The sequence below is a fragment of the Lotus japonicus genome, chromosome 1 (genome assembly GCF_012489685.1).
Source record: "Lotus japonicus ecotype B-129 chromosome 1, LjGifu_v1.2".
Lineage (NCBI taxonomy): Eukaryota > Viridiplantae > Streptophyta > Magnoliopsida > Fabales > Fabaceae > Lotus > Lotus japonicus.
The window spans coordinates 83,695,269-83,767,357 of NC_080041.1; the positions used below are offsets into that span (position 1 = coordinate 83,695,269).

A 72,089-nucleotide genomic window follows, 5' to 3' on the forward strand; every position below is an offset into this window, starting at 1 on the left:
CGAGTTCAGTGCTTAAATTATGGAAGGAAAATAGAGAGTTTTAAATATATGGGCCTCCATACAAAATGCAAATGAAAATGGGCTTGTAATGTTTTGATCCAAATGAATAAGAGTGTGACACTTGTTATTTAAAGAGGGAGGTTGGGTGAGAGTCATTGTTGGAGTGTCAAATCATCTAGGTGGGGCTCACAACCTTCCTCTTTTCTAAAGTATATAGATGAATGTCAATTGGGATTTTCTGTCCTACATGATGAAGAGAATGCAATTCAGTGATAAATGGATTCATTGGATCCAAAATTGCCTCCAATCCGCTACTGTATCTGTCTTGGTGAATGGAAGCCCATGCGAGGAGTTTAGGATGGGTAAGGGCTTGAGACAGGGAGATCCTCTTGCCCCTTTCTTATTCTTAATTGTGGCAGAAGGATTAAGTGGTTTGTTTCGTAATGCACTATTGTTAGCCAGGTTTGAAGGATTCAAATTCGGAAGGGACAGTGACTTGGAAGTCTCTATGTTACAGTTTGCTGACGATACTATCTTTATTGGTAGGGCGACCGGACAAAATGTAGAAGTATTAAAATGTGTATTGCGATGCTTTGAGATGGCCTCGGGTCTCAAAGTAAATTTCCACAAAAGCAAGCTCACAGGTATAGCGGTGGACAGAGGAAGTTTGAGAAGATATACTGCTGTATTACACTGTAAGTTGATGGAGGTCCCTTTTACATATTTGGGCATGCCTGTTGGTGGAAGACTAAATTCACTTATGATGTGGGAGCCGATTATTAATAAATTAAGAGGTAAATTGTCGGCATGGAAGCAGAAGCAGATGTCATTTGGTGGGCGAATATGTCTCATCCAAAGTGTGTTGTCTGCAATACCTCTTTTCTTCCTCTCCTTCTTTAAGATTCCTGCAGGGGTGCTTAAAATATGCACAAGTATTATGCGTAATTTTCTGTGGGGTGGTACGGATAATGAGAACAAAATTGCTTGGGTGAAGTGGGAGAAGGTGTGTTTGCCAAAGGAGTATGGAGGGTTGGGGTTAAAGGATTGGCGGCTGTTTAATATGGCATTGCTCGGCAAATGGCAATGGAAATTTCTGAATGAGCCGAATTAATTATGGTGCAAAGTAATAAAAGCAAGGTGTGAGATACAAGGGGGATCCCCATGGTGGAGGGACATTAAATCAGCTTGCTTGATGGATGGTTGGGATTGGTTTGGAGCTGCGATCCAAAAGACAGTAAGGGAAGGCAATGATACACTGTTTTGGATTGAGAAGTGGGTGGGGAATCAACCATTGGAATCTCGGTTCCATAGATTGTTTAATTTATCAAAACAGAAATGGTGTAGTGTGAAGAACATGGGTACATGGAGTAACGGGGAATGGAATTGGGAATTTAAATGGAGAAGGAATTTACAGGGGAGGGAGCGAATGCGGCTGCTGGAACTATTGGAGGAAGTGAGGTCTGTGAGCTTGGTGGAGGCTAGGCCTGACAAGTGGACATGGAGCCTTGAAGGGGCTGGTGTATATTCAGTTAATTCCTCTTATCTGTTTTTGCAGGAAAAAGAATTGGGTGAGCGTGACTCAGTCTTGGCGTCGATCTGGTCTGTACCTGCACCTTCTCATGTTCGTGCTTTCGCTTGGAGAATGGTCCAGAATCGTGTGCCAACAAGGGACAATCTATTTAGAAGACAAGTGCTGGGAACTGAAGATGATCTGTTATGTCCACTGTGCCATCAAACAGGGGAAACAAGTAGGCATTTATTTTTTTCATGTCCAATCTCTTTAAGCATTTGGTACTTTTGCTACGCCTGGAGAGGTCTTGATGCGGTGCTGCCTTCTACACCAAGTGAGCATTTTCTCCAATTTCCAATGAGTGGAAGGCCTAAGTCACAACAAGTTGGTGAATTGGCTATTTGGCTGGCAGCTACTTGGACTATATGGACTATGCGCAACAGGATTATTTTCCAAGGTGCAACCCTGGAACTTGGGAATATATTGGAGCTAGTTCAAGTGAAGTCGTGACAATGGCTAAAGGCCAAGGTTGAAGGTTTCAGTTACACATGGTATAATTGGAGATCCAATCCAGGGGAGTGCTTAAAGTTGCTATGATAAACACAAATGGTAAATGTGCTGGCCTAGGATCCGTGGGTGCTATGTGCATATGTTTCTCTGGCTTGTGTTACAGCACTATTAGTGGAGAGCATATTTGATGGAGGAATTTTTTGATCAAGGACTTATATGCTGTTTGTATATGCCTCTTGGTGGCTGCTCTAGGCTTATTAAGTATGTACTCTTTTTCCTTATTAGGTGTTTCTCAAGAGGGTTTTCCCAGTAAGGTTTTAATGAGGCATTTCTTAATTTAGTCATGCTTCCAAGGGGTAGTCAAAGTGGTCATTTGAGTTGTAATTTTTTATTCACCTTTTCTTTTATTGCTTCTTTCTCCCTCCTTCTTGTATTGGGTTGAAGTACCTCCTGCACTTCATATTAATATATTTCTTTGCTTATCAAAAAAAATGAATGTCAATTAATTAATGATGTCACTTGTATGATATAGCAAGTCTCTAGAGCATTACTAGACACTTGCGCAATCTATTAATGTGAATTGTGATTAATATACCTCTAATATGTACACTCAAGTGTTTTAATTCAAGAAGCTTGCTTCTCGAATTCCTCTATTTTTTCCATTGACAACACTATATTCAACTTACGTCAATGATAAAAAAAAATTATATATATAGATACTTTTGAAATATATAGGAGATTGTTGAATCGATATTTAAAAGCTTAAAAGATCAAGTGTCACATTACTTAGTGAGAATATATTAAATAAAATAACTTTATCCCGGTTATTTTGACTTGCTCCAGTCTTATCTCTTTTTAACTTATTTTACTAACCCTCTAACCACACACCTAGCAGAACACATTACGTCTCCACTCTCATATGCTTCCTCTCCTGCCTCCTCTTCTCTTTTTTACTCTTTCTTTTCTCACCGGTGGATGGGTTAGCAATGAGATTATTTTTTATGATCTTATTCTTTGAATAATTATTGGAACAACATGTTAAATCATGTGGTTCGCATCTTATTCTATAATCGATTCAATCCTTTATCTATATAATAGTCTTCGTTTTTTTTTTGTACAAGAGGAAACTAATAAACCAGTTATTCCTCTCTATTTTTTTTTTTTGACCGAAATGAAGTATTTCAAAATTTAGAACAAAATTAAAGCAATGTTGGATTGTCCAAGTAAACCAAGATATCGTGGTTTATATATTCTCTACTATTTATATTTCAAGTAGCACCATTTGTACAAGGTTGAATGCAATTCTTTGACTTATTAAAAAAAGGTTGAACGTAATTCTTTGACTTATTAAAAAAATCTTATTACAGGTAGGACAATCTTTTCAAATTCAATTATTAATACTTTTATTATTTATTCATTGTAAATGTGAATTAACTTTTAAACACAATTTAATCTAATTATTTAATTTTCTATATTTTATTGATTTAATGAGAACAAACTAAAAGTTCAAAGTTTGCATATGGGATAAAAGAGGAGTGTTGTCAACTTCAATTTAAGTTTTTTAAAAAAAATTATCAACGCACGCTTAAACTTTTTTTATAGGTGGGAACTTATGTGACTCCCACAAATTGGAACTCATAATTTAATGAAATTCATAGAATTAGTAAAGTTGGTGTTAATTATATTTTTTTAAGCTGAAATATTTAATCTATATATACTATTTAAAATAAACTTAATTTTTTTTAAAGGGAAAACACTCGTGCATTGCGCATGCATTGCACGGGTTTCGCCATTGTAAGATTGGATACTCTCACCACAAATTGTGTGTGAGGTAAACACTATTATTAATATTAGAAAAGTACAGAATATGCTAAGGAATATTCTGAGGCATATTACAAAATATAACAAATAATAATAAAAGAATATCATGTAGGATATTATGTCTATTTATCTCTAACACCCCCCCTCAAGCTAAGCGTTGGATTAAGACCAACTCGAAGCTTGGATCGAAAAAGCTCAAACAACGAACGAGGCAATGCCTTAGTGAAAATATCACCAAGCTGGAGAGAAGTAGGCACATGACGAACATCTAAACGGCCAGAAGCAACCAGCTCACGAACGAAGTGACAATCCAAGTCAATGTGTTTGGCATGCTTATGAGCAACAGGATTCTGAGCCATAAACAAGGCGCTTTGGTTGTCACTGAGTAGAAGAGGAGTCGCCGATAACCGAACACGAAGCTCATGGAGAAGATTAAGCAACCAAACGAGCTCGGAAACAGTATTAGCCATAGCTCGGTACTCAGATTCACAACTAGAGCGAGCAACAGTGAGTTGTTTCTTGGCAGTCCAAGACAATAGATTATCACTAAGAAAAATAGCGTAGCCATAAGTAGAGCAGCGAGTGTCCGTGCAGCGAGCCCAATCAGCATCACTATAACCAAGAACAGCGGGGGAAGAGGTACGACCAAACGTAAGACCAAAATGTTGCGTGCCACAGACATAACGAAGAATGCGTTTGACAGCCTGAAAATGAGCCACAGTCGGAGCCTGAAGGAACTGACTAACTGTGTTAACAGCATATGACAAGTCAGGACGAGTAATAGTCAAGTATTGCAAGGCCCCAACCAAAGAGCGATAATGCGTAGGATCTGAGTAAGCCTCACCAGAACTGACAAGATGGGAACCAGCAGCCAAGGGCGTCGAAACATGACTGGCCTCAAGCATCATAGCACGAGAAAGCAAATCATGTGCATATTTGGCTTGCCCCAAGAACATACCATCAGGAGTATAAGTGATCTCAAGACCAAGGAAGTAGCCAAGCTTACCCAGATATTTAATGGCGAACTCAGCGTTAAGGCGAGCAATAAACTGAGTCAGAAGAGAGGGATCACTACCAGTGAGAATGATGTCATCCACATACACAAGAAGATAAAGCGTAGTATGTCCTTTGTAGAAAAAGAACAAGGAAGGATCAGCCCGACTACACGAAAAACCATGACGCAGCAGAAAAGAGCTTAAGCGCTGAAACCAAGCACGAGGCGCATGTTTGAGGCCGTAGAGGGCCTTGTTCAACCGACACACATGAGTGGGGAAACGAGGATCAACAAATCCAGGAGGTTGCTCCATATAAACAGTTTCAGTGAGATGACCATGAAGGAAAGCATTTTTGACATCCAACTGATGAAGCTGCCAACCATTAAGCACGACAAGAGATAAAATCAGGCGTACAGTAGTAGCTTTGACAACAGGACTGAACGTAAGAGAGTAATCAAACCCTGGAATCTGCGTGAAACCCTGACCAACCAAACACGCTTTTAAGCGCTCAATAGTGCCGTCACTATGAAATTTAGTGCGAAAAACCCATTTACTTCCAACAACGTTGGTAGTGGAAGGACGAGGAACCAAAGTCCAAGTGCAATTCTTATGAAGAGCAGAAAGTTCATCCTCCATAGCTGCCAACCATTGAGGATGCTTCATAGCAGATTTGAAACCCTTAGGCTCAGTAACAGTATGCAAAGCAGTGAGAAGACCAGTAGGCTGAGCATCAACCAAGGCATAACGCGGATTCGGCCGAACAATACCATTCTGAGATCGAGTCCGCGGACGATTAACGATAGGAGCTAGAGGAACCTGAGCCACAATAGGAGAAGTAGCTGGCGGTGAAGCAGGCAGAGCCTGAGCCACAACAGTAGGGGTGGTCGCGGTGTTGGGGAAGCAGGATCTGGCGAACGTGGTGTGTCATTGTGAGGAACCGGTGAAGGTGGAGCATCATCGTGAGGAACCGGCTGCACATCTGAGTCATCACAAGAAGGACATGACAAAGAAGCAGTCGGTGATAAACTCTCTAGAACAACGGGAAAAGGAGGTTGTGAAGATGGAGAAGATCGGGCAACTGGTTCATAAAATGTAGAAACCACCAAGTCATTGGTAGAAGAGTTAGAACCTGCAAAAGGGAAGCAAAATTCATCAAATTGAGCATGACGTGACACATAAGTGCGAGAAGTAGCCGGATCGAGACATTTGAATCCCTTGTGGTTGTTGTATCCCAGAAATATGCAAGGAGTACTCCGAGGACTAAATTTATTTTTCATGTAGGGACGCAAGCACGGAAACACCCGACATCTTAGCATACTCAGGCGCAACCTGGAACAGGAGCTGATATGGAATCTGATTAGAGAGCACCTTAGAAGGGACACGATTAATAATGTATACCGCAGAACTGAATGCATCAACCCAATAGCTAGTAGGTACATGTGAGTGATACAACATAGCAAGACCAAGCTCAAGAACATGTCTGTGTTTCCGTTCAACCCGACCATTCTGTGCCTGAGTATAAGGGCATGAAAAACGATGAATCACACCGGAGGAAGAAAATAGAGCCTGTACTTTGTTATTTGTGAACTCAGTGCCGTTGTCACTTTGAAAAACTTTGAGTGACCGAGAGAATTGATTTTCCACAAATGCTTTGAATCAACAAGCACATCATAAAAATCAGACTTGCGCTTTAATGGATAAAACCAAGTAAACCGGGAGAAGTCATCCACAAAAATAACAAAGTAAGAAAAACCATCAACGGAATCAACGGGAGACGGTCCCCACAAATCACAATGTATAAGGTCTAAAACGGCAGAAGCTCGTTTATGATTATCATAGAAGACTAAACGTTTACTTTTAGCCATCTGACAAGAAGTGCAGCAAATGGGCTTAGGCAAAATAGAGGAAACATCTAAACAACCATGTTTATGAAATTGTTTAATTATGTCAAAATTAACATGGCCTAACCGTGAGTGCCACAATTCAAAGGAGGCACGGGGTAATGGAGAACTAGTAGTAAGCAACGCCTGCGGTCCTTGATTCAACACATAAAGACCTTGTTCACATCGGCCCCTTCCCAGAACGGCCCCTGTCTTGCGGTTCTGAAGTACAAAAGAATCATCCAGAAAAATAGCTTTTGCATTATGGTCACGCGTCAATTTGCTAACAGAGACAAGATTTTTAGTTAACTGAGGCACAACCAAAACATTAGATAAAGGAACAGAATGTGAAGCAGAACGAGAACCAATATGAGAAATAAGTAAGCCAGCACCATTACCCACAAGAACACAATCATTACCAGAGTAGTCATGAGAGTCCGTCAGCTGAGATAGAGAAGGAGTCATATGAGAGGTGGCACCTGTATCCATATACCAGTCAGAACGGTTTGAGTTGGCCAACGAACAACACACAACAAATGATTGTGCCAAATTTGCAGACTCAGAAGAACGATCCCAGCGAACCGGACACTTATCAGCATAATGACCCTGCGCATGACAAATTTGACAGCGAGGAGTAGAAGAACCACGGCGACCAGAGTCGCCATTGTTGCGAAGCCGACGAAAACCACCATTAGAGTAGCCATGATTTCCAACACGAGAACCTCCACCAGAATTTCCACGGTTGCCACTATTGGAAGACTCATTTCCATAAGAGCGAGTCTGATTGCTCGCATGGAAGGCAGCAGGCTGAGGGGTCACTGAATCCTCAAGAGAAGCCTGAAAAATAGCATGGCTCTCAACCTTACAAAGAATGTCAGTAAAGAGAGGTAGAGGTACCTGATCAAGCTGACCCGTGGAAAAATTTGCATATAAGGGGCCAAGACCACGAAGAAACCAGTGAACTTTGTCATCATTAGGCACATGTGCACCAATAGCAGCCAGCTGATCACAGATAGTGCGAAATTTTCGTCCGTACTCAGAAACTGAGAGAGAACCACGACGCATGAGTTGGAGTTCATCACGGAGACGTAGTTCACGTGCCTTGCTGCGGGAGGCATAAGCAGAGTGAAGAGCAAGCCAAACATCACGAGCGGTGGGTACGCTTAGAGTCTCAGATAAGGCCTCCTCAGTGAGGGAGGAAAGAAGCAAACTATTGACATTACGATCTCGAGCCTGCCATTGAGCATAAAGAGGATTTGGAGAAGGAGCACCATTACGTAACGGTTGAGTATCAATTTGTGCAAGAGTCTGTTGAATAAATTCTGAAGGAGGATCGACGGTAGGATCAACAATATCATACAAGTTCTGATTCTGGAGAAGAGCAGTAACCTGTTTACGCCACAGAAGAAAATTATCTGGTTTGAGTTTCACTGTAATCATATGCACCAAAGTGTTAAAAGAGAGGGATGGAGGAATAATATTATCTCCCATTGTCATTGCCAATTAGGAAGAAAACGACAAAATTGTGAGTAACAATCAAACCAGACCAAAAAAACTTCAACGCTGGTCAAAGGGGAAACTTGGCCAGAAATAAGAAATGTATAAAATTAAAAGAAAGCTATCTTTTGCAAAAGGAGCCAATAAAACTGATGCAGCGTGGATCCCAGGAAGCCAAATAAAAGTGGCAATGTTGTCTGCAGTGCAGTAAGCACGAGATGAAGCAAACGGGGTCAACAAGACCTTGGCGGCGCGGAAACGCACGAAAGGCAAGACTGCTGGCAGCGCAAAGAACAATGTTGTCTGGCGGCGCGAAGAACAATGTAGGCAGCACAGCACAAAAGCTGAGAGAAATAACCACTCGACGCGGAAAGTCAAGAGAATCAAGGTGAGGATTACAGCGTGGGTGTACCGGAAAAAGAAAGGGAGGAAAACGGTGGCGGCACAGGGAGGGTTTGGAGGCTAGGGTTTCAACCTAAATCTGATACCATGTAAGATTGGATACTCTCACCACAAATTGTGTGTGAGGTAGACAATATTATTTATATTAGAAAAGTACAGAATATGCTAAGGAATATTTTGAGGCATATTACAAATAATAATAAAAGAATATCATGTAGGATATTATGTCTATTTATCTCTAACAGCCATTATCTATGATTATTTATATTTTTGAATTGTTTCAGCAACTTATAGATAACTCAAAGAAAAGGGTAACACGGAGAAAGTTGATATCTAGCAAATTCTCATTTAAAATGTTAAGTGTCAAGCTTTTTATCAAATAAATAAATATATATAATAGTCAGGTTAAAGGATTGCTCATCTTGACTATATAATGTATAACTTAAATAATTTTATTTATGCATGTACTCATAACAATGTTTACCTCTCCCCAACGTCCCTATAAACACAGCACTGCCCAACACCATCTGAATGAGCCGCATTAAGAAGCTCAACATATTCGGAAGCTGCAAAAAAAACAGTGATTAAGTTACTTAATTTCATGTTAATTAAACTAATTAATTAACTCATTTAATGTATGTATGTATGCATGTATATATTTACAACAACAAATATGTCATTTTGAAATAAAGCATAAACAAACCACAAAGCAGCACTCATCAGTGTCAGGAAAAATGATAAAGTGATGGATATAGCTTGTGCACTCCTGATTTTAATAACTTTTGCCTGCACAAAAATTAAGTTAAAATTTTATTATTAATTAATTATATAAAGTAACAGTTAACAAATATAGAATACAATTGAAATTTTGACTTACTTTGTTAACCAGAGGAGCTGCAAACACACCAAATGAAATAAACACGCAAATCCTTCCGAGCACATTAAGATGGTAACAGAGGGAAGCTCGATGAAAATTCTTTGTTGAGTTTAAGGACTGACCTCGATGAAGAGCAGGAGCAGGGCCATGATTCCTTTGCAGATCTGACAAGTTCCTTGCTGAGTGTGAAAGTTGTATTTGAGGAATAGGAGGCACCTCAGGGAAGGCTTGACTGTGGCCAGGTGGGTGACTCGTCTAAACATGTGGTTGTACAACAAGTTGAAGTTGTTATGGTTGAGACAGTCCTTGTGCCTGGGGCTGTGATTGTACTCCCTAGTCCCTACAAATGAGCAAATGAAGAGAAGCCTGAGAAAGAAATTCCTCATGACTATTAAATAAGAAGTCACAATTTCATAGACTAAACTTCAGAATTAATATAGTAATAGTAAAGTTAAACAAGTTACTTCTAAATGTACTGTAAAATGCATTTATAGTTAGTATTATCTCCAGCAATGTGCCATCATCTGGTATTAGATATGATCAAAAGCTCAAGTGACAATTAACACATACAAATATGAAATGAAAATTAAGTATACAACATGGTACGATGAAATACTTGACCATTCAAAGATACAACCATATTTTGAGCACTCTATCATGATAAGCATCAATTAAATTATTTTCTCAGTAGGTTATAATCGGGTTTGGGGTTGTTGTTTTATATATATGCCTTAAACAACAAAAGATCATAAATGGAGGTAGTACTAATCTACACAGCTACACGTACAATTGATTGCTTAAGACAACACATGGCATTGCCAAACTGTCTCGAAAACTCCAATTATGAATCTCTGATCATAGACTAGCAATAAAACTCGACAGTTTACAATCTATAATAACTGAAAAATACAACTAAGCTAAACTAATAATGAAAACAAACCCGCAAAATTAATAATAAAAGTTATCAACGCACGCTTAAACATTTTTTATAGGTGGGAACTTATGTGACTCCCACAAATTGGAACTCATCATTTAATGAAATTCATAGAATTAGTAAAGTTGGTGTTAATTACATTTTTTTAAGCTGAAATATTTAATCTATATATACTAATTAAAATAAACTTAATTTTTTTTAAAGGGAAAAAACTCGTGCATTGCGCATGCATTGCACGGGTTCTGCGCATTGCACGGGTTTCGCCATTATCGGTTTATTTATATTTTTGAATTGTTTCAGCAACTGATAGATAACTCAAAGAAGATGGTAACATGGAGAAAGTTGATATCTAGAAAATTCTCATTTAGAATGTTGATTGTCAAGCTATTTATCAAATAAATAAATATATATAATACAAGTTAATGGATTGCTCATCTTGACTATGTAATGTATATCTATCACTTTATCATTTTTATTTATGCATGTACTCATAACAGTGTTTACCTCTCCCCAACGTCCCTATAAACTCACCACAACATAACACCATCTGAATGAGCCGCATTAAGAAGCCCAACATATTCGGAAGCTGCAAGAAAAAACAAATAATAACAAGTGATTAAGTTACTTAATTTCATGTTAATTAAACTAATTAATTAACTGTATGTATGTATGTATGTATGTATGTATGTATGTATGTATGTATGTATGTATGTATGTATGTATGTATGTATGTATATGTTTACAACAATACATATATCATTTTGAAATAAAGCATATACAAACCACAAAGCAACACTCATCAATGTCAGGAAAAATGATAAAGTGATGGATATAGCTTGTGCACTCCTGATTTTAATAACTTTTTCCTGCACAAAAATTAATTTAAAATTTTATTATTATTAATTATATTAAGTAATAGTTAACAAATATAGAATACAATTGAAATTTTGACTTACTATGTTAATCAGAGGTGCTGCAAACACACCGAATGAAATAAACATACCAAACCATCCGAGCACATTAAGACGGTAACAGAGGGAAGCTCGATGAAAATTCTTTGTTGAGTTTAAGGACTGGCCTCGATGAAGAGCAGGAGCAGGACCATGATTCCTTTGCAGATCTGACAAGTTCCCTGCTGAGTGTGAACGATGTATTGAGGAATAGGAGGTACCTCAGGGAAGGCTTGATTGTGGCAAGGTGGGTGACTCGTCTGACCATGTGGTTGTACAACAAGTTGAAGCTGCTGTGGTTGAGACAGTCCTTGTGTTTAGGGCTGTGATTGTACTCTCTGGTCCCTGCAAATGAGCAAATGAAGAGAAGTCTGAGAAAGAAATTCGTCATGATTATTAAATAAGAAGTCACAATTTCAAAGACTAAACTTCAAAATTAATATAGTAATAGTTAAGATAAACAAGTTACTTCTAAATGTACTGTAAAATGCATTTCTAGTTAGTATTATCTCCAGCAATGTGTCATCATCTAGTATTAGATATGATCACAAGCTCAAGTGACAATTAACACACACAAATATGAAATGAAAATTAAGTATACAACATGGTACGATGAAATACTTGACCATTCAAAGATACAACCATATTTTGAGCACTCTATCATGATAAGCATCAATTAAATTATTTTCTCAGTAGGCTATAATCGGCTTTGGGGCTGTTGTTTTATATATATGCCTTAAACAACAAAAGATCATAAATGGAGGTAGTACTAATCTACACAGCTACACGTACAATTGATTGCTTAAGACAACACATGGCATTGCCAAACTGTCTCGAAAACTCCAATTATGAATCTCTGATCATAGACTAGCAATAAAACTCGACACTTTACAATCTATAATAACTGAAAAATACAACTAAGCTAAACTAATATTGATAACAAACCCGCAAAATTAATAATAAAAATTCCCAACTTGTTATTTAGTTATCAACACACGCTTAAACTTTTTTTATAGGTGAGAACTTATGTGACTTCCACAAATTGAAACTCATCATTGAATGAAATTCATAGAATTAGTAAAGTTGGTGTTAATTACTTTTTTTAAGCTGAAATATTTAATCTCTATATACTAATTAAAATAAAATTAATTTTTTAAAAGGGAAAAAACTCGTGCATTGTGCGAGTTCTGCGCATTGCACGGGTTTCGCCATTATCTATTTATTTATATTTTTGAATTGTTTCAGCAACTGATAGATAACTCAAAGAAGAGGGTAACATGGAGAAAGTTGATATCTAGAAAATTCTCATTTAGAATGTTGAGTGTCAAGCTATTTATCAAATATATAAATATATATATATAATAGTCAGGTTAATGGATTGCTCATCTTATATAATGCATAACTTAAATAATTTTATTTATGCATGTACTCATAACAGTGTTTACCTCTCCCCAACGTCCCTATAAACTTAGCACAACACCATCTGAATGAACCGCATTAAGAAGCCCAACATATTCGGAAGCTGCAAAAAAAAATTATAACAAGTGATTAAGTTACTTAATTTCATGTTAATTAAACTAACTAACAGACCATGGAAACTAGCATCCGTTCTCAATCAAATTGACATTCTGATTTCGATGGTTAATTGCTTGGAAGTAAGACATATCTTTCGCGAAGCAAATTTAGAGGCGGATGCGCTTGCTAAAAGGGGGTCCAACAAGTCAAGACCATTGTATTACTTAAACAGGCTATTGGAGCTTTCTAATTTTTGGAGGCTCTTACTCTCGCTTTTATCTTTCTGGGTTTCAGCTAGGGGTGGGCAAAAACCCGAGACCGACCCAAACCCGAGGTATCCGACAGTTCATAAACACAATGGGTCGGTTCGGGCGGGCTATCGGGTTATAAAATGAAGAAAAATGGTTTGGAGTGGGTTGTATCGGGCGGGTGCGGGTGCAGAAAATTTCCCTCGTTGATACCCGAACCTGCCCAAGCACATGTACAAAAATAATAATTAAATTTTTCCCTACTACCTATGCTACGTATTATGCCCTTCCCTATAAAGTCTATTTTTAAGCATAATTGCTCTATCTAACCTACCACTTGTTATCAGCTAGCCTATCTACTCATCATTAATTAGTCTCTATTTCCTAAGCCTTTTGTTCGTTGGGAAGTGACTAGTGAACACCACACAGTCACACTATCAAACTTATCTTTAATTTTAAAAGTTAAAGCTTGGGAAATGAGAAAAGTAACAATATACCTCTCTAATTCCTTCCAAGAAATTACAACCCATTTTTATTTCCCCTCCTGAACTGGTCTTTAACTTTTTCTCTCTTCTTTTTTTTCCCACCCTCTCTCTTTCATGAGCAATCGGAGGTGCTGCATGGGAGAGGAAGAGAAACGGCGGTAGCACACTAACACCACCATCAGAGGGGCAACAAGTAGCTAGTTCGACTAGGTCTGTAGGCAAAACAAAAGATGTAGGAAGGAAGATGAGACTGAGGGCTCGGGAAGGGTTATTTGTGGATTTCTTTCTTCTTTGTCAACAAATTTCAAGATTTTTTGAGCTAAGGAGTCATTCAGTCCAGACCCGTATTAACCCACCCGTCCAACCCGTCCATCGACCCAACCCGCAACCGATCAAACCGAAGCGTCATTCGGACGGCAGCGGACCAGAATATCTGTCTGTTGGTTTTCATCGGATCTGGGTTTTTGGGCCCGAACCCGCCCGTACCCGACCTATGCTCAGCCCTAGTTTCAGCGGCATGCCAAGATCGCGGGTGCTGATGCTGTCGTGAATAGACTTGGAGCCTGATTCTGATGAGATGTGTCCCAATTGTGCTTGTGTCTTAATTCAGCTATTGTTGGGTTGGTACGGTAGCATGTACATCATCTATTCTCTTTGTACTTTGCATTGTCATGTTCAGCAGCCAGCTTTAGTCGATCTTCTTCCTGTGCTGAGTACTCTTTTTTTTCCCGTGGGGGTTTTTCCCACTGGGTTTTTCCTAGGGGGTTTTAATGAGGCTCTTCACATGGTCCCTTGAGATCTTTCTCCCCCTGGCTTTGCTGTTTAAGGATGCTTGGGCTGAAACTATTCGAGCTGTGTTTCGTTGTTCTTTGGGGAGGGCTCTTCAATGCTAATCATTTATACTTATCTACTTGAGACGATTGTTCGCAAGATTTACCTCTTTTTCAATAAAATTTGTCAGTTCTAAAAAAAAACTCAATTAATGTATGTATGTATATACTTACGACAACACATATGTCATTTTGAAATAAAGCATATTGATAGCTCCTTTGCAAGTGTACAAAGTTGCCCGTAGTAATAAATTATCGATCCCTCGAGGATTGTGATTCAATACTAATTATATTAACTTCTAGTATTTAGATTATGAAAATAAAAACCAATTTTAAGGATTTTGAAGATTGTAACAATCACTAATAAAAAGTAAAAGCGAAAATCAAATAGTTTATGAAATCAGATGAGAAAGATAGTACTTGGGTCCTGTTTCACCTATTCGGCTTATGCCTTTATTCTAACAATGTTCATATGAATTTAATAAACTCCTCTACGGCGATTTAGCCTATGTTCTAAGATGTTGATAACTCACACGCCCTAGACTTTCAATTCAATTACTAAGTCTGTTTTACGAGTACCTAGACCAGGGAATTGAAGATTAAGTTCTATTTAAACTAGTCAACGCAATTAGGTTCTACTCTTGAATCAAGCAGTAGGGAACGCCTAATCTAATTGTTTCCTTGTTTCTCTAATTCCTAATCAACTTCCGTTCTCATAAGAATCAGTAAATTACTCGCATGCATTCAAGTATAATCAAGATAAATTGAAACAACTACGTAGATTAATAAATAAAATTCATATGAAGCAAATATTCAAATCAAAACATAATCCTAAAAAGGTTCCACACCCAAGTACTAAAAGAAGTTTAGTCAAGCATGACCATAATCAAGAATTAAAGAGAAAGAAAATAACACCTAAAATCTCCAGGAGAAACCTTGAAAAAGCTCTCAAAACCCTAAGAAGTTTTTGCTCAATTTCAATCACCAAAAGCTTCTTTTAAATAATACACTCACCCCCCTTAAGGTTTGTTAGAATTACACTCCACCCCATTCTTATCTAAAATCTACATCCCACCCCATTTTATATAGAGGCAAATTTAGTGACGAAAAATAGTCTTCATTAATAATTAGATATTATTTAAATTGTTAATCAATAATTTCAAAAAAAAATTCAATATAATCAAATAAATTTAAAAATGAAAACATCACAATCCTCCTCATTCTCTCAATCGCGTTTTTCCTCCGTAAATTCACAATGCAAATTATGCAATAGCACACCTGCCCGATTTACAAACCATATCTCGAACATAGTGAAACATGCTTGTGTTTTCATATTTGGTAATAATTCAATTTTAATCAAAATAATCTATTTATACATCCAATTTTCAAAATTGGGTTGTAGGCCAAAAAAGCAACACAAATGGGTGAAGAAAATAGAGAAACAAAATTATTAAAATATGAAGTGGATCTGAGGTTATTAGAGCCCAACGAGGCGGTGGAGCATCGTTTTTAACAAAATCCAACAATATCTTAGACCAACAGAGCGTTCGCTCACAACTTAAAGGGGTGAAATTCACAAGAAGTAGTTGAACAAGTGGCTTTAGGGATAGGCGATTCACGTTCTGGGGTTCAGGTCGCAACAAAACTTTGAGGCATGGTGGTGCCATGGGGTTTCACATTGTGGGACAGTGGAGCCGTGTTAAAGGGAGTAAAGGTTTGGTGGTGGCCGTTTGTGGTGAGAAATATGATTTGGAGATCGATGGGACGTGGACTTAACAGACAGAGTGGATGGTTTTTTTAAATTTAATTTAGTAAAATTATTTTTATAAATTAATGTATGATAATGTATATGCATTAAATTTATTTAAATTTTTACTAATTATTAATTAGTTTTTAGTAGTGACGAATTTGTTTTCGTCACTAAATTTTGCCTTTATAAAAAATGGGGTGGAGTGTAGATTTTTAAAAAGAATGGGGTGGAGTGTCATTCTTGCAAATCTTGAGGGGGGTGAGTGTATTTTACTCTATATATTAGTTTTCTTTCCAAACTTCCCTACGCTGCCACCGCCCACTTTGCCTTCTGTTTCTTTTAATTTCCGTACAATTCAATCACGTGGGCCAACTTGGAAAAAGCCAAATCTGTCCTTTACTACGCCACGTGGGAGATGGCGATTGGGCCAAAGTAAAATTGGGTGTAATCCAGTGCTTCTCGCACCACGGCCTTATGGTGGAGCCCTGGCGTGGTTGAGCCATGTGGCAAGGAAGACTACATCAGCCGTCAATCTCCTGCATGTGCATGGTAAATTCCGTGGATACTCAGCGTCGGATAACTCCCTTTTTCCTGATTTTCTCTTTTCTTTTTATTCTGAAAATCCTAATTAAAATAAAATAAAAATATCAAAATAAATAAAAATAAAATACTAGGAAGATAATAATCCAAAAATAAACAACCAAAATCCTAACTAAATCTATAATTTAAAAAGTACTAATTAATGATAAGATAAAAACTACTAAAATCTACTAAATCATAATAAAAACTCCTAAAACCCTAAAATAATTAAAAATACGAAAATTACTTAAAAATACCATAAAAGCTAATTAAAACTTATAAAATAAATTATAAATAAAATAAAAGACCCACAAAAATACCCTTATATCCCCGGGTCAACACACCACTATACTCAACGGCAGCTTGTCCTCAAGCGTAAACTCAATTAGCTTGCCCTCAAGCACATTACTAATCACCCCTAACTCAGATGTCAAATTTTCAGTCTAAAAACCTAGGGTTCATCACAGTAGTTCATGCAAGTGCTAAGATAAGAAAGTGAATAAACTTCAGTAACTGAGAATTACAAAGAGTAGGGAAACAAAGTCAAGAGTCCATACACAATTAATCAGAGGTGTTGCAAACACACCGAATGAAATAAACACGCAAATCCATCCGAGCACATTAAGACGGTAACAGAGGGAAGCTTAATGAAAATTCTTTGTTGAGTTTAAGGACTGACCTCGATGAAGAGCAGGAGTAGGGCCATGATTCCTTTGTAGATCTGACAAGTTCCATGCTGAGTGTGAACGCTGTATTTGAGGAATAGGAGGCACCTCAGGGAAGGCTTGATTGTGGCAAGGTGGGTGACTCGTCTGACCATGTGGTTGTACAACAAGTTGAAGATGTTGTGGTTGAGACAGTCCTTGTGCCTGGGGCTGTGATTGTACTCCCTGGTCCCTACAAATGAGCAAATGAAGAGAAGCCTGAGAAAGAAATTCGTCATGACTATTAAATAAGAAGTCACAATTTCATAGACTAAACTTCAGAATTAATATAGTAATAGTAAAGTTAAACAAGTTACTTCTAAATATACTGAAAAATGCATTTCTAGTTAGTATTATCTCAAGCAATGTGCCATCATCTGGTATTAGATATGATCACAAGCTCAAGTGACAATTAACACATACAAATATGAAATGAAAATTAAGTATACAACAAGGTACGATGAAATACTTGACCATTCAAAGATACAACCATATTTTGAGCACTCTGTCATGATAAGCATCAATTAAATTATTTTCACAGTAGGCTATAATTGGCTTTGGGATCGTTGTTTTATATATATGCCTTAAACAACAAAAGATCATAAATGGAGGTAGTACTAATCTACACAGCTACAAAATTGATTGCTTAAGACAACACATGGCCTTGTTATTTAGTTTACAACAGAAAAATTGGATTGAGAAAGTCGTAATGCAGAGGCAAAATAACAATGTTTACCTCTCCCCAACGTCCCTATAAACACAACACATCACCATATGAATGAGCCGCATTAAGAAGCCCAACATATTCGGAAGAATGAATCAATTTCACGGAGAAACTTCTAGTAGTAGCTTTGGGGTTTAGAATTGGTCAGACCGGCCCAAATGACTATGTGGCCCAATATCGTCTTGGACAACCAAAACATTTTTTAACTAAGTGGGTACCATGTTGGCTAAGACGGTACGATCAAAAGACGTTCATCTCATCCAACAATTAGCCGAGTAACCGCCACTAGTCATGGTGCTTTCTTATGTATTCTAAGTTGGCGGTAGCAAGTTAACTAGAGATAATGTCATACTATCTTTTTTGGCTGAATTCTACTTGTAATATCTCTTGTGTGATTTTGAAATAAGACTTATCTGAAATTAGTTTCTATCATAATTTTCTATCCAAAATATTTATATGGGATAAGAGATCATTTAAGTGAATAAGAATTTGTAATGGGAAATTGACGAACCTCATTTGATAGAATGGCTTGAATAGTAACATCTTATAGAATAACACCAATGCGTAGCCAAGAATTATCCAAAAACATAACTTTGGAGCCATTATGCATGAATTTGACCTCCTCATTCCACTCAACACAAACACATCATCATAAACCTGGAAAATCGCTTTCCATGAATCAGAAGCATTTCGATGGCGGTGGGCTTAGGAAATCAAAGAATCATTGCACTTTTATTTGCTCTTACGAACGTGCATGAACAAAGCGTCATTGTGATCATTCATACTCTAGCCTAGTTTTAGCCTAGTTTCATAAGACGAGCATCGTTGAATTTGTTCGTACCCCGTGGGTAGAGTGAGTTGTTTATTTTTAGTTTTTTTTTACTAGTGTAGTGCGATTTTAGAGTGCGTTTATTTAACATTTTTTCTTTAAATAAATCTCTTTAATTACAAAATCATTTTTTAACGTTAAAAAAAATACAAAATCATTTTTAAATTTTTTAGGTGTTTGCTTTGTCTTTGTAAAATTTTATTATTTTAAATAACTGAAAAATAAATTATTTGAAAAAACTAATTAGCTTATAAAAAAGTGGTTATGATAAATGAGAGGGAAAATAAAAAATGATTTTAATTAACATAGTCAACACAATTTAGCTTATATTTTTCATAAAATATCTAAAACATAATTTTCACCAGACAACTAAATTGTTTTTTTTTGTTCTCAAGACAATAAACAAAAAGGGAAATAAAAGAAACTAACAAAACCCACTGGCTTACCATTAATTACATCGCACTCTCGAGAGAATATGTTTAGCCATTCACTCTATAAATTAAAACTCGAAAAAAGTACACATTACATCAGTAATTATATTGTAGCTTCAAGAAATATTGATATTTATCACTCATCCTATACATGAAGCACATACAATTCATAATCATAGCTAACATCATAAAGACAAAAGGAGAAAATAAACCAATCATCTTTGATGTAGTCTTTGCTGTAGCACCTCGTCAATCTCCCACGACAGAACTTTGGCGTACGATTTTTTCTCAACTTGCTTTGAACTCCTTTTTAAGAATTTTTTTGGGCTTCAAAACAACAAGTCACCATAACCAACACGATCGTGCATAGTAAGTTGCATGACCGTACACTAACGCATACGAGGTCGTTTTGTAGTCATGTAATGGACGTGCTTTGTGAAAGCATTCACGATTGAGTCAATATCTAGCACAGTCGTGCTTTTATGAAACATCCATGACCATAACCTTATGCACAATTATGCTCTTGCTCTTATTCAACACGTTCAAACTTTGTACTCTTTTTTCATGTTTTATTCCACTTTTTCACATGCGATATGCTTACTACACAATTATTATGACAATCATGAGCTCTATCAAGGTAATGCAATAATTAGGCACACATTTAGATAGGAAAACGTTGAAAAATCACTACAAAAAGATATGTTTACTAGTAGGATACATGGTCATGTGGTGGTGGCAGCAACGATGGTGATAATGGTAGTGGAGGTGGATGTATAGGTAGTGGTAGCGGTGGTGGTAACAGTGATGGTGGGTGGTGTTGGTGGTGAAGGTGCCATCAGTAACAATGGTGAAGGGTAGTGGCAGTGACCGTAGTAAAAGCGACAGTGGAGGATGGAAGTAGTGTCTAAGGCTAGCCTTTTTAACTCAATAAGGTTTTGAATTTTTTTTAACCTTATCTACTTAATGATTTGGCTGATTTAAGTGTGATGTAACTAAGCCACAAATCTCTGTTGTCAGCACCATGATCTACTTCCATACCTATGTCATACCTATATCAATGTACTTTAAACAAAATGACTTTCTAAGGTAAACATTGCTACATTTTTTAAAATGGTTTAAGTATGTTTTTAGTCATTGAAAAAAATGGAATTTTACAAATAAAATAGTTTAAACTTTAAACGCTTCTAGAGATTTTCCAAAGTTAGCCACACAAGCGTTACTCTACCCTACACGAAAATAAACGTGACCTTCTTATAAAAAGTTTACGGCTTAAATATGTTGGGGGCCCCTATAAAATAGGGGTCCTTTGGTTTAAGCCCCTACAAATTTTTTTCTTGGGAATAAGCCCCTAATGAGAAAATAATATATAGTGATAAGCCCCTGCCGTCAACTTCCGTTAAAAAATATATGAGTCAGCAAACGGAGCTGACGTGGACCTTTGCCACCTCATCAAGTGGGCCCACAAGCTGCTGACGTGGAAATGAGAAGAGAAATATGAAAATGCCAAATGTGGGATTTGAACCCAAGACCTAGAACATAATGGGCAACATCCTTCCCACTAGGCTACAAGCTGCATCATTAGTATAAGTGCAAAATTTAATATATATCTTATTTAAACTGAAGCTGCTAATATTTCAACCAAAAATTTAAAAATGTCCTAAGCATGATTTGAACCCAAAACATAGAGGTTCATGGAGGAGGCTCTAACCACTAAGTCAATGCCTAATTTATGCATGTATTTTTAGCGCAAAACTAAATATATATTTAAAAACAAACTGATAATGCTAAATAAATTTGATGTGGTAGATCTAAAAATTACATTTTTAGGCTCTTAGACGCTCTTATATAATGTATCAATTTGAAACAAAATAAAATATTAAATGTAAATAGAAAAACATATTTACAAAACTTTAAAACGTAAAAAAGTTAAATCTTACAAATTTATTAGAGTTCATATATTGACTTTTTTTAAGTACTAATGAGTATATATACTGAAAGAACAAAATAATAGTTTTTTATGATTTAAGTGGGGTTGAATTCTTGTTCTTTTTTTTACATAATATATATATATATATATATTGTTGTGCGCATGAATAACAAAATGAGCCAGTGGCTCAATTGTAAGGACATTGAGTATGATCCTCCATTTATGGTGTTCGAATCCTGATTATGGTGTTTTTAAAAAAAATTGTTAGTTTAAATGAGATATATATCAAATTTTGCACTTGTATTAAAGATGCAGCTTGTAGCCTAGTGGGAAGGATGTTGCCCATTATGCTCTAGGTCTTGGGTTCAAATCCCACATTTGACATTTTCATATTTCTCTTCTCATTTCCACGTCAACAGCTTGTGGGCCCACTTGATGAGGTGGCAAAGGTCCACGTCAGCTCCGTTTGCTGACTCATATATTTTTTAACGGAAGTTGACGGCAGGGGCTTATCACTATATATTATTTTCTCATTAGGGGCTTATTCCCAAGAAAAAATTTTGTAGGGGCTTAAACCAAAGGAACCCTATTTTATAGGGGCCTCCAACATATTTAAGCCAAAGTTTACTTGTTTGAGCAACAAATCTCCACTTTCGCCACTTTGTCCCTCACTTACGCCTCCGCGGGGAAGTAGAAAACAAAAACCACCGCATCCGCAACTGGACCCAGATCGTAACCACCACTCACCGCCGTTCTACCCTCCCTGTGATTCCGAACCCTTCTCTTCCACAAACCCTTACTCCGGCGAGCTTCGGCGGCACGACACGTCAATCAGAGGTGCACTAAAATCTACTCCTCTCTACTCTTTTTGAATCTGCGATTCACTACTGGTTATGTATCTGTTTTTGCATGTTCATTTTGAGGTAGGGATTCGTGTAATGGAAATAGAATAAGAAATGGATTCATGGATCCCCTAATTTGTAGTTACAGGAAGAAATAGCATTTGCTATATAAATTTAAGAGCTAAGAACATTTGATCGGTGCTATTAGATTTTTTTTTCTTAAGATTTCTAGTCATTAAAATTCCAAACGGTTATGAAGATTTATTGTTGACGAACATGTAAAACATCTGATGTTAACTTCAAGTAAGGATTGAACTAGAGAAAGAAATGCCATTGGCGCGATTATTCGATGTCAATGAGGATCGAGTGACTTTTTGTTTGCTTTTTTACTTGAATTAAAGGTTAGATAGCTTTGCTTGGGTGGAAATCGCGTCAATGATCTGACGGTTCTGTTTAGAAGTGTTGCATGTTCAATTATTTGAGAATTAAAAATGTTATTCTTCGGCGAGCTATTGTGTGTAGTGTGTTGCTACATGGTTTTTGTTTAGTATAAATGATGTAAATGGCTGTGATAGAAATTTAATGTTTGAGGTCTAAGCTAATTGAACGGTACATCTAAACTAGCATAACATACTTGGGGGTGTTGAAAAATAGCGCTAATAGAATTCCGCACTATCACTTTTAGCTTATGCCTTGGGGCTCGGGGTACAAAAAATCTTTACTTCGTAAGGATGCAAATTCTGTTATTGCAAAACTGGCTTTGCATGTTTAAATGTGACTGTATTGCTGCATGCTAAGCTCTGTTTTATTATGCTGAATATGTTGTTTCTGCAAATTGGTTACTATTTGTTACACGTTAAATTAGTACCACAATATTTTAAGATCCCTTTTAGGCTAAAAAGGACCTGTTCTGTATATATGTCCATTGGAGCACTACTTTAAAGTCATGGTTTGATTGTCTTAATTCTTGGTGTGTACATTCTCTTCAGAAGAAGCCTATCATATCTATAGACTATAGGAAGTTCTTACCCAGCTGAGAGTTTTTTTAATGCTAAGTTACTACTGCATAGCTAATTTCTTTGTAAAATGCAATTTGGTGTGTTCACTCATTATGATTTAAGTCTAGCCTTGAAATTTCACTTAGTCTAACCTTAATATGAATTGGTGACATAAAATACCATATTGGGAGTTTGCTTGAAATAATATTTATGCATTACCAGTGCTCTAATCACAGGTGAGGAGCACAACAAAGGTCCTGATTTAATTTGTTTTCAAGTTTCAGTTTTAGAGAGTATTATATTATAAATTCAGAATTGGTTACCAAATTAAAAATATTATGAATTTCTTTGTATTTTTTCCTATCAAGTGTTCACCTTAAGCCAAAATCAAGGGATACTTCCTTTCATTTAAGTACATAGTTCAACATAGGCTATTATTGGGGAGAATATCTAAGTTCTATTTACTTCTTGTGGCTTAACCAAGTTGAATGTAGTTTGTGTTCCATAGAATAAAGGCTTTGAGCATGACTTGATTGCAGCATGTATCTTCTTTACAATCTCCCATTTTATTACAGGTCATGGTTCTATTTTCAGTCATATTTAAGATATCTAAGTTTAACTGCACACCTACATCATAACTTGTACTTTTTACAGCCATGGTATTTTCCGTGGTGAACATGGTTTGAACATTATATGGTTCAACTTGACTTTATGCTGGGTTCCTATTGAGTGTTTCAAATTCACCAGCCTTCCTTCGAATTTGGTTTTAGATTCCAAAGAAACGTCAGATATAAGGAACTAAATTGAATTTTATTGGGTTGCTCATTTTGGAAGAAAGGAGTGTAAAGGAACCAGTGTATGAGTTCTTAATTAGCTCTATTGTGGAGGCTAATATTGATAGTTTTTTTGTCAAGATCTAATACCTGCTAAGTTAATCTAATGCACTACTTGTTGCTGGCAGAGCCCAGAGTGTTCTTTTGAGGGTCTTCTACACGTGACGTAGATGCCAAGTATCAAGTTATGTTAGCTGGCAATGAGCCATGGAAATACCAAGACGAATGGGATGAAATAGGCCGGATACAACATTGATTAATTTTAAAGGCTGAGCTGTACTGCATCACACGGGAGTTGCTGAATTTGGATGTGCTCAAGGTTGACAGAAATCAGCAATAGGTGTCAGAGGGGCGCTCAAAGTAACTGGGACTGAAAGTGGGAGAATTAGGCATGAAATTCACATGTTTTCTTTCACTTTTCCTGTTGAACTTCAAGTGAAGTAACCCAAAGCCTTGGTCCCAACTCCCAAGACTCGCATCTCTGATCCAGCTCTACATTCATCCATGGACAACGCATTTGCTAGATCTATTACCGAGGCAATTTTCTACTGCTTTTCTCCTATTTTGTTATAGCTAAAAACTCTAAATTTCTTTCTAACTTTGTAAAGCAAATCTTGAAACGAAATTATCTTGTTTTTAATATATATCCTAAATCGCAAACTGCTTGAAGTTGGATGTTTTCTATTGTGCAACCTGTGATGTGGTATCTCTATTATGCACAATTCCCAGTGCCCACATATTCTGGGGTTTTATGAACACGCAATGTCAAAATGTTGAAAAACTGTTCTCACATGCGCACATATTGCAAATTTGACTGTAAATTCTATTTTGATTTGTCACTCTAGTCTCTACAACTGCGATTCAGCTCATACTAAGATATTTAGAGTCAAATTGTTATATCAGAACATTCCTTTAGATGACAGTGGTTATTATGATTATTTTTATTATTTTTCTGGTTGGATAGGTCCTTGATTTCTTCGGAGTGGACCCAACAAAGGGTCTCTCTGACACTGAGGTACTTCAACTTTCTTTTCTTTTCCTTTTTTCCTGGTTAGATTTAGGATTACTTCTATTGTCCTTTCCTCCCCCCCCCCCCCCCTCATTTTATGCTCTATCATGATGTTAATGGTTCCAAATAATTAAATCATTTCTCTTCTTTTGCAGGTGGTACAACATGCTAGACTTTATGGTAAAAACGGTATGTCTTTTGTTGGGGCACACTTATATTTTACAAATTTTTTTTACTTCAGTAATTTGTGGTTTATGGACGAGGTATATCAAGGAATGTGGTTCTTTATTCAAATGAATTTGTATTTGTGTAGGGCGTAACAACCTAGCTTTTATTCATGGCGCGTAGGTTAACAAAATCACACAACTGAACTTGGCATTAAGGGAGTGTGTAGATAGAGTATTTTAAGATTTCGAAGAATTGAAAATACATGGGAATTTCAATTCCTTAATTGAATTCACTTCATTTTCAAAATCTCATGTTTGGATTAAGTAATTAATTTTTCTTCTTTTACAAACTTTATTTTTGGATATATGTGTGTGTGAAGTGTTTTCTTGACCATATATTGATCTTTATCTTTCCTTTACACTAGACTCAAGATACAAAATTACATTCACATCCCCCACAAATCAGGAAACTGATGCCCATTCTTATCCTTCTTTTTTCTTTTAAAAATTAAGCAATCCATTCGTTCAATTCACTCTTTCAATCCTTTCTTCAAATAATTTCTTCTAAAACCAAGCTGCATTGAAAGATGATTATCAAGATTTTAATGTGAATGTTTTGCTAGATTAGATTTTGATGCCTTAAGACTTTTGGGTATGGAGACTTTGAGTTGTTAATTTGTTATGTTGTCTTTGGATTTGGAGTTATTTTGTAGTTTTCTGGAACTTTGTTTCTGCTGGACAAGTTTTGGCTACTGTCATCACACTCTCTTGGAGTGCTTGCTGTCATCTATGCATCTTTTTTATGCTTCCTCTCCATTCTGTAGCTGTAGCTGTTTGGATTGTTGTTTTTACGCTCTTTTATGGCTTTCTAGCTTAGTGTAGGAGTAGTCTTTTTATTAAGTGCTGTATTGTTTTGAACGCTGGTTTTTTAAGTCTTTTTATTGAGTTTGATGTCCTATGTTATGAGTTAGTATTTTACATATATATGAATTTTTATGCATATATATATTTATTAATAAGTAGGATCTTACGAGTCGTGTTACAATCTCGCTTTTACGATCTTTTACTCCCCTCCCGATCCCAAGTAGAATCTCGATTTTGACTACCTTGGCGGAATGTATGAAGTATAAACTAGATCCAATTCACTTTCTAGCAAGCTGTGATACCAAATCCAAAACAATAATTTCATTTAGACTCCAAACACCTTTTAAGGACTCACAAAGCACATGATCTAAAGTTCTAAACTGTTTCAAACATAGAGACCAGCACAGCACTCGTTTTACTAGCCATCTGTGAGAAATCACGATAAACTCAGAGAAATTGAATAAAATCTGTGTCTTTCATTCTTAAATTGAACAAAGCACATAATTTCCTTTTACATCTTGTCACCTGTTTAATGTAAGTATGTAATTTGATGCTATTTTCTGTGTCTCTTAACACTCTCTTAACACTTCTTTCCTTTTCTCTTACTGCATGGTATCGTTTGCTACACAGTGCTGCCCGGAGATCAAAGTAAGTATATGGAGTTTATGCTTCTACTTTTATTTTTCAAAATTATGTAATGTAACTCTGATTTTCATTGTTGTGCAAATTATATGATTGACATTTGATCTCAACTGACACTATTTCACCAAAAATGTTTGTTATTGTACCTAATAAATGGAAATGTTACTGTTAGTTGATTTCAGGCTAGTCAAGGTTTGTGCAAAGTTATAGAAAAATAAATTAGTTTATATATACTGTACTATAATGAACATTAGCGCCTGGGGATAATTCAAAAACCATAAATTGCTGTGCCACTGGTTTGAACCTCATCAAATATTATTGCCAATTGAGGTTCCGCTAGTTAATTGCCGATACCTTTGCTGTCCTGTAATTTTTCTGTTCTACGAAATAAACTCAATCAGTTCTTCTTAACTAATTCCTTTGAAATTTGATGTGCAGGAGCCCCGTTTTGGAAATTGGTTTTGAAACAATTTGATGATTTGCTTGTTAAGATACTAATTGTAGCTGCACTTGTATCATTCATTCTGGCGTTAATTAACGGAGAAACAGGGTTGATGGCATTTTTGGAGCCTTCTGTAAGATTTGTTTGTACTTATATGTTGTGTATTTTTGTGAACATTTCTATTGGTGAAAGAATATTTGCTTGAATTGGTTCATACTTCATACCTTGATAATAAAGATGTATCCTTTTAATAGAAGCTGTAGACTATGAGCTGATTGAGTTTCTTTGCAACTTATGGAGTTTCTTGGCAAGATGACTTGTTAAATAATGTTTCTGAGTTAGAGAATGTACCAAAATTTTCACTATAAGTGTGATATTTATTAAATTGGGCTTATCAAATTGCTAGTATTATCTTGGATTAATTTCATTACTTTTACAGGTTTATTGATACAAAAAGAAATTCATTCATGTACAGGTTATTCTGATGATACTGGCAGCAAATGCAGCTGTAGGAGTGATTACAGAAACAAATGCTGAAAAAGCTCTTGAGGTAAATTTGAAATACTAATAATTTAGAGCTCCAAAGTCCCAACAATCTTACTGATAGTAGCTTATCAGTAACAAATCTTCATTGGTTTTGGATGAGTTTCCTAAATTTAAGGCTAGGGGTTTGTCAGGCACACCATATTAGGCACTTTTTTTAGGAAATTTTTTCTATTAAGATAAGCATGACATATGAAATATATGTAAATGCAGTATATTCAAGATAACATGTTTTGTAAAGGGTGTTAATTTTTTATCGTATTATCTGATGAGTTACGATGCACGTCCAAATATAAGATAGTATTTTCTTATATAATGAAGAACCTGTATGATATAACAACAAATACTATTTAGTATTATAATTTTATCGAACCTTATACAATTGTCTCTTAATTACCTTATTCTGTAAAATCTTACACTATCATACCTTATCCTTACATGCATGCCAAATAGGTCTTAATGCACATTATTGTTTCTAATTTGTTAGTTGAATTGTCTCCATGCGCAATCAAAACTTGGTACAAGAAAATCAGTTTTATTCTGGATTTCTCTTATGTTGGATGTTGAGCATACTTTCATCTATTGCATTCTTTTTTATATTATCTTAGGAGCTACGCGCCTATCAAGCTGATGTGGCAACTGTCTTGCGAAATGGTAAGAAAAACTTCATACCTACCTACTATAGTGGTTTAATGCACGTTCTTGAATACATATTTGATATTAGTTGATGTTGCTTCCATTGATAACCATCAATATTTCTATTATGAAGTTTGTTTCATCATAATCTTTCTTTAAAATACCTTGCTAATTGTGATTGTTCTGGTATAAGTTTTCTGATCTTGATCATATCATTTTAACAGAACTTAGTAGTAATTTACTTTACTGTTCTCACTTGGTTGTGTATTTTCTCTACATTTACCTTTTATGGGTGTGGGGGTGTGTAGGGGAAGAGAAGTTTCAATATAAGAAGATGTATTGGCTGTGCATAATTGATCCACGTGGGTATAGTTGTGGGACATACAAGGAGATTGTGTGTGCTAAAAACCCTGCAATGCACTCTGCCTGCATTTTTTTGTCTCCTTCCCTCCTCCCCATGGAGCCCCTTGTGGGCAATTGGGCATCCCCAGTTAGTGTAATTTTACTTATTAGATTTTGTGCATTCAAATTGTTTTTTTGATTTCTTTCATCTGCCATGGTGATATTATGTAGATTTTTAATTTCTTGGTTAAAGCTTGTTATTTTAAGTTCAGGAATTACAAATTTTGAAGCATGTAGAGTCTATTTCATGCAGGTTGTTTTTCCATACTTCCTGCAACTGAACTTGTTCCTGGGGATATTGTGGAAGTTTCTGGTAAGCTGATTATGTTGCCTACAATTAAACATTTGCAAACTTGAAGAACTTTTAGTTGACTCTGTTTTGGCTGTGAATCAAATAGTGGGGGGCAAAATTCCTGCTGATATGAGGATGATTGAGATGCTAAGTAATCAAGTGCGTGTTGATCAGGCTATTCTTACAGGTATTCCCGGTATACATATCTTATACGGTGAATGGGACTATTGAATGTCTGAAAAAACATCACATAGCCCATGTGTTGACATGATCAGAGGCCTTATTGGTCAGTACTGCTAATATTTGACTTATTTGGATATAGTCTACTGATCCATAAGAGAAGTATGGTAGGTGATCCACATTAGTTCTTATTCTTGTTAGTTATATTGCATCTTATCCTTATTGGCAAATCCATAATTTTTGCTTGTGAATTTGGATGACTTGATTAAGATTTGTAAATCAATTGATAATTTCATTTGTTGTTAGTATCTTATTTAATGAGTCTTTATTGCTTGTGTTAGAAATATAATATAAAATCATTCATGTGTGAGCCCAACAATTTAAGTTTTTGGGATAGTTGGTTCATGACATGGTATCATAACCTCTATGACTAAGTGATCTAGACTTTGATCCTCGTTGCCCCTAATTATTCTAAAAAAGAATTTGAATTTAAGCACATTGTAGGTGGGCCTATGCATTGTCCACGCTTAAAGCCAATGAGCTCTTGCCTGAGGAGTCATGTTAGAATTATATAATAAAATCATTCATGTGTCTTCACCCAACAACTTAAGCTTTTGAGGTAGTTGGTTTATGAAATATTTTCAAAATAAATTGGAAGAATGGTTAAAGATTGTGAAACGAATAATCGGAAGATCGTACAGAAAAAAGTATAAGTGTATTTTAACTCAAAAAAGGACAAAACTTACATCAAGTTCCTTATATCTATTTCATCAAGTTCACCAACTATATTGCATTGTTTGAGTGGAAATTTTTTTATAGTTCAAGAATGAATTCTTAATGAGTGCCATTTATTGTTAGAAAAAAAATCCATGTGTCATTGTTTGAGTGGAAAACTTGATGGCAAGGATATAGAGAACTTGGTCTAAGTTTTGTCCCACCTAAAAATAATATAGGCTAGACTTTTGACTATCAAAGGACTTTCAGGCTGAATGGGACAGCCTATTTGATAAATAATATACAATAATTATTAATGTTAATTTATCACTTGTTGGCTTATCCATCTAGGCTTTCGGCTTAATTAAAGGCCTTTTGCTATACATAAGCTTTTAGATTATGGCAGACTTTCAAAAAGGCCTAGGTTAGATAAATAGGCCAGGATCACACATTTTATACAGGCCTAGCTTTGGCTTGTCGTGATCCATTTGTACCCCTATTATATATGTATATGGATGAATTTATTGTTTATTGCACACATATACATTACTATACATCAAGAAGCATCACACTGGTTTAATGTGGTCAATTTTTTCTACTAATTGTAGGTGAGAGCAGCTCTGTGGAAAAAGAGCTCGAAACTACCACAACAACAAATGCTGTATACCAAGACAAAACAAACATTCTGTTCTCGGTATGATTATTCCGTCCTCTGTTCAACCTCATGACGGATAAGCTTAAGAATTGTTTTTAAGACCAATTGTTTGAATATTTTCAGTCCAATTTATTTTGTGGTAGTGGGACCTATCTAAAGTTTAATATAGATGTTTCCTGTACTTGTACAAGATTTAGTTTGATTTTCTTATCAATGAATTTTCTTAATCACCAAAATGTTTAGATTGCTTTATTTTACCCATTTAGCTTGTAATTAAACATTTCATATATTGGTTTTAGTGGGTTGAAGTCTGATGATCATATGACGAAGATGGGTTCATTTAAGTGATTCAATTTAATTTATAGGAAAGAGAGGCAATTTGATCTTTTATTGTATTTTGACCAGTGATTTTCCATAGCATTTCTTTTCACTTTTTGCTGATTGAATTGTTTCAATTTTTCTGATTTTTAGGATTAGTGACTCTTGCATCAAATTGATATACGGTGCCTGCAAACACACAGGATGCTCACAGATTTTCAAGTTTCACATGATTTTTTATGATTAATTTTTAACGAATACAAATGTTGTTTACTGAAATCTGTGTATATGTACTTATCACTATATTCATATAATAGTCATTAAAATTTAAATGTTTTTAAAGGACTTTCTCAATGATATATATTTTTTCTAATTCTCTGCCAGAGATGCTCTATTATTCATGAATAATAGCATTCTCGTTTTCATTGTGTGGTTAACTGCTTATACATCCTGGTTATTCAAAACTAGGCAAGACTAAAGGACACAGTTTCTTTTACAAGTCAATAGATAAAATGTATTGTTTCTTTTTTTCATCTATATAAAAGTTTATTCTGACTGTCAGGGAACAGTTATGGTTGCTGGTAGGGCAAGAGCTGTTGTGGTGGGAGTTGGTCCTAACACTGCCATGGGCAGCATACGTGACTCAATGTTGCGAACAGAGGATGTAAGCCTTGGATTTTTCTCGTATAGATTCTTATATTGTTCTAATTATATCATTAATTCTAGCCATTTTGTCTTCTGGCATTCAAATAAGTTATCTTGGTTTAGATCTTAATCCGTAAATAGCTGTCATTTCCTTTGTGGGCTTGTGGCAACAAAGTGTAAAATGATACTGCAATATGTATATATTTATACTAAATAAATTTCTTCTTCCTACACACTTATGTTAGGATTAACCAGGTCTTGTATGGATATGGGTGTTTTCTTGGTGATCGTAAATTTGTAATTGATTCAACAAAAACAGCAACAGCCAAATATTTTCCCACTAAGTGGGTCGACTACATGGATTGAATGATTCCATAATTACTTTTCATGAATTTAGTTCCAACATAAATCATTTAGCTTTAAATCTGTCTTCATGATTTGACCTATAATTTTCCAAGGTGGATCTACCTCTATAATGGACTATCCTCCATTTGGTCAACCCTCTTGTAGGTGCTTCTATGGATCTTCTCCACACATGCTCAAATTATCTAAGACAAAATTGTACCATCTTTTATACAATGGGAGCTAACTGCTAACCCAACTCCTCTGTAATTTTTTTTTTCTAATCCTTATCCATAGCTTTTGTAAAAAAAAATTCTATGATTTGTTGCAGGAGGTGACACCATTGAAAAAGAAGCTGGATGAGTTTGGTACCTTTTTGGCCAAGGTGATTGCTAGTCTGATTATACTCTTTTTCAATCATAAGGGTTGTTCTTTTGGTGATTATTGCAGTGTATTGTAGATAATTGATCAGATATGCTACACAACTTATTGCATTTTCGTGTTTTCAGCCAGGAAAATTTAGTTGCCTTATAACCTACATTTGTCTCTTAATGAGATAGTTCTTCCATTTAAAGCTGAGGACTCTTCCGTTCGTGGACTTCATTTTTCCACTTAGGAATTTCATGCTTCAGAAAATAAAATATATTAACGGAACATTTGTTTGACATCTTTTTATTGCTTAACTTTTTTATTATGATGCTCTCTTTTCTCATTTATTTTCAAATTGTGATGTTGTTTCGTACATTTGTCTCAGGTTATTGCTGGAATATGTGTATTGGTATGGGTTGTAAATATTGGTCACTTCCGTGACCCTGCTCATGGTGGTTTCTTGCGTGGTGCAATTCATTATTTTAAGGTTTGTCTCAAAATGAATTATTTTATTCATTTTTTTAACTTTTTCGGTAGTTTTGTCAGCCGGTCTTTTTTTTCTTTCTCTATCAAGATTTCTATTTGCTACTGTACACTGTTATGAAAGTTTCACAGGCATCATGCTGGAGTCTTGTCCTGTTTTGTTTTTCATGTATTGTTTACTTATATTTTGCTTAGTCCCTCTTTTCGTCTGGTTTGAATTTAGTTTTATTGTCTCCTTTTTAATTAAAGGGTATCATCATTGTGTTCTTAACATGAAAGTCTTTTAACTTCTAATCACGGTCCTTCTAGATTGCAGTTGCTCTGGCAGTTGCAGCAATTCCCGAAGGGCTCCCTGCTGTTGTTACAACGTGAGTCTGGGACTTTTTTGATATCTTTCAGATATTTTCATTTTGATTCATAAAAAATATAGTGGATATTTTGGAATGGGTTCACATTGAATCTAAAATTCTTTTGTTATAGTTTACATAGCTGCTTAATTTTTGGAGTCGAACTCCTTGTCATGATAGATTTATTGCTCATTTATTTGTAAAAGAAATTACTGATGTGAAGTGAATCAAACAATAAGGTAGCATATTTTGTAAGGTCCTTTTATGAGGACGTCCTTGAGATAAGTTGTTTTTCTGTGAGGTGAAAGGTGGAGTTCCTATAAAACTCAAATTTTGACCATTATCATTTATGTAGACATTTAATGACCACAGTAGGGCCAAATGACTCTTTCTAATCTCAAAATAGCAACAACGAAAGGGAGGAACTTGGAAGTATCAAATGTCTAAGCTATTTCTTTGTCCTGATGTGTACCTAATTGGTGTTGAGTAGTGTAGTAATCTATACTATTTTGTGCTGTGCTGGTCACTATTTCTAATTCCTGTTATAGAACATCTTTTTACTAAAGAAGAAATTCATTTCAACAACAATAATGACGACAAAAAAGCCTTTACCCAATAGGCGAGGTTGGCTACATGAACCAATTGATGCCACAATGTCCTAATGAAAGTCAAACAAGTCATTTCAAAAAGAAGATTTGGAGAATGAGAAATCCTCAAAAAATAAAACACAAAACAACAATGAAGAGAGAAATGTCAATGGAGCAAAGCTGCTCACCATCTCAATATATTTGAAAGGAAAAGTTCCATAAGAAAGAAATATGCTTATATTAAATAGAAGCCAAATACCTAATCATAGTAAATCAGCTGTTGTGCCCTAGAAACCTTAAATTTTCACATTAGTAGAATCATTTGGCTCCCTGCTAACTGTAGACTTATTCGCTGAGATTTTGTTTGAATTTTTTTTTGATAAGAAGTTAGCATATATCCAGTGCAATAGAAAACTAATCTGGTCTTCCGTTTGTCTTTTTCTTTCCTTGTAATGATTACTTTTGTTTCATAATAGGTGTTTGTCTCTTGGAACAAAGCGTATGGCTAGGTTGAATGCCATTGTTCGCTCTTTGCCATCCGTTGAGACCTTGGGCTGTACCACCGTAATTTGCAGTGACAAAACTGGGACTCTAACTACCAATATGATGTCAGTTGCGAAGGTGAGTTTCACGTGAAATTAAGACATGGGAATTGTTCAATTTTTTTTTGTATTGCCACAACTTTTGTGTCTGCCAGAGTGATTGTGCCATCCGTAATGTCTTGTGTACTCACTGATTGATACATATTTTTCAAGTTTTATGCAACATTTTGGATCACTAATAACTTCATTGCTACTTTGTTTTAAAACTTCTTGAAATAAAAATTTAAATACATAGCATCATCCTGGAATTACTAGAACCCTTTTTTAAAATATGAAAAAAAACCCTGCCTCTAGATGTTAAGATATCAATAACACTCAATTTCTTGGCCGTCTTATTTCGATCTACTCTGATACTAACTACTGCACATGGGGAATATGCACACATTTTTGGGTTCGGATTCCGAATGATTCAAACCTGATATGTGCATTGTTATCTCTGTATTTTCATCTAAGTTCAGATTGTTTGTGATTTGGTACATGGTATGAGAACAATAATTTCGATTATTTATGTTTCCTACTCTGTTTGAAACTTCAAACAAAAATAATAATTTTGATGCATTTTAATGTTGACATATCTACGCAATATTTTTCTTTTACGTTTAACTTTTTCCTCATTGCTTAATGCTTACATATGAATATATTTTTAACAATCATCTTAACTAGAATTGATCCATCCCATGCTTCTGTGCACACAGATATGTGTGCTTGAATCTGCAAATCGTAGTCCTTTTGTTACTGAATACAGTGTCAGTGGAACGACATATGCACCTGAAGGCACAATCTTTGACACGACAGGGGTTCAGGTACTATTATTTTATTTCTCATGCTTTTGCATTCATGCACAAGCAGAACACACTTCACATTTAAAGCTAAGTAATTATTAACTGCTATAAGGAGAGAAAGGGTCAACTCCTCCAAAGAAAGGGACCTTGACTTCCTCCCCAAAGTACTGAGGATATTGAGTGCCAAGTATGTTGTGTTTGTGGCTTTGTGGTGGGAGTCCCTGCTACTGTATTGTATTGTACTTTATGAATATTAGCATAAGCAAGGACTGCGTTGAACTATGCCCTTTTCTTAAAAGCACAACTTTATCCCTATTAAAACTGTGATTGTGGCTTGCCAGCAAGGATAGTTTTCTCTGATCTTTATCTTCATCATATGAACTTATAAGTGATGTTACAGCACAGCTAATATAATAGATGTATCATGTATGCATAAGTAGTATATGCAGCTTTGTTTAAAGTTAAACAATGTGGTATTTGATTGATCTACAGCTTGACCTTCCTGCTCAATTGCCATGTCTTCTTCACATGGCTATGTGTTCTGCTCTTTGCAATGAATCAACCCTGCAGTACCATCCTGATAAAGGGAAGTATGAAAAAATTGGTGAGTCCACTGAAGTGGCACTACGAGTCTTGGCAGAAAAGGTATATATTTGTACCTTCCCTTGTGTCTGCTACGTGTGAAGCTCCTTCACTACTCAAGTATACTTTCTGATCAATCCATGTATCTAGGTTGGTCTCCCTGGTTTTAATTCTTTGCCATCAGCCTTGAATATGTTGAGCAAGCATGAACGTGCTTCTTACTGTAACCATTATTGGGAGGAACAATTTAGAAAGGTGAGGTTCAACAAGTTTGTCACCTTTCTTTTTAATTTATTTTCTTCCACTCACATATTTTAGGAAACTAAAGAGATTGAATAATTGCAATAGGTTATTTGAAATATTCTTCATGCCTTTCTAGTTGATCTGAATACATTATTATATAAGGGAGTTTTCCCTAAAAAAACAAGGAAACACAAAAATGTGAATAAAAGACTAATAAATTTTTTCGACCAAAAATAAAATAAAATTTTTCGACCAAAAAGACTAATAATAAATTTGACACAATGACTCTAGACAGGTACAAACTAATCTGGACACAAAATAGTCTTAACTGAAATAGGTTGGCATAGACAAACACCAAGGTTGAGATTTCATCCCACATATGAAAGTTTTTATTTATATCTATTATTTGTTAGCGCTGTGTGTATTTACTCACTTTAAGCTTGATGCTTTGCAGTTAGATTATTTGGAATTTTCTCGAGATCGGAAAATGATGAGTGTTCTTTGCAGCCGGAACCAATTGCATGTTTTATTTTCTAAGGGTGCCCCAGAAAGTATAATATCTAGATGTTCAACCATTCTGTGCAATGACAATGGTTCCATTGTGCCACTTACTGCTGATATTCGAGCCGAGCTGGAGTCGAAGTTCCACAGGTTGGGTTTTTATCCTTTATCATTTTATTTGCATGTTTAGACTCTTACTTTTTTATCAATGTTTTTCCTTCCTTTTGGTCCTTAATTAAAAATAGCCAATGTGTATGTGTGCGCGCGTGTACAAACTGAAAAGTAGGACTGTTTCATGAGGTTTCCTTGAGAAACATTTTGTTGGCCAGGTTTGCTGGAAAAGAAACATTGAGATGCCTAGCTTTGGCCCTGAAATGGATGCCCTCAGTTCAACAAGCGCTGTCCTTTGATGATGAGAAAGATCTTACATTTATTGGACTGGTATGCTTTCTTTTCAATGTATAGTGAAAAGTTTAAATAGTGTTTCAAGTTACTACAAAATGTATGAGGTTTTGTTGGAGGTTTGGCTTCTTAAAATTAGTTTGCATTTTTGAAATGAAAAATGGCGCATTATATTTGAAATGAAACCAGAAATATTTTTCCCACTCTATCTGGAAAGAGCTTCAAAAGCCCTTTTCTTGTTGTGCATTTGTTCTTTATTTTACTTTCACATATGTTTGTTTTTCTGGGTTGCTGTTCCCTTTTATGTAGGTTGGGATGCTGGATCCACCAAGAGATGAAGTAAGAAATGCGATGCTTTCATGTATGACTGCTGGCATACGTGTTATAGTTGTCACTGGGGATAACAAGGTTCTCAAAATAAGCTTTATTGTTCTTTTCCCCCTCCACATTCCATATATTGTGTCTAAAATTATTTAATACTGAATCAGTCCACTGCTGAGTCACTTTGCCGCAAGATTGGAGCTTTTGACCATTTGATAGATTTTACTGAACATTCTTACACTGCTTCTGAGTTTGAAGAACTTTCAGCAGTAGAACGAACTATAGCATTGCAACGAATGGCACTTTTTACCAGGTATGTTGTTTGTATCTATCTTCTAATATTTGACTTTATCAGATTATAGCATGAAAAGCGCAACCAATCTCTTTGTTCAACCTTGCCTTTTCCAGATCAGTTCATAATCAAAATTGCATTTCTTTACTTTTTTTATTAGGGTTGAACCTTCTCATAAAAGGATGCTGGTTGAAGCATTACAGCATCAGAATGAAGTGGTATGTTTGCTTCCATGATCACAGCATTAACTGTAATTACTAACTAGCAAATGTTTTACCTTTGGGTGGTTTCTTTTTGTTCCCTGGCTTTAGAGGACTCTTTAATTTTTATGTTCTTGTCATAAAAACACAACTTTTGCATAAATTGCATTCATCTGAATATAGTGTGGCACCTTTCTCAGTGGCTGGATTGTGAGAATCATATCTTTGGCTGCAATTCTTGTCACTAATCTTGCACCTATAGTTGTCAATCATGGATAGAGGGAGAGTACAGTTGACCCCAAAAATGATATAGTGGTATAGCAGATCCTAGAGAATCAAAGATATCATAACAATGCACATATAAATGCTCAAAACTTAGAAGTAGTTAAAATTTAAGGCACACTCGTCAATTAATAATCAGAAGTCATAGCATAAAGATATAATCGTCATACAAGTGTATACAACAAGACAACAAAAACCGAGGCGAATGACAAATAAAAAGTAGAGTACAAATACTGTTTAAGCTGGAACAGGGCAGGCCTTGCTTGAAAATCACCGGGCTGCTGTAAAATGCAATGTAATGCTTCAAAAGGGGGCAGTGAAGTGCTGAAAGAGGAGGGACAGAGATTTAAAGGGCACAACATAGTGGGGAAACAAGTGTGGATGGACAGGAAACCCCTTAGCTAGTGGAAAATGGCAGGTTTTGTCACAAAACAAGTGGTCTACCTCAATTTGAAGGGTTTTGGCCTGAGCTGAAAACAGAGGTGGTTGCAGTGAGGGAAATGACGGCGATATCCATAAAATACGGGTTTTATGACCCTGTACGTGGCACATAAGATCCGATGATTTGCACTGCAATGACCACAATTTTTGCCCAATATGTGCAGCAGAGACGATCAACTTGATGAAACACTAGTGACGAGGGTCCATGAATAAATGCATCTTGCCCTAGGGCATACTGTAGCACTCTTAACTACAGTAGGCCCCAGATTTTTTAGTTTATTGTATCCTTGTAATCAAAATTGCTTCAAATGTGTGGAAACTCCCAATGTTTATATTTTAGGTTGCAATGACGGGTGATGGAGTCAATGATGCACCTGCATTGAAGAAGGCAGATATAGGAATTGCTATGGGTTCAGGGACATCTGTTGCTAAGGTATCATAAACTGTCCGTTCTTTTGCCGTTTTTCGTTGTCAATGATCTTATTCCTTCTCTCTTTGCTTACAGAGTGCATCGGACATGGTCCTGGCTGATGACAACTTTGCTTCAATTGTTGCGGTACACTAGCTGAAATCCATTGTTCTTGTCAATTTTCCTTTCCTTCTCTTTATTTTTCCTTTCTTCTTGAATTGAAAAGAAGTTTCCCCATGCAACTTCACAATTCATTTGTTTCTGTGTAGGCTGTGGCAGAGGGAAGGGCTATATACAATAATACAAAACAGTTCATTAGATATATGATTTCCTCCAATATTGGTGAAGTAGTGTGTATATTTGTGGCTGCCGTGCTTGGACTACCTGATACTCTGGTCCCTGTGAGTTCATGGTTTTATTGAGCAAATTGGTTTCATAAAAGAAGAGATTAAAAGGAATTCTACAATATTTTTTCGTGGATGGTCTTATAATGCCAATTGTTTTTAATGCTGCACATTAATACATGCATCTATGATCTACCTGTGTAAATTTCTCGATTTTTCAATTATGTTTTCAATGACTTTCGGTCCTTGCTTGTAGCCGGTACTCGGTAATTAATGTGTTATGATATGGAGCTGGCCAGTGTGTGTCTTAATTCAGTTAGAGATTAATAGAATCTAGAGAACAAAAAGAAGCGAGATAAAATCAGATATGCTGATCTAATCTTAAATTCTGAGTTCTTTCATACAGATATCTGAAGTGACACAATGTATTTATAAAGACTTTGCTTCCTATGTACGCTACCACAGTTAGTTAGACTCTTAACAGAATCTGTTACACATGAGTTGCATAAGACACTTCTAGAATCTATTGCACTATCGAGACACTCCTAGAATCTAGTGCATTATTGAGACACTTCTATCAATGAAAATTGTGCAAAATGAAAATTTATTTTTGTTTGAGTGAAATATAACTTTATTGTTCATTCATTTCCCCTATCTTCGACCAGGTCCAGTTGCTTTGGGTCAATTTGGTCACTGACGGATTGCCCGCTACTGCTATTGGCTTCAATAAGCAAGACTCCGATGTGATGAAGACTAAACCTCGAAAGGTACTATACCAACAGTTCATAATGTTGTATTTTGATGATTTGGAAGTCTGAGATTTGATTTGTTTACTTATTTAAGGGATGTAATTAGAGAGTTTGAATCAACTTAGAATGAATAGACTTCTGGTTTTATATTTCTTCCGTATGCTTTTTATTTCCATTGTAAATCATAAATGTCTCATTTCAGTTTAAATTTATACGGAAGATTGAATTATGTTCATGAAATCACCCTCTAACATGAATAATGAATGATTTTGAAGTTGAACTCCAAGTAGAAATTTCTCTTATTAATTGTATAATTGGTTTTTTAGAATACCACTTATTTATGGTAAGCTATTTCAAGACAGAATTTTGTCTATATTGTACCAAAAGAATGCTTTTATGTATTAAATTACTGAGAGTTATGTAATGCTTGAAAAATTTATTAGATTGATGGGAATACGATATTTCGCATAGCAGTAAAATAATCATAATAGGATATATGTACAAGCTTAAATCTTGACTCAAACGAAAAAGTGATGTATCAGTGTATCACAATCACTGATAATAATGAATTTCAGCCTTCATACAAAACTCTATAATTTGCCAAAAATGGCATAATGTCATGACTCATGACTGTTCTGTCATTAACAAAAACAATTCAGTCACCCTCTTATTTTTCCATTTAATTCCATTTTGACTGTACAGGTTAGTGAAGCAGTTGTTACAGGTTGGCTCTTCTTTCGTTATTTGGTAATTGGAGGTAACCACGAAATCTCAGTCTGATTTTTTTTCTTGACTAATTGTTATTCATCCTATTCGTTTCTTTCTTTCTGTCAATAAGATTTCTTCATTGAAGAAGAAAATTGCTTTTTATGTATTTGTATAATGTTAGTTCAGTATGCTAGTTTCACCCGACAAGAGGTGGATTATGCCAATCCCTTGTGATTGTGCTGGGATCCATTAGCTAAAGTGATGGTAGGAACTTAATTAGTTTGAGAAAGTTTAGAGAAAATGTTCTTGTTACAAGGGATGTGATTGATGCACCAGCATAAAGGACACAAGGATCCTAGGAGGGCTATTGAAATAGACCAACAGAAGAATATCAGCTGTGCAACAGAGGTAATGGAACTTGAAGACTCTCGTTGCTCTAACCACTTTTTAAAATCCATGTAGGGCTAGAGATGTCAAAGATTTATTTGAGGGCTCAGGTGTAGGTGGTGGAGCAGTCCTGACAACATTGGTTTGTCAGGGGGGAGCCCATGTATAATCCAAAACTTGTCAATCGGATCGCCGGAGTGGTTGCAATGATCATACTTAGGATGGAGTTTATTACTTACTTCACCAGTTCACCCTAGCCTTTTGTTTGACTGACAAGTATAGACTATAGAGGTATTGGCAGGATTAGGGGTTAGAACAACATCAGAGGGTTGCTTGGCTGGATCTGGAGCAAGGTGGGCAAGCTATGGACAGAGTAGGGACAATATGTAAACCCAAGATCTGATAATGGTAGATATAGTACACCAAGGTAAACCATAAATTGCCAACAGCATAAAAAGAGTACTTCATGGTCATGTTTCTTTGCCAGGATCTCTCTACTAGAGGCAAATATTATAAAAATCATTCGGTTTTTTGCTGAACCTTCCCCAAATAAGCAGACCTAGGACCATCAAACTTAAAGGTGATTGTCTTGAGAGACACTAAGTGTCTTTAGTTAGAAAAAAGGCCTGCTCCTAAATAGATTTGCAGATAAAATGAACGTGGAAAATTTGCGAAGTGAGGGATGAATGATTGACTTGATATCACTTCACAATCAAGCAGCAATTCTTTCCCACTTGAATCAGTCAGCTATATAAAAAAATGACAACTTTTATGGTAAGGTGGTCTATGTACCTTTGACTTTCAAGCCGCAACTTGATGTCTAAGGCCAAAGTATCATAGTTTCTTTCACCTGATTTGTTAGTAGAGACAGGAGACTGACATAATTGATGTCAATTGGTCCTCAGGCACAAAGATAACTTTACGGTGAGGTGGTATTTAAAGCCTTGGCTGTGTTAAGCCACAACTTCATGATAGAGAGCGAGGCCCAAGTATCATGGTTGCTTCCATCCAAACTTTCGGCGGAGAGAGAAGGGTGAGAAGCTCTGTGACAAAAATGACACTGACAGTTTCTTGGTGGAGAAAAGGGTTGTGGGAAAGACAACATGGAGGGATGGGTGTTAGACTTAGACTATAGTCGAAACATGGTGAACCACCAAAAATGTTCACCAGAGGACAGTGGATCCACCATGTATGCACGGGTCTTGTACTTTCCTACCTTTAGATACAATTTAGATACTAGAGAGAGGGGGATATTTATATAATGCATGTGATAACTGATAAATACAAAGCTTTAATTTTCCTAGTGACTGTTTATTTGATACACTGTTCCTAGCCATTTGTGTAATGTTGTAAATAACCTAGTTTTTAAGTTGAGTTAGGCCAAGCCATAATTTAAAGATGTAATATGCTATGTTTAAGACATATAGTGGAAATAACTAGTCATTATTCTTCCCAAGATTGCTGGAACTTAGACTCATGTCTTAAATATTATTCGTCTTGCTTCATTTGTCTTTGTGTTTATATGATGTTAAATCGTTTATGTTGATGCAGCTTATGTTGGCCTTGCCACCGTTGCTGGTTTTATTTGGTGGTTTGTTTATTCTGATAGTGGCCCTAAACTACCATATTCGGAATTGGTAAGATATTAGCCTATTCTCACTTATGGCGTGTGTCTGCGTCAACATTTGAGATTCTAAGAATGCATGATATGTATTCTCTTTGTAGATGATAACTTCTGAGGAAATGTGACACAAAAAAAAATTGCTATCAGGAAATACCTTCATATCTTCAAAAACTTCCGTTTCAGAAATCAACAATCTAAACTTTGACAACTTCAATTACAAAATAAAAATTAATCAAAACTGGTGAAAATAGATATTAGCAGATGAATCTATTTCAGGTATTCTTTGTTTGATTTTTTATTATTTTCTCCTAGATGAATTTTGACACCTGCCCAACCAGGGAGACAACTTATCCATGCAGTATATTTGATGATCGACACCCATCGACTGTATCCATGACTGTGCTTGTCGTTGTTGAGATGTTCAATGCTTTGAACAATCTTAGTGAAAATCAATCTCTCCTGTAAGTAGTTTATTCAATTTAATTTCTTTCAAATTTTTGTCCCTTGCTGGTTCTTGCAAATTAATGGGAGAATATCTGCATGACACTGTTAATTATCAAGTCAATCAACTGCTTTCACCCATCAACTTGCTTTTTGGATAGTTGATTATGATATGATATCAAGGCTTCTATGATCAAGTGGCCATAAGTTCAACACTTCATGCTTTTATTCTTCTAAATAAAAGTTATTTCTGCAAAATATAGGTGAACCTGTGCAGTGCTCTCATTTTTAATCTAAAGGGCTTTTGTGTGAAGGGACAGTAAATATAAAATCATTCAAGTGCCCCATAAACTTAAATTTTGAGGATAGTTGGTTTATGACAGTTACTTAACTAGTATGATGTGAGGTGGGGAAAAGGTCGATGATAATAGTAAAAAGATAAATGTAGTATGTCATGAGGCAGCATCTATGATTCTCTATATTGGAGTACGTGGAGGAAATTTTTCTAGGGGGGAGATTATCTCATGTAAGTATGTAACCAACTGACACATAGGCATCATCCATGATTTACAATCTATAGGCTGACCGCTGACGTCAGTTATGGAAAATAAATGCTGAATCTTTCCTTATAAAAGAAAAATAATATGACATCAATGAATTCACGACAAATATGTCTTAGAGCTATTTACATTATTTATAACACTCCTCAAGATAATGGATATCTATGAAAATGCTCAGTTGATAAACCCTTAGTTAATACATCTTCCAGATGGTATTTAGAAGGAAAATATGTTCTTATCAAACCTCTATCCAATTTCTCCTTAATAATGTGCTAGTCTATCTCAAATCTCAATGCGTCATGTTGAAATGTATTAAAAGCAATGTTAACAGCTGATTAATTATCACAAAATAGTTTCATGGAATCTTTATATTTTATCTTAAAGTCATGTAATACAATCCTCATTCTCAATAATTTACAGACTCCATGTGAAATAGCTCGAAATTCAAGTTCTGCACTTGTCTCAGAAACCATATATTGTTTCTTATTCCTCCATGTTACCAACTTTGCTGTAATAGTTTTTAATTTATCATTTGACAGTAGTCATTTCTCTGTTTCAGGGTCATCCCTCCCTGGAGTAACTTGTGGCTTGTTGGTTCTATAGTCATAACTATGCTCCTTCACACACTAATATTATATGTTCGCCCACTGTCTGTTCTTTTCTCTGTAAGTACTTTTCTAAAGCAGTGATTCCCAATATATTTTCTTGAAGTCACAACTCTATCATTTGTGTCCTGTTCGCAAGCAATCAGTATTATTAAGATTACAATTTGTTTTGGCAGGTAACTCCATTATCTTGGGCTGACTGGATGGTTGTCCTTTATCTTTCACTACCGGTATGTGGTTTTGTTCATCTTTCCCCAGAATTTTATTTGGGCCTTTGTGCCCCATCCCTGTGCCAATATCTGGGTATATGATTTCCGTATGGGCATTATGGCAGGTGTATCATGTCTACAGTTTTGTAATAACATTTTTTGACTTCAAACATTTTAATGTATCATTATGGCCTAAATTGATTGCTTAAAGTTTGCAATGCACCAGTAAGCACTATCTACATTTGATCCACTTGTAGAGAGTCCGATTATCATACTGTCTTAGAATAGTTAAATGATAACGTATGGAGCATTTGATGCACTAATTTGTTATGCTTGATCAGAAATCAATGTTAGATTATATTTGGTTTGGTATCTGTTTGGCTTTCTTTTTTTGAATTAAAAAAAACTTGGGAGTCTCGATTTGGGGTAAGAAAAGTGCATTTTTTAGTTTCTGCATTTTTTTAGATTTCTTTTTTTTGTTCTCGAAAAAAAAATCTTTTATTCTTTTTAACTTGTAAAGGATTGCTTTTTGGTTTGGTAACCACATAAGAAGAATAAATCAATTAATTTTTTGAATGTAACATATTGAAGAATTCCGTCATTTTCTCTAATAATATCAAAGTACTTATAGTAAAAAATCGCTAATATGTCTTTAGCTCCCCAAAAAGCTACTTTTTAATTTTGATTATTGGGATCTCTCATTAGGAGAAGCTGTGTTTTCAACCATATAGGAGTCCTGCTTTTTTTCAAATTGTCTTTTAACCTGTTGTTTTATTATGCAGGTTATAATCATTGATGAGGTGTTAAAGTTCTTCTCCAGAAACCCTATTGGTAATCTTTTATTCCATCATGTTAAATTTTCAGCTCAATCTATGATACTAAGGGCCTGTTTATTTGAAAAAAAATATTTATTCTCATTTCTTGTTTTCCCAAATAATATACAAAAATATTATTTTATTTTCATTTTGTTTTTGTTTTTGAATACTAGTTCAGGAAATAGTGAAAATACCAAAATGTTGTTTGACTTGTTTCTACCATTTTCTATATGAATCGTTGAAAATATTCACAAGAAAAACAAGTACACTTTTTAAAATATTGATGAAAACTAGATATAGAAATCAAATATTTTTTCTCAAACTGAATAGACTTAATTCTCTGTTTTGGGGGTTGGGGGTGGAGTGTTCAATGTGGCGTAAGATTGGTAGTCTCATTTTCAATTTGATATTAACAATAATCATGGAAAAATATCAGTGGGTACATTTTCGACAGTGCTTTGACATGGGATATATACAGCATTAAGTGGTGTAAGCAACATCTCTATATTAAATATTTTCCTCATAGCTGATGTGAAAACTGTTCCTATGGTTTTAGGTTTGAGGTTCAGATTATGGTTCAGGAGGTCTGATTTACTTCCAAAAAGAGAAGTGCGTGATAAGTAAGATGTGGAGTACTATTTTAGCAAATTCTGCAGTTGCAAATCAGATAGTTACAGTGGTATCCTTGATTGGATCTAAATCATCAACATATGCATGGAAGTCCAACAATGACCAAAGGTACCTTAATAGATACTGTACAATATTTGTTTTATTTCATTGTAAAATTTATATTTCCTGAAAATGCTAGTGATGTAAAGCAACAAAATATAGGTATCTTTATTCTTTAGGCTGTTATTATCTTCAATTATCCATTTTTCTTCACCGTTTGTATTTGATCAATTTTGCTAGCATAATTACCCAATAGGCACGTATTTCCCCCTGTTCGGATAACGTTGTAGATTGTCATTTGTTTACCTTAAAAGAAGTGACGCAGAGATTTATGTAATAGGTTGCGTGGAACCCAAAAAAAGGGATCACAAGAAAATCAGGGAACAAATTTTGTTTGTTACTTGCTTTTTGTCATTTAATAATGTTTATCTTTCATGTTGATAATTTTGCAATAGTTTATGGCATTGGGTAAATAGCTAAGTTCGTCCCTGAATGTGTCCACCGACTTCACATTCGTCCTTGAATGAATTTTATTCATCTCGCGGTCCCCCAAAGTGGCAAACGTCCGTCACTTTAGTCCTTGACGTTAAAAAACACTAACAGACGTTACCAAATTCATTTTTTTAAAACTGAAAAATCATTTAAGTAAATTAGAATAACAATTGAACTAAAATCTAATTAATTAAAACAGAAAAAAAATTCTTAATGTGAACCACTGGTCTTCATCTCCTTCTTCTCATCATCTTCTTCTTCATCTTCACAAATCCTTCCACCACAACCCAATTCCCCACCACAAACCTTCCAACATCATTAAAATAATGCATTCCTGGAAAAAATAATAATAATGCATTCCTGAATTCAGATCCAATGTCAGCTTGGATCAGAACATGTTCCCAACCAGAACCCACCCCCCCCCCTCCCCCAACAAAATCCCACAACAGCAACAAATCAAGCACGAAATTGAACATAAGAAAGTGAAAATTGCCACAGATCCATCCACTTTTCACACAAATCAAAAAAAAAACCCAACAATCACAAAATAGAAACCCCATCACACAACATGTTTGGGAGCTGGAGCAAACGAAGCAAGGAGAAGGAGTGGTTGAGAGAGAGAAAGAAAACCACGATCTGGATCTGGCGGCTCAATCGCTGACTGCATGGAAGATGGTCCGTCTTCCCCAAGCCCAACCTTCTTCTCTTCCCCTCTCCTTCCTTCACGTGGCCGCTTAGGGTTCTTCGCCGCCCCAACACTATCACCGCCACCATATCTGAACCCGAGGTCGAAGTGTTTGGAGGCGTGAGGTTCACGTTCAGCGTCCAGGTTCGATCCTTCATCTCTCTTGTTCTTGATCCCCCTCTGGTTCTTGGAGGGGCGGTGCCAGATTTATCATGAAAGGGAGAGCTAGGGTTCATTGTGGGTATGAGAATGATGAAACACATACGGGTCTGGTGATGATTTATCGTTAAGCTTCCTGTTCCCTTGATCTGGTTTTGCTTTGAAATTGGATTCTGACCTGGATTTTGAGTTTTGGTGGAGGAGGAAGAAGAGGTTGGGGATATGGGGGTTACGAGATTGTGGAGATTGGGGTTGTTGTGTTTCAGTAAAAAAACTGGGTGGGTTATGAAGAAAAGATGAAGAAGCAGATGCAGATGGTGATTTTTTTAGATGAAAAATTGGGTTATGATAAAAAACTGGGTTATGATGCAAAGATGAAGAAAAAAGGAGTAAGCTGAAGAAGATGAGAAGGAGATTAGGATTTTGTGTTTTAAATTTTTAATTAATCAATTTTTTAGTTAATTTGTTTTTTTAAATTTAAATTAATGATTTTCACATGGGTAAAAAAATATAAAAAATGAATTTGTTAACGTTTGTTAGTGTTTTTTAACGTCAAGGACTAAAGTGACAGACATTTGTCACTTTGGGGGACCGCGAGATGAATAAAATTCATTCAGGGACGAATGTGAAGTCGGTGGACACATTCAGGGACGAACTTGGCTATTTACCCTTATGGCATTCTACATAAGACGTGCGGTAGATGATATTCTATTTACTAGTAGGATTTTACTCCTCTAAAGTAAGTGAGTTACATTAGAAGGTAAAGTAAGTCATCACAATCATTAATAATGATACTTACTTTGAAAAGTCAATAAAAAAATTCTGTTAATGACCGCGATTACTTAATCTATCTTATAGGAGTTGGATCCTTACTAGTATAGGGTTTGCTTGTAGGCATCTAGCTGCCAAATACTAATTTCCATAACGATTTCCCTTTGGGCTTATCATAGATGTTCCTGATGGTTGTGGGAAGGTGTTGAGTTATTCATTGGACCTTGGGTTTAATATGTAAAAGGAAATGAAAGTTTGGAAGAATATTGTTTAGATATTTTTAATTAAACTTTAAGATGAATGCATCTGTGGATGGTATTATTTTGTATTAATTTTTAAAAATTGGTTAGATATGTAAAAGGAATTGTTATAAAGTAGATATTTTTTTTAAAGAATGAGAATGTCGAAATGTGTTTGTTTGGATAGCCTCTAGAACCGAATTTTTGCTGGCAATTAGGTTTGCAACCACCAAAATGGGATAGGAGTGTTAGGGTAAAGTATATTTGTAGTAATAAGTAGACTGTCTGAGGAATGAAAATTTCTTACCTTTTTATTGAGAATAATTAATTTTAGGTTTGAGACCCAACAAATATAACTATATTTACACTTCAAAATAATTATATCTTATCATAAAAAAGTTGATAAATTTACTTTCACAATATCAATTAAAGACAAGCTATTCTACCAAGATATTTTACAAACTAATTGTTTTATCTAATTCTAATAATAGATATTATATTTAACTTATAACAAAAACCGTGAAACAAGTCAATTTCATATAGGGGGTAAAATCTTTTGCTTTCGGAAATGAATTTTTTTTTTCTCGTGGAAGTGAATTTCACTTAAAAAGAATTACACTATTGAAATTTTAAGTTCCAAAGTTCTCAAAGTTCAAGTTCTGAAGTTTGAATTTTTTAGCTTTTGGGAATTCAAGCTAGAGAAGTGTACAATATTTTGCTTCCGAAGCTTAACTTCCGATGAAATTTACAAACATAAATGAATTTTTATTTTGAAACAAATCACTTGAAATAAATTTAATTTTATATTCAATTTTAAAGTCATTTTTTGAAAGTGCAAATAGTCGTGCAAGGGTTTTTTTTATAAAAAAAAAGCATTTACATAACAATTTACAAAACATTCTTAGACATTACTTTTTCTCTTTGTTTATTATATCAACAATTAATGGTCAAATTAGCCATTGATTTTGTAAGCGAGTTGAATTATAGTACTCGGTAGAAAAATGACGTTTAGTGGTAGTCATTTCAGAATTACTAGTTATTTTTAACTACCACTAAACGTCCGTCAAAAAACTAATTTAACCGTTAACCATCATATCAACTATTAGACATCAACCTGTAAAGAAAACTATTCATATTTTTCTCTCACATTTTTTTTTATCTCTCACCTTATTATTAAAAAAAATTGTTCAATTTCAGAATTTGGATCCCCTCGCATATTAATTCTCATATTAGTATAATTTGTATGTATCTCTTTCCTATCTTTAACACACCACTTCTAGCCACTCTGTTGACCCACAGCCGCAACAGCCGTTTTCTTGCTTTTCCCGAGGTACGTTGCATGGTGCTTACTCTGTACTGTGCATCGTGGTGATTCTGTTTCTTTCTTCTTGGTTGCAAGATAGCCATTCTATTTCTGTTTCTCCATCAATACCTTCGAGCTTCTGTTGGTTTCCGCTTCTGCTTCCATGGCAGGGAATAGAAACGTTCGACTGGCTGGTGCTGAGAGAGAGGTTTTGAATCTGGGGAGAGTACAGGTCGATCCGGACCTAGCCCAAGATGTCTGGGCCGTGGGCAAGCTGCTATGCCGGGGAGAGTTCCAACCGGGGGCTCTGAGGAGCATATTACTGCGAGCGTGGGGACTTTTCCACCATTTTGAGTTCAGAGAGATAAACCAGAACTTATTCCTCTTCAAGTTCTCTAATACTAGAGAAAGGAATTTTGCTGTGCGAGGGGGACCTTGGCTCTTCAATCGCTTCAATGTCATCCTCCAGCCGTTCCGGGTACATGAGATTCCTGCTCAGGTACCGTTGGTGCAGACACCGTACTGGGTGCAGGTCCATGACCTCCCAGTTTGGCTCAGAAAGCAATCGACTGCTCAATTTTTGGGCAGGGGGTTTGCGGGATTCATTGCATGGGACAAATCGGATTCCAACCGGTTTGGGGAGTTTTTCAGAATCAGAGTTTGGGTGAACGTAACCGTCCCTCTCCGGCGAGGCCAAGCACTAACCACTGAGGGCGGACAACCTTTTGAGGTTTTTTTCAAATATGAGCGGCTTCGCAACTTTTGTTACCGCTGTGGTTTGGTTGACCATGTGATCCGTGACTGCGATGTTCCTCCTCCGGCGGATGAAACACAAGCAAACGTGTCGTATGGTCCATGGCTTAGGGCCTGGGATGGAGCCAATGATTCCTGGCGTAACCGCGATGGGGTTGGAAGAGATGATCGACGTCGGGGGGTAGCTGATGGCAACGGTGGAAATGGTGAGAACGTGGCCAGGGTTGTCGTAGGGCAGGAAGATGACTTGGACGTTGATGCTGAGTTGGAGAAACTTGAGGAAGAAAACCGAGACACTACCTCAAGGTCTGGGCATGAGTCAAGGGTGCAGGAAGAGGATAACAACACCTTTATAGCCGCGGAGACCCTCCTTATGGGCAGCTCTTCTAGTGGGACACAGGACAAGAGTCATGAGGACTCTTCTTTCACCTTTCCAAGCGCTGGTTTATCGGCGGGAGGAGATGAGAATGGTGGTGGTGGGGGAGTTACTAAGCTTATGCAATCTGCCATCCTTTCCGACACAAACCCGCGCAAGCGTGCAGGTGGGACTTCCGACAATGGTGCTTCTCATATGAGTAGTGGTTCTGGGGTGTCTCCCCCTTTAAAGAGACAAAACAACATTTCTAGATTGGGAATGGCGGAGTCTGTTGATCAGCTCCGCCCACCTCAATGAGGATCCTATCTTGGAACTGTCGTGCGCTTGGGAACCCACGTGCAGTTCGAGCCTTGCGAAGGCTCATCCGTTCAAAAGATCCTGACGTGGTCTTCGCCATGGAGACACGTCGTTCAGATAGTGAGATGGAATCTTTGCGTGGTATTGGTGGCTTTGGTAACATCTTTCCAATGTCTTGCACAGGCTCTAGCCGTTCAAGAGCTGGTGGTTTGTGTTTATGGTGGGGAGAAGGAACTGAAATTATGGTAGTTCATTCTTCACTTAACCATATTTTATTTATGATTAAACACCATGATTCTAATATTCTTATGCAGGTTCTTGCAGTTTATGGGTGGCCTGATGACTAGAATAAATGGCGTACTTGGCGAATGATAAATGATTATAAACCGGCTGATACCGTCCCTTGGCTATGCATTGGTGATTTTAATGATATCCTGAGTCCTATGGACAAAATTGGAGGTAACCCAGTGAATGTGTCTCACATTCACTTGGCTTTAGACACTATTTCTGAGTGTGGTCTTCGAGATGTTGACTATTCTGGTTACCGTTATACTTGGTCTAATAAGAGGAAGTCTCCTGACACAATTGAGGAGAGGCTGGATTTTGCACTTGTTAATGACAGCTGGTTAGAGTTGTGTCCTGTGAATAATGTTTCTCATCTACCTCGTTACCGTTATGATCACAACCCCATTCTGTTCGCTTGTGGTACTCGTAGGTCATCTGTTTTTAGGCCGAGGGTCCACATGTTCAGATTTGAGGAATTATGGCTCCAAAGCGGTGAGGAGTGTGCAGAGGTGATAGCGGAGACCTGGAATCGTACTGGCCCAGGTATTGTTTCTAAATTATCCGAGGTTGGGGGTTCTCTTGACAGCTGGGGACGTGAGAAATATGGAGATGTGGCCAAACAGGTTTCGGATTTGAGGTCCAGACTTCAGTTTCTGCAGAGTCAAAACCAGTCCACACCGGTTGTTGACGAAACAGCTGAGATTGAGAGCAAACTTGATGTTCTCCTTGAACAGGAGGAGGTGGTTTGGTGCCAGCGATCACGAGCCAATTGGCTTTGTCATGGTGATAGGAATACACATTTTTTCCACACAAAAGCCACGCAGCGACGCAAAAGAAATACGATTGATGAGCTGAAGGATGACAGGGGGGCACACAGTGGAGGAGGATAAGGATATTTACCGGGTTCTAGCAGGTTACTTTACGAACCTCTTCACTTCCAATGGTCCTGTCGACATTGAGCCAGTCACATTGCTAGTGGCAGGAAGAATCTCACCACATCACTACCAGATCTTGTCCACTTCTTTTACTAAAGAGGATATGGAAGAGGCCCTGTTCCAAATGCACCCAACTAAAGCACCAGGGTGTGATGGTTTGCCTACTTTGTTTTACCAAATTTTTTGGCATATTATCGGCGACGATGTTTCACATTTCTGCTTGCAGGACCTTCATGGAGACATCTCACCAGGTATTATCAATAAAACTCTTCTTGTTTTAATACCTAAGGTTAAGAAACCTATGCATGCAAATCAATTTAGGCCCATAAGTCTATGCAATGTGATTTTTAAAATTATTACTGAGACTTTGGCGAATAGGCTAAAAATAATTTTGCCTGATCATATTTGTGAGTCTCAAACTGCCTTTGTTCCTGGTTGTCTGATCACGGATAATGCCTTGGTGGCGTTTGAGTGTTTTCACTGTATGAAGAAAAAGATAAGTGGCCGTAATGGCGTAATGACTTTAAAATTAGATATGTCAAAAGCATACGATAGAGTGGAATAGCCTTTTTTGGTGAGTGTATTACAGCAGACGGGGTTCCCTACTTCATGGGTGAGCCTCATCATGACTTGTGTGTCCACTGTGGACTTTTCTATTATGTTAAATGGTGCACCTCAGGAGCCTTTTAAACCTCATCGAGGTCTTCGACAAGGGGATCCCCTATCTCCTTATCTTTTTATTCTTTGTGGTGAGGTGTTTTATGCACTGATCAATAAGGCTGTATTAGCGTCTTTCCTTCATGGTATAAAAATTGCTAGAACTGCCCTTGTAATTTCCCATTTGTTGTTTGCAGATGACAGTGTCATTTTTGCCCGAGCCACGGTACAGGAGGCACTGTCCATTAAGGCAATTCTTGCCAGTTACGAACAAGCTTCAGGTCAAGTCATTAACCTTGACAAATCGATGCTCTCTTGTAGCCGAAATGTGCCAGATGATTGTTTTCATGAGCTTAGACAGTTGTTGACTGTAAAGGCGGTGGAGAGCTACGACAAAGGCGGTGGGGGGCTTCCTACCATCATTGGTAAGTCTAAGACTCAGATTTTTAATTTTGTCAAGGAGCGTGTTTGGAAGAAGCTTAAGGGCTGGAAAGAGAGGTCACTCTCTAGAGCAGGGAGAGAGGTGCTTGTAAAAGCGGTGGCACAAGCGATTTCGTCCTATGTCATGTCTTGTTTTTTACTCCTGATGGGTTATGTAATCAGATTGAGGGAATGATTAGTCGGTTCTATTGGGGCGGGGATGTAACGAGACGTGGTATGCATTGTCTTAGTTGGAAGGATTTGTGCAAGGCCAAGGATAATGGCGGACTTGGGTTCAGAGATTTTAAAATGTTTAATTCTGCTTTAGTAGCCTAAAATTGGTGGCGTATCAAATCCAATCCTGAATCACTTATAGGGAAGGTTTATAGAGCGGTTTATTTCCCGCGAGGCACGATCCATGTGGCTAAACGTGGCTATCGCCCGAGTTATGCTTGGTCTAGCATTATGCGATCTGGTGATATCTTTGCAACTGGGGGTATGTGGAATACAGGTAATGGTAAAAGTGTTAAGGCTTGGTCAGACAAGTGGGTTCCAGGGACGGATACACTGGTGTATAGTGTGGAGCTTGCTCAACATTTTGGAGTCTCTCTTGTGTCTGACCTTATGCTGCCGGGCTTGCTGGCATGGAATAGGGAGCTTATCAATTTCATTTGTTGTCCGCCGACGGCGCGAGCGATTATGGCAATTCCTTTGCCTCTTGTTCCTCATGATGATGTTCTGTATTGGCCTTTCTCTTCAGATGGTCATTACTCGACCAAGTCAGGTTACCAATTTCTTCGCCACGGTGCTGAAGCTGTTGTCGCGTCTTCTTCCCAGGTTCCCTCTCTTCCGCGTGCGGATTGGAGGAAGCTATGGAAAGCTGATGCGCTCCCTCGCTGCCGTGAGACGGGTGGCGGGCGTGCCTTGAGGTCCTTCCGGTGAGAGCCTACCTTCATGCGCGCGGTTTGGTCCCGGACCCGACGTGCCCGCGTTGTTTGGTAGCTCCGGAGACGGTCCAACATGCGTTGCTTTTTTGCCCGATGGAGCAGCCAATTTGGTTTGCCAGCTCTCTTGGTTTCCGCCTAGCTCATGAGTGCAGAGTGCACGTGTTTGCTTCTGATTTTATGCAGGTTGCAGACATGTCCAGCCTTGGAGCTTTTCTCACCTTGCTGTATGCGATTTGGATGGCCAGAAATGAGCTATGTTTCAAGGAGGAGGCTTCCACGTTGGAGCAGATTTTGACCCATGCAGCTTCACTCACACCGCTGCCACCTTTGGAGGGTCCTATGGTTCAGCAAGTTCACCGTCCCCACACATGGTCTCGTCCACATCCGGGCACGTTCAAGATCAATTTTGATGCGGCGATGGCTCCTACCGGTGACGTAGGGTTCGGTCTTGTTGCTAGGAATTCTCGTGGTGAAGTGTTGGCAGCAGCGTGCTCCTCGCATGGTCCAGCAACATCTTCTTTTTTAGCTGAGGGGCTCTCTTTCCGTTGGACGCTCGGTTTGGCTATGGATCTTGGTTTCCGGCGCGTAGTGTTGGAGACCGACTGTCTCCTTCTTTATGAGGCGTGGAAGCGCCGGAGTGGTTGCTCTATTTTAGACTCTTTGATTTTAGATTGTCGTCGTTTGTCTTCTGGTTTTGATGCTTTTGATTTCAGTTTTGTTCGCCGTAGTGGCAATAGTGTCGCTGATGCTTTAGCTAAGCGTTCTTTTACTTTGAGTGTTTTTGTTTGGATTGAGGAGATCCCTCAAGACTTAAATGGCTTAGTCCAATCTGATGTAATGGTCTGTGAGCCCCTGTTTCTTCTTAATTGAATGAATCATTTTCAAAAAAAAAAATACACACCACTTTATACTTCCCGCATAATTCAAATCAGATCTTACAATTAAATTCATTTGATCCCCAATTCATTATTGCATAATAATATGTTCGCTAGAATCTTCGGAAGTACTATATGGACTCGACTAATTCGCATATAATCTCTTATCCAGAAATGGTAACTGAATGCAATAAAGTATTACTACGTGGCAAAAACATAGTTGTTCTTTTGACGGAAAACAAGGGAGATGTGCTGTTCAGACTCTATTTTATGTGTTTAGTTTTGTAATTTCCATAATTTTTCTTATCTCTTTAGTTCAGGTCATGTCCACAAAGTTCTTCAATAGAATAATGTTATTCTAGCCAGAAAATAATTGACACTTGCTCTCGTATGAGACTGGTCTTCTCTTACTCTCATGAGACTCAGAGAGATTATAGTAAGATTTTGGATTTAATCCTCACACAATAAACAAATCTATAAGAAGAATTAATGAAGAGTCTTACCTATAATTAAATCCTAAATAAATTCGTAATGGTAGGTATTCGAAGAGATTGAATACTGAATGATTTTTAAAAGTCCTACAAGAAAACTTGCAATAAACCAACCTTCAACTCAAACATGAATTCATCTCTACATATATTATGACAAATTAAATCTACCGACAATGCTATGAATAGAGACAGACTAGCATATCAACCAGCATTTAAGTTATAACTCTCTCATTCCTTCCACCAACCCTACCAGAATTACTTTTTGTCATTACTCTCCTGTTTCGCTCCCAGTGGACTCATTCCTCCCAGTCCCAGGTAGTATCTTCCATTCAACAGACAAATTAATACCATGTTTAATAACATTAATCCTCCTCTCGCCGTCTTGTCCCAGCCCCTTTCATATCTAACAACGTGTAAGCAAAATAGATACATTAATTCTTAACTAAATTTTTTTATATCACGCATGATTATCAATTAAAAATATTAAATCTGTTTCATATTTACAATACATTTTTTTACCTAATTATCTTCGTGAAATTCTACTGTAACAACCACAATCATTGAAAAATCCACAATCATTTAACCTAACTTTCTCATGGGTCATTTAGATATCTCATCACTAAAAAGATATTTTAGTTATAAAAATGGTAGAATGGAGAAAAAATCTCGAGTTCAAACTATATGGCAGACGATAGTGGCAGGTTGGGAAACCAGCAGAATCTCACTTCTAGATTGGAGTATCACCGAAGGGTTATTCATTAAGTGAGATTTTACTAGTCACAATGAATTCGAACCATGATCTATCTTAATCTATCTGTATCTAACTAAATTGTACATGAAATCGTTCCTTTCAAACATCCCAACTCAAAACACCAACACCAAAATCAAATCAAAACATAATTCAATTCCATTCATCCAATAAAATTAAATTACCAGAGCGCAAACAATCAATGATCCTGATGATCAGAGAGATCAATCGATTACATAACACCCCTTGGATTCTTCCCAACAGCATAGCTTCTACTTCTTGGATAAGAAGCCGGAAGGTCACCACCATCGCCAAAATCAAAAGGCTTATCCTCATCAATCCTCCCCATGCCAACACTCACCGACTTCGGCAAACCACCATTCACCGGTGGTTGTTGCAGCTGCTGCTGTTGTAGTTGCTGATCCTGCTGCTGTTTGAGAACCAAATCAACATCAATTCTGTTAATCAAGGTTCTAGCTGAAGCTGCTCTCATGAGCTCAGCGAAATCCTCGCTTTCACTCGACATCGCCGTGGTGGTGCTGTAGCTCCGGGGAAGAGCGGCGAATGGCCCCGCCGCGTCGACCTGGCTGCTGTAGCTCATGTTGTGGCCGCACTTGGTGATGCTCCGGACGTACATGTCCTTGGCTTTTCCGAGAACGCGAAACGGCGTTGTCATGATCCTCACCACCTTGTTCTGCTGCTTCTGCTCCTTCTTCCCCTGTTTTCTGCTCATCTTCTTCAATTTGCAGGTTGTTCCACTACTCAACCTTGAATAAAATTCAACACACACGCAAAATACAACTTTATTACTACTTGTAATAATAATTGGAATATGATGATAACATATAAAATAATATGATGAAGAAGAATTGGAATGAGTGTGTTTTAGTGTAAGGAGACAGGTGGTGGGTGGTGGGGTGTGAGAAAGAAAGAAAGGGTTTATATATTGGTTCGGAAAATGTTTTGTCCACACTAATTATGATGTTTAGTGATATGATCGAAAAAGAAGAGATAAGAAGAAAAAAAAAGAATGAAACTTAGATGTAGGCCCCGTTTGGATAAACAGCTTAATTAAGCGCTTATGGTCATAAGCGCTTATGGCATAAGCGCTTATTCATAAGCTATTTTTAAAAATTTATTGAAATAAATTAAAAATAAGCTGTGTATAAGCATAAGCTGTTTTTCATAAGCTATCCTGAGCAGCTTATGAAAATAAGCTGAAAATAGCTTATGGCAGACCATAAGCTGTTTGCATAAGCTCTCCCAAACACTGGCATAAGAGCTTATGCTGTCAGATAAGCTCAAATAAGCTCTTCAAAACTGGGCCGTAATAGAGAAATGTTATGTGAATATATTGAAATTGTTTGATACAATGATTTTTGTAGTGATGTGTGTGAGGGAAAGTGATGGAGGAAGGTTGGTAAGAAACTGTGAATACCACATGGACTTTTTCAGAGCACACCATACCTTGTCAAGAAGAAACCTTCATAAGATAAGAACAAGTTTAAATGGGGAACCTCAACTTGTTAGCCTAAATTATTTTATTAATAGTTTTTATTTATTTGTTTGTTTGTTCAATCTATTTTCTTTTCTTTTTCATAATAGTAAAAGGTGGCTTGGACTTGGATATAGACCGTTGCTATTTCAAGATAGTTTTTGACTTTTTATCTAATATATACTATATATATAAATGAATCAATATTAATTTTTTCTATTTTAATTTTCATTAAAATAGTTCTTTGACTTGAATCATTCATTTTCCTTATTTTAATTTTATTAATTAAACTTAACAAAAAATATATGTTGAAATATTTAATGTCATGGGAAGCAAAAATTTCTTTGAATAAAATTCATCATGTTAGAATATATAGGTTTTTTATTTGTTTACCATTTAAAAAATTATATATTATTAAATTTTACTTTTTTATGTGAACTTGGCCCTTGTTTTTATAAATAATTAAATTTAGAAAACTTGTCAAAATCCTATAGGGGCTGTCTAATTGTGAATTTGTTCACAAAAACAAAAAAGTAAAATATAAAGAGTTTAATGGATATGAACCGCCAGTATAAAATAGTTTTACACTATGTCACGTAGGATGAATAGATGCGTTTATTTTTTATTTTAATTAAAATAAAAAATATTTTCTAATTTAGCAAAACTCAATTGGACCTATGTGTAAACAAATTTTTAACCTTTTAATTCAAAAGTATCTATACACTGGCGGTTCAATTTTTTTTACAAAATCACTCAATTAGATTTCAAAAATGTTAGAAAATCTATTTTTAAATAATTTTATTAGTTAACGTGACACGTCTTTAAAATCTGATTGGTTGACATTGTAGAAAATTGTTTGTCCGTCATCTTTTTCTCAAATACAATTTTTAGATGAAAAACACCAATTATATGCAACTTATTTTTCTCATATTTAAAGTATGAATAAATTGAAAATTTATTTAAAAGATGTTTTATTAAATTGTATACCCAAAAAATCATCTTATAAATTTTATGCACGCATAGTTTTTATAATGTTTTAGAATTTTAGTGTTGTGGTAAGGAAATTAAACCCTTTGAAGAATAACAGTATAAGTTTGAATATTGGAAAAGACATTTATTAACCGTTTATTGAATGAGTTTTGACATCTTTCTAAAAGGATCGGCCCAACACTAAATGAGGTCTAAAGCAAATTTTAAAAGTGAGGCATTTTTACCTAAAGAAATATTTATTTATTAAAGGCTTAATTACAACTTTGGTCCCCGACGTTTACCAATGCCACGATTTTGGTCCCCCACCTAATTTAATTACATGGATGGTCCCCGATGTTGTAGGCCGTGTGCAACGTTAGTCCTACCGTTTATTTCTTAATGGAGGAAGCTTACGTGGACGTCTAGTTGGGGAGAAAAAGGAGATATGAGGAGAGAGGGAAGCATGTGAGTATCACGTGAACTTACATGAACCTTATATGAACCCATTATATCCAAATATGAAACCCTAGGGATCTAAATCGCGTCACCTTCTTCTTTCCATGGAGGTCAGGGGTTTGGGTATAATGAGTTCATATAAGGGTCACGTGATACTCAAGTGCTTCCCTCTCTCCTCATACCTCCTTTCTCTCTCCAACTGGACGTCCACGTAAGCCTCCTCCATTAAGAAATAAACGGTAGGACTAACGTTGCACACGACCTACAACGTCAGGGACCATCCACGTAATTAAATTAGGTGGGGGGCCAAAATCGTGGCATTGGTAAACGTCGAGGACCAAAGTTGCAATTAAGCCTTTATTAAAACTTTTGTGGCCTTTTTTACATAGTAAAAAATTGGAGGCCCTTTTTTACTTGGTAAAAAGAAAAAAAAAATGGAGGCCTAAAGCTCTTGCTTGGGTGGCTTGACCCTTGGGCCGACCCTGAGTTTCAAAGTAAAAAAAAACTAAATAATGAAATATTTTATCTTTACCTTTTTCTCTCTTTAAATTATCTCTTGTCACTAAATTATCAATTTATAACTGAGTTAATCATAAAAGTAAAACACTTGCAACTCTGTGAAAACGACACTGCGATTCGAATGAATATCAAACGATGACATCTGACACTAGTGTAAACTGGAGGCTTGACTCTTCAATGATGAGTCTTTAAGAACTAAGAAGAAATAAAAGCCCTCACAATGTGATTGAAATGTTTGTATTCACTTTCGAACTAACAACAAATATCAACTACTTGCACAATAATTGTAGCCGGCCCAATCAATTTGAATATTATTTCAATTTACCCTCCCGACAAATTATGGCTAAATGAAATTCTACATATTAATATTTTTATTCCTTTTTTAATGTTATTTTTATTTCAGAGGTAACCATATGGTCCCTGAGGGACATATGAGTTGGATAGGGAGAGGTCTAGAGATCGATTCCTGACGAGTACAATTTATTTTTTCGATATAAAAAAAATGTCACCACTTGACTCAAATATCTCAGCACCAGAATACCATTTAGCTCGATAACCACCTCTTGGTGATAGTCAAAGGTAGAGAACTATTGTACGTAACAATATGATGAAATATTTCAAGTTTGGATGACTGACTATAAAATATGATCAAATATTACTACCGATATACCATTGTACATAAATAAAAATTGAAAACGCGTTAGGAAAAAAAAACAAGATTAACTTGTAAAAACAAAATGTTATGCAATGTCAAAATTAAGATTTTTTTTTTTGAAAAGTAAGAAAATTGAAACTTTCATATGTGAACTTGAATATAAATTGACAAAACAAGACGTCATTTGTGCATTATGAGAGATTCCCCATAGTAGAAAAACAATTCTATCACTGACTTTTAGAATCAACTGTCCAGGTTGTTTAAAAATAAAATCAACTGTGAATTATAGACCTAAAAGCACAAATAAACATATTTGTCAATTAATATGCCCAATCATAAAGTTCACATTTTATCACTCTCTGAATAGTTTTTAAATACCGTTAAGTGTGATTATTTTTTTAACAAAATCAGTGAGAGTAACAAATTTTTTTTACATCAGAAATGACAATGATTGATTGATAGACCTTCCTCTCCCTAATTAATATGTCATTCAGCTTTTATCACTTGAGTTACATATGTTCCACTTGAGAGTAACATTTTCTTGCTATCGTATTATATCATTGACTTCAAATTCAAACTTAATTTTCTTTCTTAACGATAAAAGCCTAAACGTTATTTTAATTTCAGCCTAATGTTTACGTTAAATTATATAAAACCTTAAGAAATACGAACACACTATTGACCAAGCACACCAATTCCTTCATAAGCTAATTCAATCTTTTCAATAAAGAAAAATTAAAAGGAAGATTCAAACTTGAGTAATCAAGGTAAAGAATATGAATTGTCAATCATTAAATCAAGTGAGTCTGAAGAGTTAAGTAAATTCAACAATGGCTAAAATATTCGCCAGCCAACAAAATAGTAACATCTTTCACAAAATATAAAACATTGACAATTAAAGATTCAAGATTGTATGTTAGATAGGGTCAAATGAATTTTCATGATATATTAGAGACATGAATTAGTATTTTAGTGTCTCGGAATATGCACAACTGTCAATACAAACACATTTTTTTTTTGACCTAAAGGCCTTATTTGGTGGGAAGGAAGGATAGAGGGAAAAAAAGAAAACACGGAATTCGAGTAGTCTAACTTCACACCTCAAATTCCGTGTTTTTTTTTTTAGATAAGCCAAAATTTATTGAATGAAGTACAAGGGGTACTTCAACCCAATACAGGAAAAGATAGAAACAAAAGAGGAAAAGACACTAACCGGAAAAGCAGCTCAAAATAAAAACAAAAAAAACCCCTCTCTCACTGGGAGCAAGTCTTTATAGGAATGCCTCATTAAAACCTTGATAGGAAAACCCCCTTGGGAAAAACCTAGCAAGGAAAAAGAGTACACTAACTATAAAGACTAAGCAGCACTCCCAGGAGAAATACAAAAACCCAACACAACCCCACTTAAAGTATTATTCTCCAGCTAACAAAACCAGATTCCATCATACTGCATCACCACCAAACAGCACGCACAGTTCCAAAGGCCATTCCACAAGCCAAAACATCACACTAGGCACAAGTCACAGGACATAATAGGTTCCTTCCAAACAGCCCGTGAGTGCAAGCAAAGAAAGTAGACAACCACCCCACAAAACATATAATGCAATTCCATTAACAGACCAGCAAACCAGCTCACATCATAAGCCTTGAATGCATGATAGTGGAATAGAGTGCCAATCATAAAAAGAGTAACAGAAATCCTTGACATTTGCTTTCATCCAAGTCCAAGAATGTCTTTTAATTTGATCTAGAGCCTCTTCGTGATTAAATTGATTCCCTCTGAACACAAGTGAATTCCTCCCTAACCAAAGTGCCCAAAGTATTGCCAGCCACACAGTTAATGAAACCCGCCTTTGGATGTTGCTCCAACCAATTTTAAACTGCATGAGATGGTCCCTTGGAGAAGATGTCGTGCCTAGGTTCACTCCAATCCAATCTGCCGCACGCTGCCAGAGATGCGTCGAAACCGGGCACGAAAATAACAAGTGCCAAGTGGACTTCAAATGACCATTACAGAGGCTACATTGTGCTTGCCCCTGATCATCCAGTACCTTCCTCTTAATTAGATTCTCCTTGCTGGCAATGCGATCAAGAAGGACTCGCCAAGCGAACGCTTTGACCTTCGAAGGAGCCAAGGACCGCCACACATCAGAAAGCGCCTGATCTGGTTCCAAAGATAAAGATCCCTGCAAAAAAAGATAGGCAGAATTAACTGTATAAAGACCATCACCACTGGCCAGCCAAGTCCAGTGGTCAGGAGACCCCTCTATCAACCGAGTTCCTGCGGTATCAGACATCAAGCTTGCTGCCCAGATTTGCTCTCGACCCACCAATGGTCTTCTCCACAAAAGCTCCCACTGCCATTTACCATTAATCCAGTTTCCACATTGGTGTATTGAAGCCCATTTTAATTTTGACAAGTGATATAAACGGAAGTATTTAGCACGGAAGCAACCACATCCTGACCAATCTTCATGCCAAAAATCTGTACTGTTGCCCATCCGTACTGATTTTTTTGTACCTGCGTCAAGCCAGCTCACCTCATCAACAAGACATGCCCCTTGAACATCCCGCCACCATGCTGATTCCTGAGGGAAAGAACCAACTGAATACTTTGCTTGAAGAACCTGGCTCCAAAAGCAACTGGGATCGGAGCGCCACTTCCACATCCATTTTCCGAGCAGTGCTTTATTAAAAAGTGTTAAATCCTTGATCCCCAAACCTTTTCTTCCCTCTTTCCTTCCCTCCAACCAAACAAAGTCAAAATGTGAGGACATGTTACTAGTCAACCTAAATGGGTTGGGCCGAGTTGATACGAACTACGAAGCAGATCTTATAATTAGAATTAGTTGAGAGGAACAATTTGGAGGATTGCTTGGTAGGTAAATTACATGACAAGCGATCAAGCATGATAGCTACACGATGTTATAGGATAAACTCCAGGTGCTTTGGAAGCTAAGTTTGTGGTCATGAATTCATGATCATTACTTAATGAAATTGACCTTTTGGCAAACCAGGAGAGAATGAATGACTAGGGCTTCGTGGTTGTCTTTGCACAACTAGTTGTCTTTTTTGTTATAACTAATTGAGCTGTTTTTGAGAGCATTCAGCTAACTCTAGCAATTGTAGGGAGGCCTATTTGAGGAGTAATGATATATACACACCTCATTTTTTAAACACTTCATTTCCACCTCTTTTTATTTATATCTCTCTCATCTTATCATCTATCACATATCATATTTTCTCTCTCTTACTTTTTCTTTTTTTCCTATCTCTCTCACCATTCCACCTCTCCACCTCAAAAGAGAGGTGTGGATGAAACATTACCCATACCCTATTTGAGTGGACATAAACATGTTGGACATTGGCAAAAGACATTTCTCGCATGTAAGTGTGGAAAGGAAAATGTTAAATGACACGGCCCAATTACCACACGACATGCACTACCCCAGTGTTTTCTAACTTCTCTTTATAATTTGCTGATTTTTTTCCCCAAAAATAAGATTGTGTTGTTTCAAAACAACTGAATTAAGCCATGTCATGTGGGTAGTGCGTCGCCAGGTCGTGCAGTGTAGCAACACCCGTGTGGAAGTTAATCGGTAAACCAATGATGGGAAAGTTCTATTTACGTCATCCGATGTACAATATCAAACTCCATCTTTTATTCTCCTTGTGTCGTTGCTACGACCATATGTTTAGAAATTGTATCAATTTTTTTAGTAGGACATAAATAATTTTGATTTCCCTTCCGGAGCCAAAATTCATCAAACCTTGATACCAGCAGCTCATCTTTCAAAGAATTTTGGGTTGGGTAAATGATCATTTTGGTCCTCAAAAGTGTCCACCGACTTCACATTCGTCCCTGAATGAATTTTATTCTTGGTTCACATCAAGAATTTTTTTGTTTTAAATTAATTATATTTTAGTTTAATTATTATTCTAATTTAATTAAATGATTTTTTAGTTTTTAACAATTGAATTTGTTAACGTCTCTTAAGTGTTTTTTAACGTTAATGACTAAAGTGACAGACATTTGCCACTTTGAGGGACCGCGAGATGAATAAAATTCATTCAGGGACGAATGTGAAGTCGATTGACACTTTTGAGAACCAAAGTTACCATTTACCCATTTTGGGTTTGTGCTTTGGAGCCTTCAAGCATGTTCTTTATGTTGACAAAAATGAAAAAACTCTCCACCACACATCTCACGTGTGTCCCTTGAATCATCCACGCCACAAAAATGACACGCTTGAGAGACAACTCCATCCAACCAGAGCAATCTCCTCACTATACAACAAAACACAGCAACTGAAAATTCATGGGCACTCTGATGAAGCAACCAGGTTTCATCTTCAAGATAGTGCTAGTGATGCTGCCATTGCTGCTATGCACATGCGGAGCAACCACCATTCTCAGCAGCAGCAACCTCCACCCATTGATTCTAATTCCAGGTAACGGAGGAAACCAACTAGAAGCCAGGTTAACCAATCAGTACAAACCCTCCAGCTTCATCTGTGAAACGTACCCACTTTTCAAGAAGAAAAACAGCTGGTTCAGGCTCTGGTTTGATTCTAGTGTTCTGCTTGGTCCTTTCACTCGATGCTTCGCTCGCCGCATGACACTTCATTACAACCCCGAGCTCGATGATTTCTTCAATACTCCTGGGGTTCAGACTCGGGTCCCTCACTTTGGTTCTACCAAATCTCTTCTTTATCTCAATCCTCGCCTCAAGTAAGTGCCATATCACCTTAGTTATTTTGTTTTGCATTGATTTTAATGATAGAATTTATTAGTAGTAGCTATATCCTATTAGGTGTGTTCATAGAATGAATTGGGATGGGTTTTGTTTGTCCTTTATTTGATCCTATTTGTCATTAGACCAAATTTTTAGATCCAAATTCGTTTATAAGATTGGGTTTAAGGAGGGTGATGAGAATGGATTTGGCTGAAATATAATTGAAATAAAATCCTTAAATAATCATATACAAATGGTTGAAAGAAATTATTTAATGTAATTAGTAAATATTCCCCATAAGTTGAGAGTTTGAATCTTTTACGCTCTTGCCTAGGAGTGAGTCTCTATTAGTCTCCAAAAATGTCATTGATGTAATGTCAGGTAGTGTTTTAAAAGAAGTTTGAACTAAATAATATTAACCAAAAAGTATACAATAATGTTAGGTCTATAAATATTAAAATTACTTAAAAATAGAAATTGAAAGGTTGATTGGAACATTGATGTTTTAGTGCGTGTTTGGACTTTGGATAGTCAGTTAACACAAAAATACTTTCATTCCAATTCAGAAGAATAGTTTGGTTTACTTTTTGTCTCAAAGTACGTGCTATCATGCGTTAGACTAACGTTACGTTATGTTTTTGTTAACTTTGCTATGGAACCTCATCTGGATCGATATTGCTTTTTTGTTCTCTGTTTTGCTTTTGTTTTTTCCCCTGCTGTTCTAAATAGGAGAGAAAAACTGTACCTTATACACTAGTATTATATGTATAGGCTTATCACTGAATACATGGCATCTCTGGTAGACTCACTAGAAGAGCTTGGTTATATTGATGGTGAAACTCTGTTTGGAGCCCCCTATGATTTTCGATACGGTCTAGCAGCTCCAGGTCACCCATCTCAAGTTGGGACCAAGTTCCTTAACGACCTGAAGAGTTTGATTGAAAAAGCAAGCATTTCCAATGGCGGGAAGCCAGTGATACTTGTCTCCCACAGCTTAGGAGGCCTATTTGTCCAACAACTCCTGAGTCGAAACCCCTCCTCTTGGTACAAGAAATACATCAAACACTTTGTAGCAATTTCTGCTCCATGGGGTGGTACTGTGGATGAAATGCTCACATTTGCATCTGGCAACACTCTTGGAGTGCCCCTAGTGGACCCCTTGTTAGTGAGAGATGAGCAAAGAAGCTCTGAGAGTAATCTATGGCTTTTGCCCAATCCCAAGATGTTTGATCCTCAAATGTCATTAGTAATCACTTCTAATAGAAGCTACTCTGCACATGACATGACTGATTTTCTCAAAGACATTGGTTTTCCTGAAGGTGTCTATCCTTATCAGACTCGGATTCTGCCCTTGATAGAGAATGTAGAAGCACCAGAAGTGCCTGTGACTTGTGTTATTGGGACGGGCATGAGAACTGCGGAGAGTTTGTTTTATAGAGATGGTAATTTTGATGAGCAACCGGAAATTTCTTATGGGGATGGTGATGGAACGGTGAACATGGTGAGCTTGTTGGCGCTTCAATCTCTGTGGAAAGATGAGAAAAATCTAGACCTGAAAGTGATTAAGATTGGTGGGGTGTCTCACACTTCAATACTAAAAGATGCAGGTGCACTTGATGAAATAATGGGTGAGATTTGTGGAATTAATGCTCAAGCTGAGCTTGGTATAACTATAAGCAATGCTCTTTCGGCATAAATGATGGGGAATGATCCATGGAGATGGTATCTATGACTGAAGGCTACTTAATGGATAGTTGTATGTCCATTGTCTTCTATGATTCAACCCCAATTAAATTTTGTACGAAATTTATATTGGCATTGTACTTATTACTTAATGATGAGATTTGTTATGAGAATCAAAGTTTAGGATATGAAATATATTAAACATAATTAGTTATTGTACTTGTAGTTTAGAATATGAAAGATATTAAACATAATTTTTTTTGAACGAATATATTAAACATAATTAGTTGAATGTTTCTAGTTTTTCATCTATTTTTCAAAATCTTTTGTTGTTTTAGAAATCTAAGGCTATTTATTTAAATTTTTTCATTTATGCCCTCATTTAATACTATATCTCTCACATACCCCCTTTTATTTTCACCTATTGTAATTCTCACAAATTACTTAACCAGTTAATAAGCTCTTAAACCGAGTACAAAACCTTAAATAACCATTTTATGGAGGAAGTAAAATTTTATATTGTTTCTTTTCCTCACATAGTGTTTCGGCCAATCCAAAAGGTCAGATAACATCTCAGTTGACTAAAAGGCCTTGTGACGAAGCGAGCACGTTGTTGGTGCGAATGAGATGACTTAGTTAAGGAACATCTCGTTTCAGCTATGGCCGAGCGGCGAGACTCTTACTTACTTCTAACAACTATGTGAGGTTGTCTAAGGGCAACCAAGATATTGAAAGAGCTCTTAAAGGCTTCCTAAAGACTTTGAGTGACTGTTACGATGAACATAAAGTTCATATATACATGTATAGTCGTTCATTTATGTATGTATTACTCCTCATACAAACTTAGATTTCTTCTTTGACTCTAAGATTCTCTTTTTACCATCTCATTGACTTGAGGTGATTTTCATCTTGTCGCAAAGCTAGAACAGATGTCAACAAATCTCATGAACACTCCAAGAGCTAAGTTAGATGTCTACTATGCCATTTTTGGCTTACAACACAAAACTAAGATGTCGCTCCAACATGTTGAGATATGGGTAAAAGAGGAATTATTGTTGGGGTTGATTGTCAAGTCCCACATTGCCAAGTTTCTAAAATAAAGAAGGAGGTTAAAAATTAGCTATTGGAGAAGTCTCACATCGCTTAGTGTTGTTAAGCAAGGGGGAGACCAAGGCTATATATTGGACCTAGGTTCTTTGTTTTTAGAGGTACCGGTCTGTTAGGAAATAACACAGCTGAAAAAGTAAAAATAAAGCATGAGCACAATCAACAACACAAGAATATAACGTGGAAACTCCAAAACCGGAGAAAAAACCACGGTCGTTGTCAAAACCGACAACCAGAGAATAAACACTATGTGAAAATTGTTACAACACATAGACTTCACTCTCAACCACTCCATGACCCCAGTACACCCACACTCTCCAAAGTAAATATTTGAACTACATCTCACAATGCTCTAAACCAAGAGCATAAGAGAAAAAGAAAACACAAATATAAACTTAAAGTGTTTTCAGGTGCTACATCTTTGGTGTTTTGGTGTGTTGAAACAAGGAGTCTGAGATCCCTATATATAGTCTTGAACCCTCCCACCCCTCACTAATCTAAGCGATGTGGGACTTCTCCAAGATGCATAACTTGATCTTTTTTCTCCTTCATTAGCAATGTGGGACTTACATTGCAATCAACCCCAACACGGTCAGTAGCACTTTAAGCTTATATCTGACTTAGTTTAAATATTTGCTTTGTGAGAGTGTGGTTGTACTGGAGCATTGGAGTGAGAGTGAGAGAAGTCTATGTGTTGTAACAATTTTCACATAGTGATAATTCTCTGGTTGTCGGTTTAGACAACGGTCGTGGTTTTTTCTCCGATTTTAGAGTTTTCACGTAATTTTCTTGTGTTGTGATTGTGTTTTATTTTTCTTCAGCGGTGTTGTTTCCCAACAATTATTTCTAGAGTTGTAGGTGTCCCGTTTTGTATGAAATTTATGGCATTTGAAAGATAATGATGTCACCTTCAGTTCTTATGGAAGAGACCAAGACGTAATTTCAATGCTTCGATAGTTAAAAAGCACGTCAAAGTTAACATAAAAATTTGAAATTTTATGTGAAAATCAATTATTGCTCAACATTTTTAGTCTGACATTGACTTCTCTGCCATTCATTCCCCTTCCCATATATAAAGAGATCTCTTTCTCATATTTTATCATTCCAGAAAATCCTAGAAATTTTAAGGCCAAGGTCTAAGATGAACTCTCATTAGAGTGCTTGAGTCAGCAGATAAAGTGTGAAAACACGACCTGCATCATAGTTTAATAATTTTACAAATTTGCTTTGGATCTTGTTTTGTGATTAGCACATAACTTGGTTTCAAGTCTAAATTTTTTGGAAGTTTATTGTTGCGATTCGAGATTAAAAAATTCCTATGATTGTCTTCAAGGTACTCTTCCTTTGATCTCATTTTTTATTATTTGTATAGTTTATGTTCTTTATTTATTATTTGTAAATATTTTTTAATTTAATATCTTGTAAATATTTATTTAACGTTCCATGGTTTAGTTCAAAAAAAAATTGGTTACAAGAGGAAAATTTTGATTAGCCAATATGTTTATTGTTGATTATTAGAAAAATTCTAAAAAACATGTTTTTATTTATCATTAAAATCCTAAATCCAAAAATATGCAAAAAAAAAATGAAAAAAAAAATATTTTATTATGATAAAATCTATCTTTTAATCTTTATAATTATGTAAGTCTTGAACTCTTCCATAGAGGTACGAGCGGGAAGCAACCCAAATAAAAAAACTAAGAGAATCTTAAACATTAAATCCTTTTTAGAAGTAAAGAAAATCTTTTCAAAATTAAAAATACCAATAGATCAAAAATTAATTTATACTCTAAGAGTCTAAGAACTATGTCTATGTGACTTTGAGTTCTCCGTTTCACTAAAAGATACGTTGGAGCGAGGTTTATCCTTATCAAACACATATTGTGGATAATTTTTTTTCTTTTAAAATATACTTTTATAAATATTAAATCATAATTTTTTTTAGTAGAATGAACATTTTTAAATTTATTGATGTACGATTAATCATTGGTAATTGTTTCACAGATGTCGTGGGGTACCAATACCTCACTCACACGTAAACAACTTCTCCTCTTTTTTGGTTTGGATAGAGGAGGGACCTCCTGGCCTTGATGCTTTTATAACCTCTGATGTTATGGCTTCCATGCCTGTCTGATTTATGAGATCTATGTTTCTTTAAAAAAAAAAAAAAAATTCTGAATTTGGAACTTTTTTTGCAGACTATTTTTGAAATTATTTTAAGGGTTCTAATTTCTTTTAATAAATTGGTAGCAACTTCATGCATATATCATATTATTTATATTTATTTATTGATTTTTTCCACCGTTCCATCGTGACCACCGACAACTCCCTTTAAAATTTGAAAATTTCAAATCGAAAGGTGCTCAATTACAAAATATAGTGGGCCACTTCATTCAAAACATCTTATAATAATCATGGCTTCGTGTTTTTTTTTTATAATAAAGTAGGGGATGGGTAACTCATTTGGTGAGCTAAGCTAAGGAAAATTAAGGGTATTATATTAAAGGGTGAAGGGTCATGATTCAAACGTTGGTGAAAGAACTAATTTACTAACAATTGACAAGTAACATTTACCTATAAAAAATAAAGTAACTTCTTTTAAAGTATTTTTAATAAAAATAAAGAAGTAACAACCAAGGTGATGTAGATTCAAGCAACTCCAAAAGAGAAGAATGAGCAAAGTGAAAATGACTAGAAATGGAGGCACCACAATCTTCATGAAGAGGATTGATAAGCCAAAGAAAAGGAGAAGCCACAAGGACCTTGCGTCCTTCATAATTCTCAAAGGAAGAGAAGCACACGAGTCACTCTTGATAAATCACTAGGGTTTCCAGGAGATAAATTGGAGAGAGTTTTATCTAAACTCACAAAGATCAAATATGATTTAACATCCTTGATAATTCTCCATAACTTGGATGTTATCAAGGATGATAATTCAGATTTGATTTCGTGGGTTTAGAGAAAACTGTCTCCGGTTTCTATCTTGGAAACCTTAGAGAATTATCATGGATGTGACTTGTGTCTTCTCTCCCTTTGAGAATTATCAAGCTTTCTTGGAGTTTGTGGCTTCTCTTCTTTTTGGTTAATCACTCTTGAGTGTGGAGCCTTATCTCTTTCTCGCCAATTTTGAAGTTTCTTCCTCCTTTGTTGTTGACTTTTGGTCCAAGCAAGCTAAATCGACACTAGTTGAGGTTGATTCAAGGCTTGGTGCGGCTTGGATCCTACATCACAAGGTATCACAAGTAAAAATTCCAAAAAGAAGAATTTTTTAAGTTAGAAATAACAACAACGACAACAAAAGCCTGATCCCACTAAGTGAGATCGACTATATGAATCGCACTACACAATTGTGCTCGATAAAAAATTTGAAGATGAGAGATATTATTGAAAATGAGATTATTTCTAATAATATCTTTCGAAGTTCTTTTAGACCTCCCTCTATCTCTTTTTACATGACTAATCATTTTTTTTTTATAGCAAAAAGATAATTTATTGAAAGATAGAAAGTACATGATACCAAACCACAATACATCAATCATTCTCACTAGTGTCTCCAAAGGTCTTATTTGTATATGTCAATACCACCTTAACAATTTTTCGCTTTCAATTTTTGTATAATATATGGATCCAAGGTACTAAAACTGTGAAATTTAAGGTATGATTTCGTTTTCAATTTTTACCTCCAGGTTACTTCCAACGTCAGTTTTATTGGAATCGCAATATATATACTCTATCTTACTTTCGCTTAGTCTAAAACCCTTAGAGTTTGCCTCCAAAATATCAAGTTTAGAATTAACTGATTCCTTTGATTCTTTGACTAGAACTATATCATTCGTAAATAACATGCAGTTTGGAATGTTCTTTTGTAATCATAATAGTCAAATGAGCAAAACTAAATCGATCATCCTCTTTGATTTCCTAAAGTGCACTCAGAGATTGAAACGTTTTAGATTTTTGATTGCAAAACCTAATTTAAGTTTTGTAGGTTTCCAATTTTTATTTGTGGAAGCTTGGAACGAGTATATGTTTACTTTTGGAAAACCATCTTAACCTTCTATAAAGCTTACTTTCTGATATGAAGCTTATGTTTCCAAAATTAGAATCCGGTAGTTTAATTATCTTAATGACATAACATTACCAAAGTTTAATTTTGAGAACCTT

At 36.2% G+C, this 72,089-nt stretch overlaps 5 protein-coding genes across 5 annotated transcripts; 4 read left to right on the forward strand and 1 right to left on the reverse strand.

The window, feature by feature from the left end:
- The first annotated feature begins 1,192 nt into the window (after window positions 1-1,192).
- On the forward strand, window positions 1,193-2,020 carry LOC130748928 (uncharacterized). Its single transcript, XM_057602180.1, has one exon. The coding sequence runs from the start codon at window positions 1,193-1,195 to the stop codon at window positions 2,018-2,020; it is 828 nt and encodes a 275-aa protein (XP_057458163.1).
- Window positions 2,021-22,035: 20,015 nt separating this feature from the next.
- On the forward strand, window positions 22,036-46,276 carry LOC130723545 (calcium-transporting ATPase 3, endoplasmic reticulum-type). Its single transcript, XM_057574636.1, has 35 exons — window positions 22,036-22,235; window positions 24,200-24,608; window positions 25,036-25,086; window positions 25,236-25,269; window positions 26,742-26,759; window positions 27,192-27,328; window positions 27,671-27,745; window positions 28,347-28,392; window positions 29,030-29,089; window positions 29,175-29,255; window positions 30,571-30,656; window positions 31,498-31,599; window positions 32,254-32,307; window positions 32,677-32,778; window positions 33,084-33,142; window positions 34,185-34,329; window positions 35,006-35,113; window positions 35,585-35,737; window positions 35,825-35,929; window positions 36,372-36,568; window positions 36,748-36,859; window positions 37,130-37,228; window positions 37,309-37,454; window positions 37,594-37,651; window positions 38,697-38,789; window positions 38,862-38,912; window positions 39,035-39,166; window positions 39,775-39,876; window positions 40,561-40,615; window positions 42,505-42,590; window positions 42,890-43,038; window positions 44,138-44,243; window positions 44,360-44,413; window positions 45,175-45,223; window positions 45,764-46,276. Exons 2-35 carry the CDS (start codon window positions 24,576-24,578, stop codon window positions 45,829-45,831), a joined length of 3,006 nt encoding a protein of 1,001 aa, XP_057430619.1. The 5' UTR covers window positions 22,036-22,235; window positions 24,200-24,575; the 3' UTR covers window positions 45,832-46,276.
- An 8,012-nt stretch (window positions 46,277-54,288) lies between these two features.
- On the forward strand, window positions 54,289-55,065 carry LOC130748975 (uncharacterized). The gene has a single exon (XM_057602232.1). It carries the CDS (start codon window positions 54,289-54,291, stop codon window positions 55,063-55,065), a length of 777 nt encoding a protein of 258 aa, XP_057458215.1.
- A 1,380-nt stretch (window positions 55,066-56,445) lies between these two features.
- Window positions 56,446-57,235, reverse strand: LOC130723555 (uncharacterized). Its single transcript, XM_057574660.1, has one exon. The coding sequence runs from the start codon at window positions 57,040-57,042 to the stop codon at window positions 56,542-56,544; it is 501 nt and encodes a 166-aa protein (XP_057430643.1). The 5' UTR covers window positions 57,043-57,235; the 3' UTR covers window positions 56,446-56,541.
- Window positions 57,236-64,607: 7,372 nt separating this feature from the next.
- LOC130723574 (lecithin-cholesterol acyltransferase-like 1) lies at window positions 64,608-67,035 on the forward strand. Its single transcript, XM_057574683.1, has 2 exons — window positions 64,608-65,134; window positions 65,910-67,035. Exons 1-2 carry the CDS (start codon window positions 64,722-64,724, stop codon window positions 66,832-66,834), a joined length of 1,338 nt encoding a protein of 445 aa, XP_057430666.1. The 5' UTR covers window positions 64,608-64,721; the 3' UTR covers window positions 66,835-67,035.
- Window positions 67,036-72,089: the final 5,054 nt, after the last annotated feature.

Bases quoted from the DNA above. Each gene is read 5' to 3' on its own strand.
- LOC130748928 (XM_057602180.1), top strand. From the start codon at position 1,193: ATGGATGGTTGGGATTGGTTTGGAGCTGCGATCCAAAAGACAGTAAGG.
- LOC130748975 (XM_057602232.1), top strand. From the start codon at position 54,289: ATGGAGCAGCCAATTTGGTTTGCCAGCTCTCTTGGTTTCCGCCTAGCT.
- LOC130723555 (XM_057574660.1), bottom strand. From the start codon at position 57,042: ATGAGCAGAAAACAGGGGAAGAAGGAGCAGAAGCAGCAGAACAAGGTG.
- LOC130723545 (XM_057574636.1), top strand. From the start codon at position 24,576: ATGGACAACGCATTTGCTAGATCTATTACCGAG. The intron at 27,329-27,670 runs GTAAGATTTGTT...ATTCATGTACAG, and splicing joins TGGCATTTTTGGAGCCTTCT to GTTATTCTGATGATACTGGC. The intron at 32,308-32,676 runs GTGATTGCTAGT...CATTTGTCTCAG, and splicing joins TTGGTACCTTTTTGGCCAAG to GTTATTGCTGGAATATGTGT.
- LOC130723574 (XM_057574683.1), top strand. From the start codon at position 64,722: ATGGGCACTCTGATGAAGCAACCAGGTTTCATCTTCAAGATAGTGCTA. The intron at 65,135-65,909 runs GTAAGTGCCATA...TTATATGTATAG, and splicing joins TATCTCAATCCTCGCCTCAA to GCTTATCACTGAATACATGG.